At 44.2% G+C, this 72,089-nt stretch overlaps 1 protein-coding gene across 1 annotated transcript; it reads left to right on the forward strand.

Moving 5' to 3' along the window:
- Nucleotides 1–8,474: 8,474 nt before the first annotated feature.
- On the forward strand, nucleotides 8,475–58,807 carry LOC128685499 (axin interactor, dorsalization-associated protein). Its single transcript, XM_053772068.2, has 5 exons — nucleotides 8,475–8,550; nucleotides 18,025–18,925; nucleotides 43,005–43,127; nucleotides 56,940–57,057; nucleotides 57,969–58,807. The coding sequence occupies exons 2-5, from the start codon at nucleotides 18,028–18,030 to the stop codon at nucleotides 58,111–58,113; spliced, it is 1,284 nt and encodes a 427-aa protein (XP_053628043.2). The 5' UTR covers nucleotides 8,475–8,550; nucleotides 18,025–18,027; the 3' UTR covers nucleotides 58,114–58,807.
- Nucleotides 58,808–72,089: the final 13,282 nt, after the last annotated feature.

Genomic DNA, 72,089 nt, shown 5'->3' on the forward strand with positions numbered 1-72,089 from the left:
CTTCACCCAGGTTGTCACACGACTGTTGTCTGCCAGGTCACACCTTCACCCAGGTAGTCACACGACTGTTGTCTGCCAGGTCGCACCTTCACCCAGGTAGTCACACGACTGTTGTCTGCCAGGTCACACCTTCACCCAGGTTGTCACACGACTGTTGTCTGCCAGGTCGCACCTTCACCCAGGTAGTCACACGACTGTTGTCTGCCAGGTCGCACCTTCACCCAGGTAGTCACACGACTGTTGTCTGCCAGGTCACACCTTCACCCAGGTTGTCACACGACTGTTGTCTGCCAGGTCGCACCTTCACCCAGGTAGTCACACGACTGTTGTCTGCCAGGTCGCACCTTCACCCAGGTAGTCACACGACTGTTGTCTGCCAGGTCACACCTTCACCCAGGTTGTCACACGACTGTTGTCTGCCAGGTCACACCTTCACCCAGGTAGTCACACGACTGTTGTCTGCCAGGTCGCACCTTCACCCAGGTAGTCACACGACTGTTGTCTGCCAGGTCACACCTTCACCCAGGTTGTCACACGACTGTTGTCTGCCAGGTCACACCTTCACCCAGGTTGTCACACGACTGTTGTCTGCCAGGTCACGTCTTCACCCAGGTAGTCACACGACTGTTGTCTGCCAGGTCGCACCTTCACCCAGGTAGTCACACGACTGTTGTCTGCCAGGTCGCACCTTCACCCAGGTAGTCACACGACTGTTGTCTGCCAGGTCACACCTTCACCCAGGTTGTCACACGACTGTTGTCTGCCAGGTCACACCTTCACCCAGGTTGTCACACGACTGTTGTCTGCCAGGTCACACCTTCACCCAGGTTGTCACACGACTGTTGTCTGTCAGGTCGCACCTTCACCCAGGTTGTCACACGACTGTTGTCTGCCAGGTCACACCTTCACCCAGGTAGTCACACGACTGTTGTCTGCCAGGTCACACCTTCACCCAGGTTGTCACACGACTGTTGTCTGCCAGGTCGCACCTTCACCCAGGTTGTCACACGACTGTTGTCTGTCAGGTCGCACCTTCACCCAGGTAGTCACACGACTGTTGTCTGCCAGGTCACACCTTCACCCAGGTTGTCACACGACTGTTGTCTGCCAGGTCGCACCTTCACCCAGGTTGTCACACGACTGTTGTCTGCCAGGTCGCACCTTCACCCAGGTTGTCACACGACTGTTGTCTGCCAGGTCGCACCTTCACCCAGGTAGTCACACGACTGTTGTCTGCCAGGTCGCACCTTCACCCAGGTAGTCACACGACTGTTGTCTGCCAGGTCACACCTTCACCCAGGTTGTCACACGACTGTTGTCTGCTAGGTCGCACCTTCACCCAGGTTGTCACACGACTGTTGTCTGCCAGGTCGCACCTTCACCCAGGTTGTCACACGACTGTTGTCTGCCAGGTCGCACCTTCACCCAGGTTGTCACACGACTGTTGTCTGCCAGGTCACACCTTCACCCAGGTTGTCACACGACTGTTGTCTGCCAGGTCGCACCTTCACCCAGGTTGTCACACGACTGTTGTCTGCCAGGTCGCACCTTCACCCAGGTTGTCACACGACTGTTGTCTGCCAGGTCACACCTTCACCCAGGTTGTCACACGACTGTTGTCTGCCAGGTCACACCTTCACCCAGGTTGTCACACGACTGTTGTCTGCCAGGTCACACCTTCACCCAGGTTGTCACACGACTGTTGTCTGCCAGGTCGCACCTTCACCCAGGTTGTCACACGACTGTTGTCTGCCAGGTCACACCTTCACCCAGGTAGTCACACGACTGTTGTCTGCCAGGTCACACCTTCACCCAGGTTGTCACACGACTGTTGTCTGCCAGGTCGCACCTTCACCCAGGTTGTCACACGACTGTTGTCTGTCAGGTCGCACCTTCACCCAGGTAGTCACACGACTGTTGTCTGCCAGGTCACACCTTCACCCAGGTTGTCACACGACTGTTGTCTGCCAGGGCTCACCTTCACCCAGGTTGTCACACGACTGTTGTCTGCCAGGTCACACCTTCACCCAGGTTGTCACACGACTGTTGTCTGCCAGGTCGCACCTTCACCCAGGTAGTCACACGACTGTTGTCTGCCAGGTCGCACCTTCACCCAGGTAGACACACGACTGTTGTCTGCCAGGTCACACCTTCACCCAGGTTGTCACACGACTGTTGTCTGCCAGGTCGCACCTTCACCCAGGTTGTCACACGACTGTTGTCTGCCAGGTCGCACCTTCACCCAGGTTGTCACACGACTGTTGTCTGCCAGGTCGCACCTTCACCCAGGTTGTCACACGACTGTTGTCTGCCAGGTCGCACCTTCACCCAGGTTGTCACACGACTGTTGTCTGCCAGGTCGCATCTTCACCCAGGTTGCCACACGACTGTTGTCTGCCAGGTCACACCTTCACCAAGGTTGTCACACGACTGTTGTCTGCCAGGTCGCACCTTCACCCAGGTTGTCACACGACTGTTGTCTGCCAGGTCACACCTTCACCCAGGTTGTCACACGACTGTTGTCTGCCAGGTCGCACCTTCACCCAGGTTGTCACACGACTGTTGTCTGCCAGGTCGCACCTTCACCCAGGTAGTCACACGACTGTTGTCTTCCAGGTCACACCTTCACCCAGGTAGTCACACGACTGTTATCTGCCAGGTCGCACCTTCACCCAGGTTGTCACACGACTGTTGTCTGCCAGGTCGCACCTTCACCCAGGTTGTCACACGACTGTTGTCTGCCAGGTCGCACCTTCACCCAGGTTGTCACACGACTGTTGTCTGCCAGGTCACACCTTCACCCAGGTTGTCACACGACTGTTGTCTGCCAGGTCGCACCTTCACCCAGGTAGTCACACGACTGTTGTCTGCCAGGTCGCACCTTCACCCAGGTAGTCACACGACTGTTGTCTGCCAGGTCACACCTTCACCCAGGTTGTCACACGACTGTTGTCTGCCAGGTCGCACCTTCACCCAGGTAGTCACACGACTGTTGTCTGCCAGGTCGCACCTTCACCCAGGTAGTCACACGACTGTTGTCTGCCAGGTCACACCTTCACCCAGGTTGTCACACGACTGTTGTCTGCCAGGTCACACCTTCACCCAGGTAGTCACACGACTGTTGTCTGCCAGGTCGCACCTTCACCCAGGTAGTCACACGACTGTTGTCTGCCAGGTCACACCTTCACCCAGGTTGTCACACGACTGTTGTCTGCCAGGTCACACCTTCACCCAGGTTGTCACACGACTGTTGTCTGCCAGGTCACGTCTTCACCCAGGTAGTCACACGACTGTTGTCTGCCAGGTCGCACCTTCACCCAGGTAGTCACACGACTGTTGTCTGCCAGGTCGCACCTTCACCCAGGTAGTCACACGACTGTTGTCTGCCAGGTCACACCTTCACCCAGGTTGTCACACGACTGTTGTCTGCCAGGTCACACCTTCACCCAGGTTGTCACACGACTGTTGTCTGCCAGGTCACACCTTCACCCAGGTTGTCACACGACTGTTGTCTGTCAGGTCGCACCTTCACCCAGGTTGTCACACGACTGTTGTCTGCCAGGTCACACCTTCACCCATGTAGTCACACGACTGTTGTCTGCCAGGTCACACCTTCACCCAGGTTGTCACACGACTGTTGTCTGCCAGGTCGCACCTTCACCCAGGTTGTCACACGACTGTTGTCTGTCAAGTCGCACCTTCACCCAGGTAGTCACACGACTGTTGTCTGCCAGGTCACACCTTCACCCAGGTTGTCACACGACTGTTGTCTGCCAGGTCGCACCTTCACCCAGGTTGTCACACGACTGTTGTCTGCCAGGTCGCACCTTCACCCAGGTTGTCACACGACTGTTGTCTGCCAGGTCGCACCTTCACCCAGGTAGTCACACGACTGTTGTCTGCCAGGTCGCACCTTCACCCAGGTAGTCACACGACTGTTGTCTGCCAGGTCACACCTTCACCCAGGTTGTCACACGACTGTTGTCTGCCAGGTCGCACCTTCACCCAGGTTGTCACACGACTGTTGTCTGCCAGGTCGCACCTTCACCCAGGTTGTCACACGACTGTTGTCTGCCAGGTCGCACCTTCACCCAGGTTGTCACACGACTGTTGTCTGCCAGGTCACACCTTCACCCAGGTTGTCACACGACTGTTGTCTGCCAGGTCGCACCTTCACCCAGGTTGTCACACGACTGTTGTCTGCCAGGTCGCACCTTCACCCAGGTTGTCACACGACTGTTGTCTGCCAGGTCGCACCTTCACCCAGGTTGTCACACGACTGTTGTCTGCCAGGTCGCACCTTCACCCAGGTTGTCACACGACTGTTGTCTGCCAGGTCACACCTTCACCCAGGTTGTCACACGACTGTTGTCTGCCAGGTCGCACCTTCACCCAGGTTGTCACACGACTGTTGTCTGCCAGGTCGCACCTTCACCCAGGTTGTCACACGACTGTTGTCTGCCAGGTCGCACCTTCACCCAGGTTGTCACACGACTGTTGTCTGCCAGGTCGCACCTTCACCCAGGTTGCCACACGACTGTTGTCTGCCAGGTCACACCTTCACCCAGGTAGTCACACGACTGTTGTCTGCCAGGTCGCACCTTCACCCAGGTTGTCACACGACTGTTGTCTGCCAGGTCACACCTTCACCCAGGTTGTCACACGACTGTTGTCTGCCAGGTCGCACCTTCACCCAGGTTGTCACACGACTGTTGTCTGCCAGGTCGCACCTTCACCCAGGTAGTCACACGACTGTTGTCTGCCAGGTCACACCTTCACCCAGGTAGTCACACGACTGTTGTCTGCCAGGTCGCACCTTCACCCAGGTTGTCACACGACTGTTGTCTGCCAGGTCGCACCTTCACCCAGGTTGTCACACGACTGTTGTCTGCCAGGTCGCACCTTCACCCAGGTTGTCACACGACTGTTGTCTGCCAGGTCACACCTTCACCCAGGTTGTCACACGACTGTTGTCTGCCAGGTCGCACCTTCACCCAGGTTGTCACACGACTGTTGTCTGCCAGGTCGCACCTTCACCCAGGTTGTCACACGACTGTTGTCTGCCAGGTCACACCTTCACCCAGGTTGTCACACGACTGTTGTCTGCCAGGTCGCACCTTAACCCAGGTTGTCACACGACTGTTGTCTGCCAGGTCACACCTTCACCCAGGTTGTCACACCACTGTTGTCTGCCAGGTCACACCTTCACCCAGGTAGTCACACGACTGTTGTCTGCCAGGTCACACCTTCACCCAGGTTGTCACACGACTGTTGTCTGCCAGGTCGCACCTTCACCCAGGTAGTCACACGACTGTTGTCTGCCAGGTCACACCTTCACCCAGGTTGTCACACGACTGTTGTATGCCAGGTCGCACCTTCACCCAGGTTGTCACACGACTGTTGTCTGCCAGGTCGCACCTTCACCCAGGTTGTCACACGACTGTTGTCTGCCAGGTCACACCTTCACCCAGGTAGTCACACGACTGTTGTCTGCCAGGTCGCACCTTCACCCAGGTTGTCACACGACTGTTGTCTGCCAGGTCACGTCTTCACCCAGGTAGTCACACGACTGTTGTCTGCCAGGTCGCACCTTCACCCAGGTTGTCACACGACTGTTGTCTGCCAGGTCACGTCTTCACCCAGGTAGTCACACGACTGTTGTCTGCCAGGTCGCACCTTCACCCAGGTTGTCACACGACTGTTGTCTGCCAGGTCACGTCTTCACCCAGGTAGTCACACGACTGTTGTCTGCCAGGTCGCACCTTCACCCAGGTTGTCACACGACTGTTGTCTGCCAGGTCACGTCTTCACCCAGGTAGTCACACGACTGTTGTCTGCCAGGTCACGTCTTCACCCAGGTTGTCACACGACTGTTGTCTGCCAGGTCGCACCTTCACCCAGGTTGTCACACGACTGTTGTCTGCCAGGTCACACCTTCACCCAGGTTGTCACACGACTGTTGTCTGCCAGGTCACACCTTCACCCAGGTTAACATTTGTGTAAGTGAAGGAGGATGAAAAGGAGTGAAGAAAGATAAAGGGAAAATAAGTTATATAATGATAAATATTAGTAATGATGAAAGTGGGCACGTAAGGATGGTAAAGGAGAATAAACAATGAATGGAGGAGGGTTAGTAAAAGTGGAAATAAGAGACAGTTAAAGGATGAATCAAGGTAAGTAATGACAGATTCAGGCCGAGGTGAGAGCTGTGAGGGCGGGGCTCCACACATTATTACTAATGAAACGAAAGTAAAATAAATGATGTGCCATGAGAGATGTGCTGTTCCCAGAGTTATTATTATTATTAGTATTATCATTACCATCATAGGGAAGCGCTAAATCCGAAGGCGCCATACAGAGCTTGTAGTTAAGATGGTGGTAACTACCTTGAAGGACGGTCGAGTCTCCTCAGTGGTGCTGAAGCCAACCTCTACTGGAGCTTAAAAGAAGCTGTATTGGAACCTACCAGTAACCTGTGTGGGTAGTGTTGAAGCCTACCAGTAACCTGTGTGGGTAGTGTTGGAACCTACCAGTAACCTGTGTGGGTAGTGTTGAAGCCTACCAGTAACCTGTGTGGGTAGTGTTGGAGCCTACCAGTAACCTGTGTGGGTAGTGTTGGAGCCTACCAGTAACCTGTGTGGGTAGTGTTGAAGCCTACCAGTAACCTGTGTGGGTAGTGTTGGAGCCTACCAGTAACCTGTGTGGGTAGTGTTGGAACCTACCAGTAACCTGTGTGGGTAGTGTTGAAGCCTACCAGTAACCTGTGTGGGTAGTGTTGAAGCCTACCAGTAACCTGTGTGGGTAGTGTTGGAGCCTACCAGTAACCTGTGTGGGTAGTGTTGGAGCCTACCAGTAACCTGTGTGGGTAGTGTTGGAGCCTACCAGTAACCTGTGTGGGTAGTGTTGGAGCCTACCAGTAACCTGTGTGGGTAGCGTTGGAGCCTACCAGTAACCTGTGTGGGTAGTGTTGGAGCCTACCAGTAACCTGTGTGGGTAGTGTTAAAGCCTACCAGTAACCTGTGTGGGTAGCGTTGGAGCCTACCAGTAACCTGTGTGGGTAGTGTTGGAGCCTACCAGTAACCTGTGTGGGTAGTGTTAAAGCCTACCAGTAACCTGTGTGGGTAGTGTTGGAGCCTACCAGTAACCTGTGTGGGTAGTGTTGGAGCCTACCAGTAACCTGTGTGGGTAGTGTTGAAGCCTACCAGTAACCTGTGTGGGTAGTGTTGGAGCCTACCAGTAACCTGTGCGGGTAGTGTTGGAGCCTACCAGTAACCTGTGCGGGTAGTGTTGAAGCCTACCAGTAACCTGTGTGGGTAGTGTTGAAGCCTACCAGTAACCTGTGTGGGTAGTGTTGGAGCCTACCAGTAACCTGTGTGGGTAGTGTTGAAGCCTACCAGTAACCTGTGTGGGTAGCGTTGGAGCCTACCAGTAACCTGTGTGGGTAGCGTTGGAGCCTACAAGTAACCTGTGTGGGTAGTGTTGAAGCCTACCAGTAACCTGTGTGGGTAGTGTTGAAGCCTACCAGTAACCTGTGTGGGTAGTGTTGGAGCCTACCAGTAACCTGTGTGGGTAGTGTTGAAGCCTACCAGTAACCTGTGTGGGTAGCGTTGGAGCCTACCAGTAACCTGTGTGGGTAGCGTTGGAGCCTACAAGTAACCTGTGTGGGTAGTGTTGAAGCCTACCAGTAACCTGTGTGGGTAGTGTTGAAGCCTACCAGTAACCTGTGTGGGTAGTGTTGGAGCCTACCAGTAACCTGTGTGGGTAGTGTTGGAGCCTACCAGTAACCTGTGTGGGTAGCGTTGGAGCCTACCAGTAACCTGTGTGGGTAGCGTTGGAGCCTACAAGTAACCTGTGTGGGTAGTGTTGAAGCCTACCAGTAACCTGTGTGGGTAGTGATGAAGCCTACCAGTAACCTGTGTGGGTAGTGTTGGAGCCTACCAGTAACCTGTGTGGGTAGTGTTGAAGCCTACCAGTAACCTGTGTGGGTAGCGTTGGAGCCTACCAGTAACCTGTGTGGGTAGCGTTGGAGCCTACAAGTAACCTGTGTGGGTAGCGTTGGAGCCTACCAGTAACCTGTGTGGGTAGCGTTGGAGCCTACCAGTAACCTGTGTGGGTAGCGTTGGAGCCTACAAGTAACCTGTGTGGGTAGCGTTGGAGCCTACCAGTAACCTGTGTGGGTAGCGTTGGAGCCTACCAGTAACCTGTGTGGGTAGTGTTGGAGCCTACAAGTGACCCGTGCGGGTCGTGATGGAGCCTTCAAGCACGAAATTTCAACAGTTTTATTTATAATGCAAATCTTGCGTTTAGTATTTCAGCCATGTGAACATGAGAGAAATTATAATACTGACTTCCGTTTTCACGCTATAAGGAATATCATTAGTAAGACAAAGTATCATTATAAGTATGATGACAACTTACCAAACATTCTTCTCGAGACATGTTGAAGACGGCACTTAACTATAATGTTGATTTTCTTTGTGTTGCAGACTGAATCGTCATATCACCAAAGGAGCAATATTTGACTACGAACATCTGACCTGCGACCAGAAGGTAAGTCAATAAGAATAATACTAATCAAAACACAAGTAACCCGCTCATACGACCGTCGTGGTAAGCTCTCCTCTCCTATATGCGGGTTATCTGTATTGTGCCTTCTTGTTATTTAATAATCAAAACTAAGCGCTAAACCTGTACAAGGATCACAGCGCTGCTAGTCTTACTTACGGACAACCTACCCCATTACAAATCTATCCTTCCCACTACAACAACTTGTAACTAGTGTATTGTGAAATCGTCTTCTCATTTGAGTCCTTGTGTCCCGTCAACGTTGTAATTATGATAAGCGTTGCGAAAAAAAATATTTGTAAACAATTTTGCCCTTTAAAAATTTATTATTATTTAGAATGCATTGCCCCTCCATGGCACTTTGACTAAGTTAAACCTCAGTAAAAACTACACTTTGCACTTTTACAAGCACTAGAAGAGTCTACAAAAAAAAAATCCTTCTCTCTAGAATTCCGAATCCTCACAGGTAAATCACCTATTTCTCTCAAACCACAGACAACTGACAACTGTCGAGCACATCACTCGGCCAATAATGATGCACTATACCTACACATATACATAAAAAATAACAGTTAGCAAAGCTTCCCGGCGTAAAGGAGTTCAATACAGAACAAATAGGGCAGTGGACTCTGGGAGTATTTACCGAGAAAACTTAATTTTATATCAAACCTGTGTTGGGGAGGTGATGAAGTACAGCTCCGGGCCCCTCCATATAACGGGACATTCTTTCACAACACTTTATTTTTAATAATCGACCCTCATTTACAAATTAAAGCACTGATCGAGGCGTAATGTTACTCAAGGTGGTGCTCGGCTACATACACATTCCAGCAGCCCCGCCAGTCCTTGTTTCACCATACCTGAAGTATACCTGGAGAGGGTTTCGGGGGTCAACGCCCCCGCGGCCGGGTCTGTAACCAGGCCTCATAGTGGATCAGGGCCTGATCAACCAGGCTATTAGTGTTGGCCGCACGCAACCGACGTACGAACCACAGGTTAATATTAGAACTCCTGCCATCCCCGCACTTCCTGAAATCTTTGGGATACACAGAAACTGTACCTGAGTCACAAACACATACAAGGATCACCAACACACACACAGGTGCTGATGTAAATTTTATGAAAGGTCAGAAATCAATTGCTAAAGATGCTAGATCCGAAGGTGTCAGAAAAGATGCGAAGAGAACACTCCTTCCTGACACTGAACACTCCTTCCTGACACTAAACACTCCTTCCTGACACTGAACACTCCTTCCTAACACTGAACACTCCTTCCTAACACTGAACACTCCTTCCTGACACTAAACACTCCTTCCTGACACTGAACACTCCTTCCTGACACTGAACACTCCTTCCTGACACTGAACACTCCTTCCTGACACTGAACACTCCTTCCTGACACTGAACACTCCTTCCTGACACTAAACACTCCTTCCTGACACTGAACACTCCTTCCTAACACTGAACACTCCTTCCTAACACTGAACACTCCTTCCTGACACTAAACACTCCTTCCTGACACTGAACACTCCTTCCTGACACTGAACACTCCTTCCTGACACTGAACACTCCTTCCTGACACTAAACACTCCTTCCTGACACTGAACACTCCTTCCTGACACTAAACACTCCTTCCTGACACTGAACACTCCTTCCTGACACTGAGCACTCCTCCCTGACACTGAACACTCCTTCCTGACACTAAACACTCCTTCCTGACACTGAACACTCCTTCAGGACACTGAACACTCCTTCCTGGCACTGAACACTCCTCCCTGACACTTAACACTCCTTCCTGACACTGAACACTCCTTCCTGACACTGAACACTACTTAATGACACTGAACACTCCTTCCTGACACTGAACACTCCTTCCTGACACTGAACACTCCTTCCTGACACTAAACACTCCTTCCTGACATTAAACACTCCATCCTGACACTGAACACTCCTTCCTGACACTGAACACTCCTTAATGACACTGAACACTCCTCCCTGACACTAAACACTCCTTCCTGACACTGAACACTCCTTCCTGACACTGAACACTCCTCCCTGACACTGAACACTCCTTCCTGACACTGAACACTCCTTCCTGACACTGAACACTCCTTCCTGACACTAAACACTCCTTCCTGACACTAAACACTCCTTCCTAACACTGAACACTCCTTCCTAACACTGAACACTCCTTCCTGACACTAAACACTCCTTCCTGACACTGAACACTCCTTCCTGACACTAAACACTCCTTCCTGACACTGAACACTCCTTCCTAACACTGAACACTCCTTCCTAACACTGAACACTCCTTCCTGACACTAAACACTCCTTCCTGACACTGAACACTCCTTCCTGACACTGAACACTCCTTCCTGACACTGAACACTCCTTCCTGACACTGAGCACTCCTCCCTGACACTGAACACTCCTTCCTGACACTAAACACTCCTTCCTGACACTGAACACTCCTTCAGGACACTGAACACTCCTTCCTGGCACTGAACACTCCTCCCTGACACTAAACACTCCTTCCTGACACTGAACACTCCTTCCTGACACTGAACACTACTTAATGACACTGAACACTCCTTCCTGACACTGAACACTCCTTCCTGACACTGAACACTCCTTCCTGACACTAAACACTCCTTCCTGACATTAAACACTCCATCCTGACACTGAACACTCCTTCCTGACACTGAACACTCCTTAATGACACTGAACACTCCTTAATGACACTAAACACTCCTTCCTGACACTGAACACTCCTTCCTGGCACTGAACACTCCTCCCTGACACTAAACACTCCATCCTGACACTGAACACTCCTTCCTGACACTGAACACTCCTTAATGACACTGAACACTCCTTAATGACATTGAACACTCCTTCCTGACACTGAACACTCCTTCCTGACATTGAACACTCCTTCCTGACACTGAACACTCCTTCCTGACACTAAACACTCCTTCCTGACACTGAACACTCCTTCCGGACACTGAACACTCCTTCCTGACACTGAACACTCCTTCCTGACACTGAGCACTCCTCCCTGACACTGAACACTCCTTCCTGACGCTGAACACTCCTTCCTGACACTGAACACTCCTTCCTGACACTGAACACTCCTTCCTGACACTAAACACTCCTTCCTGACACTGAGCACTCCTCCCTGACACTGAACACTCCTTCCTGACACTGAACACTCCTTCCTGACACTGAACACTCCTTCCTGACACTGAACACTCCTTCCTGACACTAAACACTCCTTCCTGACGCTGAACACTCCTTCCTGACACTGAACACTCCTTCAGGACACTGAACACTCCTTCAGGACACTGAACACTCCTTCCTGACACTGAACACTCCTTCCTGACACTAAACACTCATTCCTGACACTAAACACTCCTTCCTGACACTGAACACTCCTTCCTGACACTGAACACTCCTTCCTGACGCTAAACACTCCTTCCTGACACTGAACACTCCTCCCTGACATTAAACACTCCTCCCTGACATTAAACACTCCTTCCTGACACTGAACACTCCTTCCTGACACTAAACACTCCTTCCTGACACTGAACACTCCTTCCTGACACTGAACACTCCTTCCTGACACTGAACACTCCTCCCTGACATTAAACACTCCTCCCTGACATTAAACACTCCTTCCTGACACTGAACACTCCTTCCTGACACTAAACACTCCTTCCTGACACTGAACACTCCTTCCTGACACTGAACACTCCTTCCTGACACTGAACATTCATTCCTGACACTGAACATTCATTCCTGACACTGAACACTCCTTTCTGACACTGAACACTCCTTCCTGACACGGAACATTCATTCCTGACACTGAACATTCATTCCTGACACTAAACACTCCTTTCTGACACTGAACACTCCTTCCTGACACTGAACACTCCTTCCTGACATTGAACACTCCTTCCTGACACTGAACATTCATTCCTGTCATTGAACATTCACTCCTGACACTAAACAATCCTTCCTGACACTGAACACTCCTTCCTGACACTGAACATTCATTCCTGACACTGAACACTCCTTCCTGACACTGAACATTCCTCCCTGACACTGAACACTCCTCCCTGACACTGAACACTCCTCCCTGACACTGAACACTCCTTCCTGATACTGAACACTCCTTCCTGACACTGAACACTCCTTCCTGACACTGAACACTTCTCCCTGACACTGAACACTCCTCCCTGACACTGAACATTCATTCCTGACACTGAACACTCCTCCCTGACACTGAACATTCATTCCTGACACTGAACACTCCTCCCTGACACTGAACATTCATTCCTGACACTGAACACTCCTCCCTGACACTGAACACTCCTCCCTGACACTGAACACTCCTCCCTGACACTGAACATTCATTCCTGACACTGAACACTCCTCCCTGACACTGAACACTCCTCCCTGACACTGAACACTCCTCCCTGACACTGAACACTCCTCCCTGACACTGAACACTCCTCCCTGACACTGAACACTCCTCCCTGACACTGAACATTCATTCCTGACACTGAACACTCCTTCCTGACACTGAACACTCCTCCCTGACACTGAACACTCCTCCCTGACACTGAACATTCCTCCCTGACACTGAACCCTCCTTCCTGACACTGAACACTCCTCCCTGACACTGAACATTCATTTCTGACACTGAAAACTCCTCCCTGACACTGAACATTCCTCCCTGACACTGAACCCTCCTTCCTGACACTGAATACTCCTCCCTGACACTGAACACTCCTCCCTGGCACTGAACAGTCCTTCCTGACACTGAACACTCCTCCCTGAAACTGAACACTCCTCCCTGACACTGAACACTCCTTCCTGACACTGAACACTCCTTCCTGACACTGAACACTCCTCCCTGACACTGAACACTCCTCCCTGACACTGAACACTTCTCCCTGACACTGAACACTCCTCCCTGACACTGAACACTCATTCCTGACACTGAACACTCCTCCCTGACACTGAACACTCCTTCCTGACACTAAACACTCCTCCCTGACACTGAACACTCCTCCGTGACACTGAACACTCCTCCGTGACACTGAACACTCCTCCCTGACACTGAACATTCCTCCCTGACATTGAACACTCCTCCCTGACATTGAACACTCCTCCCTGACACTGAACATTCATTCCTGACACTAAACACTCCTTCCTGACACTGAACACTCCTCCGTGACACTGAACACTCCTCCCTGACACTGAACACTCCTCCCTGACATTGAACACTCCTCCCTGACACTGAACATTCATTCCTGACACTAAACACTTCTTCCTGACACTGAACACTCCTTCCTGACACTGAACACTCCTTCCCGACACTGAACATTCCTCCCTGACACTGAACATTGATTCCTGACACTGAACATTCCTCCCTGACACTGAACATTAATTCCTGACACTGAACACTCCTTTCTGACACTGAACATTCCTCCCTGACACTGAACACTCCTCCCTGACACTGAACATTCCTCCCTGACACTGAACATTCATTCCTGACACTGAACACTCCTTCCTGACACTGAACATTCCTCCCTGACACTGAACATTCATTCCTGACACTGAACACTCCTCCCTGACACTGAACATTCATTCCTGACACTGAACACTCCTCCCTGACACTGAACACTCCTCCCTGACACTGAACATTCATTCCTGACACTGAACACTCCTCCCTGACACTGAACATTCATTCCTGACACTGAACACTCCTCCCTGACACTGAACACTCCTCCCTGACACTGAACACTCCTCCCTGACACTGAACACTCCTCCCTGACACTGAACATTCATTCCTGACACTGAACACTCCTCCCTGACACTGAACACTCCTCCCTGACACTGAACACTCCTCCCTGACACTGAACACTCCTCCCTGACACTGAACACTCCTCCCTGACACTGAACACTCCTCCCTGACACTGAACACTCCTCCCTGACACTGAACATTCATTCCTGACACTGAACACTCCTTCCTGACACTGAACACTCCTCCCTGACACTGAACACTCCTCCCTGACACTGAACATTCATTCCTGACACTGAACACTCCTCCCTGACACTGAACATTCCTCCCTGACACTGAACCCTCCTTCCTGACACTGAACACTCCTCCCTGACACTGAACATTCATTTCTGACACTGAAAACTCCTCCCTGACACTGAACATTCCTCCCTGACACTGAACCCTCCTTCCTGACACTGAATACTCCTCCCTGACACTGAACACTCCTCCCTGGCACTGAACAGTCCTTCCTGACACTGAACACTCCTCCCTGAAACTGAACACTCCTCCCTGACACTGAACACTCCTTCCTGACACTGAACACTCCTTCCTGACACTGAACACTCCTCCCTGACACTGAACACTCCTCCCTGACACTGAACACTTCTCCCTGACACTGAACACTCCTCCCTGACACTGAACACTCATTCCTGACACTGAACACTCCTCCCTGACACTGAACACTCCTTCCTGACACTAAACACTCCTCCCTGACACTGAACACTCCTCCGTGACACTGAACACTCCTCCGTGACACTGAACACTCCTCCCTGACACTGAACATTCCTCCCTGACATTGAACACTCCTCCCTGACATTGAACACTCCTCCCTGACACTGAACATTCATTCCTGACACTAAACACTCCTTCCTGACACTGAACACTCCTCCGTGACACTGAACACTCCTCCCTGACACTGAACACTCCTCCCTGACATTGAACACTCCTCCCTGACACTGAACATTCATTCCTGACACTAAACACTCCTTCCTGACACTGAACACTCCTTCCTGACACTGAACACTCCTTCCCGACACTGAACATTCCTCCCTGACACTGAACATTGATTCCTGACACTGAACATTCCTCCCTGACACTGAACATTAATTCCTGACACTGAACACTCCTTTCTGACACTGAACATTCCTCCCTGACACTGAACACTCCTTCCTGACACTGAACATTCCTCCCTGACACTGAACATTCATTCCTGACACTGAACACTCCTCCCTGACACTGAACATTCCTCCCTGACACTGAACATTCATTCCTGACACTGAACATTCATTCCTGACACTGAACATTCATTCCTGACACTGAACATTCATTCCTGACACTGAACACTCCTTCCTGACACTGAACACTCCTTCCTGACACTGAACATTCCTTCCTGACACTGAACACTCCTCCCTGACACTGAACATTCATTCCTGACACGGAACATTCATTCCTGACACTGAACATTCCTCCCTGACACTGAACACTCCTTCCTGACACTGAACACTCCTTCCTGACACTGAACACTCCTTCCTGGCACTGAACATTCATTCCTGACACTGAACACTCCTTCCTGGCACTGAACATTCATTCCTGACACGGAACATTCATTCCTGACACTGAACATTCCTCCCTGACACTGAACATTCCTCCGTGACACTGAACATTCCTCCGTGACACTGAACATTCATTCCTGACATTGAACATTCCTCCCTGACATTGAACATTCCTCCCTGACACTGAACATTCCTCCCTGACACTGAACATTCATTCCTGACACTGAACATTCCTCCCTGACACTGAACATTCCTCCCTGACACTGAACATTCCTCCCTGACACTGAACATTCCTCCCTGACACTGAACATTCCTCCCTGACACTGAACATTCCGCCCTGACACTGAACATTCCTCCCTGACACTGAACATTCCTACGTGACATTGAACATTCCTCCCTGACAGTGAACATTCCTCCCTGACACTGAACATTCATTCCTGACACTGAACATTCCTCCCTGACACTGAACATTCCTCCCTGACACTGAACATTCCTCCCTGACACTGAACATTCCTCCCTGACACTGAACATTCCTCCCTGACACTCAACTTTCCGCCCTGACACTGAACATTCCGCCCTGACACTGAACATTCCTACGTGACACTGAACATACATTCCTGACACTGAACATTCCTCCCGGACACTGAACATTCCTCCCTGACACTGAACAATCCTCCCTGACACTGAACATTCCTCCCTGACACTGAACATTCCTCCCTGACACTGAACATTCCTCCCTGACACTGAACATTCCTCCCTGACACTGAACATTCCTCCCTGACACTGAACATTCCGCCCTGACACTGAACATTCCTCCCTGACACTGAACATTCCTCCCTGACACTGAACATTCCGCCCTGACACTGAACATTCCTCCTGACACTGAACATTCCTCCCTGACACTGAACATTCCTCCCTGACACTGAACATTCCTCCCTGACACTGAACATTCCTCCCTGACACTGAACGTTCCGCCCTGACACTGAATATTCCTCCGTGAAACTTGACATTCCTCCCTGACACTGAACATTCCTCCCTGACACTGAACATTCCTCTCTGACGCTGAACATTCCTCCCTGACACTGAACATTCCTCCTTGACACTGAACATTTTTCCCTGACACTGAACACTCCTCCCTGACGCTGAATATTCCTCCGTGACACTGAACATTCCTCCCTGACACTGAACATTCCTCCCTGACACTGAACATTCCTCCCTGACACTGAACATTCCGCCCTGACACTGAATATTCCTCCGTGAAACTTGACATTCCTCCCTGACACTGAACACTCCTCCCTGACACTGAACATTCCTCCCTGACACTGAACATTCCTCCCTGACGCTGAACATTCCTCCCTGACACTGAACATTCCTCCTTGACACTGAACATTCCTCCCTGACGCTGAATATTCCTCCCTGACACTGAACCCTCCTCCCTGACACTGAACCCTCCTCCCTGACACTGAACATTCCTCCCTGACACTGAACATTCCTCCCTGACACTGAACATTCCTCCCTGACACTGAACATTCCTTCCTGACACTGAACACTCCTCTCTGACACTGAACATTCCTCCGTGACACTGAACATTCCTCCCTGACACTGAACACTCCTCCCTGACACTGAACATTCCTCCCTGACACTGAGCACTCCTCCCTGACACTGAACACTCCTCCCTGACAATAAACACTCCTCCCTGACACTGAACACTCCTCGCTCACTTGTGGGTCAAGAAGACGTATAATAGGTCCCCGGAGGCCAGAAATAAGTGATTATAGTTAAGGTGCATCAGCCGTTTCCAAGGTGTCATAGAGCACCTTGGAAATGTGAGGTTATCATGTTAGATCCTCGGGAAGATGAACTTTTATTCCTCGGAGAAAGCTCTTGTCAGACACATTAGGGGTTACCCCTTCCAATGGACAAGTTAGTGAAACTGCTCAATTGTAAACTTAAGTAACTACACATACACAGCTGAACACCCACAATACACAAACGATATTTTTATATCTTATATATTAAGATTGTGTTCATGTAAATACTTGTATTGTCTTCCCTATACAGAAAATGCTGGGGCAAGTGTTGACCTGTCTTGACCAGAGGACACAGCAGCTCAAGACAACCCGGAAAGGTTCACTTGGTCAGATCAATAAACCAGGATTTGCTTCTGCCGCTCCGACATCTAAGAATTTGATCTCAGTGTCTCCGGAAACGGTGACGGTGAAAGAGTTGAATCGATGCGTGGACAGACTGGAGACCATAAAACGGATGGTGTCCAAGGCCAAGGTACCGGTGGTGTTGGTGTACCGGGAGCGCAAACATCGCACCCACCACCGTCACGAAGAAAAAGGTCAGAGCAACAAAGTTGTATTTGCTAAAGAAAAACGTGATTTCCTCAGTTTACTGGGTCTTCCTGGTGCCATGATCTCCGAGAAAGGCATTGATTTCACAGTCCGGCCGAACACAGCGTCTAACATCAAGCGCCAGAAGGAATCCCTGAAGAATAACAACGCGACAGAGACCACCGATGTAGGTGAAATGGAACCCGACGAGAAGAATGGTGGAGCTGCGGTTCAAACTGACCTGGACAACTCTGAATCGCCTAAGACCACACGGAAGATTTTGCAACAGTATCTGTCGTTCAAGAAAAAGGGGTCAGTGAGTCCTCAGCCTGAAGACAGCACTACGGAGGAGGCAGAATCAGAAACGAAGGATGAAGAGTTCGCGGACGTACGCTCAACGCTGAGCTGCGACAGCTGTAGTTCTGATGAAAGCAGCGAAACTGATGAAGAAACAGACATCAATACAGACATTGCAGTGCCAGGAGTCTATGCACACCAGGAGTCCATCAAGCCTCCGCCATTCTTCGAGGTAGGAATGACATACGTCGTCCTCGCCATGGAGAAACTGGGAGTCAAAAACACAGCCCGTCTGGTCTCTCCTTTCCTCAGAGTCTCCGTCAGAGGTAAGGAGTAGCATCTTGTAGTTATTGAGTAGTTTTAGGTGGGAGCTGAGTGTTCTGGTGGGAGTGATTACCGAACACAGGTAAAGGTTACGCATGTTCTATATCTGTGAATGCCATAACAGTTGCATATTTGTGAATATTGTAAAACAGACAATTTTGAAGGTAAACACCTGACTTTGTGTCTTTGTCTACATGTGGGTTTTCTAATTTCTCAATAGTTTTTGTTCTTATATTATTTTCTTTCGTCTCTATGGAGAAGTGGAGAGGAATCCTTCCTCCGTAGTCTTACGTGTCGTAAAAGGCGACTAAAATGCCAGGAGCAAGGAGATAGTAACCCCGTCTCATGTATAAAGTAATACGAATGGTAAGCAAAAATTGATTGTGAATATTATGGACGAAACGAAGCTGGATGCTTTAGCTCTAAGCAATATAAAGCTAAAGGGGGTAAAAGAATATCAGTGTAGAGAAGTAAATGGGGTTAGGACAGGTGTATCAGAGAGAATTAGAGCCAAGGAAGGAGTAGTGGTAATGTTGAATGATCAGTTATGGAAAGAAATGTATAAATTCAAGTATTATATGAAGTTTACCCATCAATCTTTTATTTACCAATACACAGTCCAACAAACTACGGTCATTTCGCCCTATATCATATCTCGTATACTTTATATTTTTTCCTTAAAATATGTATTACCTATTACTAAACCTCTTTCTATACAAAGTTCATTTCCCCGTGGCATCCCCGACTTACCTACCACACCCTCTATAACTGCTTCCCCCACATTGGTATTCAGATCCCCTACCACAATTACTCTCTCACTTGGTACAAAACTTCCTTAACACTCGCTTAACATCTCCCAAAATTTCTCTCTCCCCTCTTCTCCAGGTGCATAAACACTCATTATAACCCACTTTTTGCATGTGACCCTTTGTTTAATCCACATAATCTCTGAATTTATACATTTATATTACCTCTTCTCCTTAAATAACTGATCCTTCAACATTATTGCTACCCGTTCCTTAGCTCTACCTCTCTCTCGGATACCCTTGACTTAATCCCATTTATTTCTTCCCAGTGAAACTCCCCTACTCCTTTCAGCTTTGTTTCGCTCAGAACTACGAGAACATCCAACTTTTCATTCATAACACTGGCAATCATCTTTTTCTTATCTGCACTACATACACGCACATTCAAACAGCCCAGCTTTGTAAAGTTTTTCTTATTTTTAGTAATCTATACAGGAGAAGGGGTTACTAGGCCATTGCTCCCGGCATTTTAGTCTTCTCTTACGACTTGCATGGCTTATAGAGGAAAGATTCCATTCCACTTCCTCATGTAGATGAAAGAAAATAGATAAAAACAAAAACATCAACCAAATCTTCAAATGGGCTATTCTAAACAATATGAATTTCAATGAACAGAAATTTCAACTATTCAGATATGAAAAAGTTGAGTAAATTAAAACTGTATCGGGGTATACAACAAATTCTAGCCATACAATAGAGTGAAAAAGTAATGTGAAGGACCTGGGAGTGATAATGTCAGAAGAATCTCACCTTCTAAGACCACAACAATGTATCTACCGCATCTGCTAGAAAAACGATAGGATGGATAATGAAAACCTTCAAAACTAGGGATGCCAAACCCATGATGATTCTCTTCAAATCGCTTCTCTCTAGGTTGGAATACTGCTGTACACTAACTGCTTTCGTCAAGGCAGGCGAAATTGCTGACCTGGAGAGTGTACAAAGACCTTTCACGGCACACACGAAGCACTTAAATTACTGGGAACAGTTGAAGTCCCTGGAACGCAGGCAAGAGAGATACATGATAATATACACTTGGAAAATCCTAGAGGGATTAGTGCCAAACTTGCACACGAAAATCACTCCCTATGAAAGCGAAAGACTTGGCAGATGCAACATTCCCCCAATGAAAAGCAGGGGCGCCACGAGTACATTGAGAGACAACTCAGTAAGTGTCAGAGGCCCAAGACTGTTCAACTGCCTCCCAGCATACATAAGGGTTGATTACCAACAGACCCCTGACTGTCTTCAAGAAGGCACTGGAGAGGCACGTAAAGTCAATACGTGACCAGCCAGGCTGTGGTTCGTACATCAATTTGCGTGCGACCAGCAGCAACAGCCTGGTTGATCAGACCCTGATCCACCATGAGGCCTGGTCTCAGACCGGGCCACAGGGACGCTGACCCCCGAAACCTTCTCCAGGTATTAAGAAAAGAGAAGGAAATTCAGATGGGTATTTATACATATACATGTACATGTATAAGTAGTGTAACTAAAGTGTAGGTAGAAGTAGCAAGAAGTACCTGTTTTCTTGTGTGTTTATGAGACGGAAAAGAAAAGACACCAGCAATCCTACCATTGTGTAAAACCATTACAGGTTTCCGTTTCATACGCATTTGGCAGGACGGTAGTACCTCTCTATGGGTGGTCGCTATATAGTGTATACCAACCTACTACTTACTCTCTCATCACTCAATACTTTCACCTCACTCATACATAATTACTGTTTTTGCAGAGGTGCTCAAAATACAACAGTTTAGAAGCATATACGGATAAAGATACACAACATATCCCTCCAAACTGTCAATATCCCAAACCCCTCCTTTAAAGTGCAGGCATTGTACTTCCCATTTCCAGGACTCAAGTCCGACTATATGAAAATAACCAGTTTCCCTGAATCCCTTTACTAAATATTACCCTGCTCACACTTCAACAGCTCGTCAGGTCCCAAATACCATTCGTCTCCACTCACTCCTAACACACTCACGCACGCTTGCTGGAAGTCCAAGCCTCTCGCCCACAAAACTTCCTTTACCCCCTCCCTCCAACCTTTTCGAGGACGACCCTTACCCCGCCTTTCTTCCCCTACAGATTTATATGCTCTCCATGTCATTCTACTTTGATCCATTCTCTCTAAATGACCAAACCACCTCAACAACCCCTCTTCAGCCCTCTAATGCTTTTAACTCCACACCTTCTGATTTCCACACTTCGAATTTTCTGCGTAATATTTACACCACACATTGCTCTCAGACAGGACATCTCCACTGCCTCCAACCGCCTCCTCGCTGCAGCATTTACAACCCAAGCTTCACACCCATATAAGTGTTGGTACCACTGTACTTTCATACATTCCCTTCTTTGCCTCCATAGATAACGTTGTCTCCACATATACCTCAATGCACCACTCACCTTTTTTCCTTCATCAATTCTATGATTAACCTCATCCTTCATAAATCCATCAGCTGACACGTCAACTCCCAAATATCTGAAAACATTCACTTCTTCCATACTCCTCCTCTCCAATTTGATATCCATTTTTTCTTTATCTAAATCATTTGATACTCTCATCACCTTACTCTTTTCTATGTTCACTTTCAACTTTCTACCTTTACACACACTCCCAAACTCGTCTATTAACTTCTGCAATTTTTCTTTAGAATCTCCCATAAGCACAGTATCAGCAAAAATTAACTGTGTCAATTCCCATATATTATATACATATGGGTCCATCTCTGGTGTAAATTGTGGGACCCATAGCCTCGGAGAAGTGGATAAAAAGGCTTCAAGGAAGAACATTGGATTTCTTCCTGAAACCGTTTAAATATTCCACTTCCCCTACCACCCCATCTTTTCATTTTTTTTTACCAATAGGTATATTTTATTACATAATTTGATACAGAAAATTTAAGAGATACATTGTTGATATAAATATGGCACATACGGTACATGAGGTGTGAGAGATACACGTCTAGTGTGTGTGTGTGTGTGTATATATATATATAATGCCGGGAGCAATGGGCTAGTAACCCCTTCTCCTGTATACAATTACTAAAAAAGAGAAGAAGAAAAACTTTATAAAACTGGGTTGCTTAAATGTGCGTGGATGTAGTGCGGATGACAAGAAACAGATGATTGCTGATGTTATGAATGAAAAGAAGTTGGATGTCCTGGCCCTAAGCGAAACAAAGCTGAAGGGGGTAGGAGAGTTTCAGTGGGGGGAAATAAATGGGATTAAATCTGGAGTATCTGAGAGAGTTAGAGCAAAGGAAGGGGTAGCAGTAATGTTAAATGATCAGTTATGGAAGGAGAAAAGAGAATATGAATGTGTAAATTCAAGAATTATGTGGATCAAAGTAAAGGTTGGATGCGAGAAGTGGGTCATAATAAGCGTGTATGCACCTGGAGAAGAGAGGAATGCAGAGGAGAGAGAGAGATTTTGGGAGATGTTAAGTGAATGTATAGGAGCCTTTGAACCAAGTGAGAGAGTAATTGTGGTAGGGGACTTGAATGCTAAAGTAGGAGAAACTTTTAGAGAGGGTGTGGTAGGTAAGTTTGGGGTGCCAGGTGTAAATGATAATGGGAGCCCTTTGATTGAACTTTGTATAGAAAGGGGTTTAGTTATAGGTAATACATATTTTAAGAAAAAGAGGATAAATAAGTATACACGATATGATGTAGGGCGAAATGACAGTAGTTTGTTGGATTATGTATTGGTAGATAAAAGACTGTTGAGTAGACTTCAGGATGTACATGTTTATAGAGGGGCCACAGATATATCAGATCACTTTCTAGTTGTAGCTACACTGAGAGTAAAAGGTAGATGGGATACAAGGAGAATAGAAGCATCAGGGAAGAGAGAGGTGAAGGTTTATAAACTAAAAGAGGAGGCAGTTAGGGTAAGATATAAACAGCTATTGGAGGATAGATGGGCTAATGAGAGCATAGGCAATGGGGTCGAAGAGGTATGGGGTAGGTTTAAAAATGTAGTGTTAGAGTGTTCAGCAGAAGTTTGTGGTTACAGGAAAGTGGGTGCAGGAGGGAAGAGGAGCGATTGGTGGAATGATGATGTAAAGAGAGTAGTAAGGGAGAAAAAGTTAGCATATGAGAAGTTTTTACAAAGTAGAAGTGATGCAAGGAGGGAAGAGTATATGGAGAAAAAGAGAGAAGTTAAGAGAGTGGTGAAGCAATGTAAAAAGAGAGCAAATGAGAGAGTGGGTGAGATGTTATCAAAAAATTTTGTTGAAAATAAGAAAAAGTTTTGGAGTGAGATTAACAAGTTAAGAAAGCCTAGAGAACAAATGGATTTGTCAGTTAAAAATAGGAGAGGAGAGTTATTAAATGGAGAGTTAGAGGTATTGGGAAGATGGAGGGAATATTTTGAGGAATTGTTAAATGTTGATGAAGATAGGGAAGCTGTGATTTCGTGTATAGGGCAAGGAGGAATAACATCTTGTAGGAGTGAGGAAGAGCCAGTTGTGAGTGTGGGGGAAGTTCGTGAGGCAGTAGGTAAAATGAAAGGGGGTAAGACAGCCGGGATTGATGGGATAAAGATAGAAATGTTAAAAACAGGTGGGGATATAGTTTTGGAGTGGTTGGTGCAATTATTTAATAAATGTATGGAAGAGGGTAAGGTACCTAGGGATTGGCAGAGAGCATGCATAGTTCCTTTGTATAAAGGCAAAGGGGATAAAAGAGAGTGCAAAAATTATAGGGGGATAAGTCTGTTGAGTGTACCTGGTAAAGTGTATGGTAGAGTTATAATTGAAAGAATTAAGAGTAAGACGGAGAATAGGATAGCAGATGAACAAGGAGGCTTTAGGAAAGGTAGGGGGTGTGTGGACCAGGTGTTTACAGTGAAACATATAAGTGAACAGTATTTAGATAAGGCTAAAGAGGTCTTTGTGGCATTTATGGATTTGGAAAAGGCGTATGACAGGGTGGATAGGGGGGCAATGTGGCAGATGTTGCAAGTGTATGGTGTAGGAGGTAGGTTACTGAAAGCAGTGAAGAGTTTTTACGAGGATAGTGAGGCTCAAGTTAGAGTATGTAGGAAAGAGGGAAATTTTTTCCCAGTAAAAGTAGGCCTTAGACAGGGATGTGTGATGTCACCGTGGTTGTTTAATATATTTATAGATGGGGTTGTAAGAGAAGTAAATGCGAGGGTCTTGGCAAGAGGCGTGGAGTTAAAAGATAAAGAATCACACACAAAGTGGGAGTTGTCACAGCTGCTCTTTGCTGATGACACTGTGCTCTTGGGAGATTCTGAAGAGAAGTTGCAGAGATTGGTGGATGAATTTGGTAGGGTGTGCAAAAGAAGAAAATTAAAGGTGAATACAGGAAAGAGTAAAGTTATGAGGATAACAAAAAGATTAGGTGATGAAAGATTGAATATCAGATTGGAGGGAGAGAGTATGGAGGAGGTGAACGTATTCAGATATTTGGGAGTGGACGTGTCAGCGGATGGGTCTATGAAAGATGAGGTGAATCATAGAATTGATGAGGGAAAAAGAGTGAGTGGTGCACTTAGGAGTCTGTGGAGACAAAGAACTTTGTCCTTGGAGGCAAAGAGGGGAATGTATGAGAGTATAGTTTTACCAACGCTCTTGTATGGGTGTGAAGCGTGGGTGATGAATGTTGCAGCGAGGAGAAGGCTGGAGGCAGTGGAGATGTCATGTCTGAGGGCAATGTGTGGTGTGAATATAATGCAGAGAATTCGTAGTTTGGAAGTTAGGAGGAGGTGCGGGATTACCAAAACTGTTGTCCAGAGGGCTGAGGAAGGGTTGTTGAGGTGGTTCGGACATGTAGAGAGAATGGAGCGAAACAGAATGACTTCAAGAGTGTATCAGTCTGTAGTGGAAGGAAGGCGGGGTAGGGGTCGGCCTAGGAAGGGTTGGAGGGAGGGGGTAAAGGAGGTTTTGTGTGCGAGGGGCTTGGACTTCCAGCAGGCATGCGTGAGCGTGTTTGATAGGAGTGAATGGAGACAAATGGTTTTTAATACTTGACGTGCTGTTGGAGTGTGAGCAAAGTAACATTTATGAAGGGATTCAGGGAAACCGGCAGGCCGGACTTGAGTCCTGGAGATGGGAAGTACAGTGCCTGCACTCTGAAGGAGGGGTGTTAATGTTGCAGTTTAAAAACTGTAGTGTAAAGCACCCTTCTGGCAAGACAGTGATGGAGTGAATGATGGTGAAAGTTTTTCTTTTTCGGGCCACCCTGCCTTGGTGGGAATCGGCCGGTGTGATAAAAAAAATATATATACATATATATATATATATATATATATATATATATATATATATGTGTGTGTGTGTGTATGTGTGTGTGTGTGTGTGTGTGTGTGTGTGTGTGTGTGTGTGTGTATGTCGTGCCAAATATGTAAAACTGGTCAATTAGCAAGAACTCATTTAAAATTATGTCCTTTCTGAAAATTTCTTTTATACGTTTAAAGATATATTTTTTTCATTAATGTTGATGTAAAAAATTTTAATTTTGAACCAAAAGAATCTTAGAAAACTTACCTAACCTTATTATAACAAGAACAATTTATTTTAGCCTAACCCAACTAAATATATTTTAGATTTGTTTACAATAATTTAATACTAAATAAACACAGTGAAATATAATTTTTTCGTTAGGTTCAGAATGATTTTGGCGAAATTATTGCATACACAAATTTTCGCTTGTCCTATATGGCAAGATGAACGTTGCTGTTTAAGCCAAGATGGCAAGTTCTGCCTATTCGGCACGACATATATATATATATATATATATATATATATATATTATATATATATTATATATATATATATATATTATATATATATATATATATATATATTATATATATATATATATATATATATATGCTAAACAACCACTCTGAAATATATATATATATATATATATATATATATATATATATATATATATATATATATATATATATATATATATATATATATATATATATATATATATATATATATATATATATATATATATATATATATATAATGTCGTGCCAAACAGGTAAAACTTGCGGTTTTGGCTTAAGTGGCAACGCTCTTCTTGCCAAATAAGGCAAGCGAAAATTTGTGTATAAAGTAATTTTGCAAAAATCATTGTGAACCTAGCAAAAAAATATATTTCATTCTGTTTATTATTATAGTATCGTAAACTTATCTAAAAAATACTTAGTTGGATTAGGTTATATTAAATTGCGCGTGTTATAATAAGGTTAGGTAAGTTTTCTAGATTCTTTTGGTACAAAAATATTAATTTTTACATTAACATAAATGGAAAAAAATATATCTTAAACGAATAAGAGAGAACTTTAGAAAGGACTTAATCTTAAATGAGTTCTTGCTAACTGACCAATTTTACCTATTAGACACGACATATATATTATCCACAATAGGTAGGAAAAACTTGCAACTTTTTAATTTATGAACAATTAACATTTCGGCGACAAATCAATCATCATCAGGATTCATTTCTGTAGCAAAATCTAGCAACATACAACTTAAATATTCAAACAAAAACTAAACTAGCCAGACTGGGAGGTGTTTTCACCTGTCCTCTTTGGAAAAGCTGGTTACTATCTGAGAATATTTAAAATATTCATGCACAAAGTATAAACAGTCATTAGGAATCAAATAAAATAGCAAAGTGCTAGAAGAATTGAAAATTAGGGAGACCCAGCAAGGAGAAAATATCAGTAAGGAGATGAAACACCAGAGGCACGAACTACATTATACACGGGAATAATTCTGTCAGTTAACTGGAGAGAGGACCGTCTGTCTCCCACATGAATACTAAGGGAAAATACCCCCCCACCCCCCACACACAAACACTCCGTTGCCACCAATTTGTGCTACACTGGGGACAGCCAATTAGTGGGTTCTACTAGTAGAAAGATATATAATAACACTCGTCGAGTCCTTGGTAGTTTATTGGACAAAGAAGTAATATATACATGAGGAGTGATGCAGCTATAATACCTGAAAGATACCTGAAGAATGTTTCCTGGGGTCAACGACCCCACTGTAACTTGTTTAGCTATCAAAACTTTGCAGCCCAATCCCTGGATCCATTATGTAACTACCGCCCACAAAATGGGTATGGGGTGCATAGTAAAGATACTAAACTAACTAAACTAACGCTCCCGTGGCCTCCCGTTGGATCAAGGTCTGATCAGTCATATGCTAGCCACACGCAGTCCAACGTATGAACCACAGCCCCATCTCCAGGTTTTTAGATTATTATTATTATAATCAAAAAGAAGCTCTAAGCCACAAGGGCTATACAGCGCTGCAGGGTAGCGAAGGAAGCGAGGGTATCGGGCGGCAGAAGGGGGAAGGGATGATTAGTAGGTTACAGAAAACAGCGGGGCAGGGGATAGTGCACAGGGGATAGTGCAGGGGTAGAGGGTAGCAAGAGATTGAAGTAGAAAGGGCTGAAGGTATCATCATCAGAGTTTGTGGAGTAAGTCAGTTGTTGTCAAAAAGTCAATGAGAGAGTTCCGATGAAAGTTGGGTCCATCAGCGAGAAGGGAAGGTAAAGAGAAAGCAGCGGAGCGAAAACGACGATGTTGGAGGTAAATTCTGCGTGCTCGTTGATAAAGTGGGCAGTCTAACAGAATGTGGCAGACCCCAATGGAAATAAGTCACTCTGACTTTTTTGGGTTATCCTAGGTTCTCTACACATATGCTGCTATGTATGATAATTCTATGTAACTGTATTTGTGTATACCTGAATAAACTTACTTACTTACTTACTTACTGATACTGGAACCTGACAATTCTCAGAGAGAAGAGCAGGGCGCCTCTCCATGAGATATCCATGAGTAAGACGAGTATGGCCAATGTGAAGGCGGGAGAGAGTAGTCTCCCAACCTCGACGCTGATGACAAGAAGACAGCCAGTAACCTATACTCGGTTTAATAGAACAAAGTTTGTTATTGAGCAGAGCAGACCAACGTTGTTGTCAACGGGTGTGAAGATGGGTAGCTATAACAGCAAAATAGTCCGGAACACCTCTATATGAAACTGGAAGGTCATGTACTGCTGACCGTGCAGCAGTGTCTGCCTGTTCATTGTCCTGTACGTCAACATGACCAGGGACCCAACCAAAAAAATATATGTTTGGTAGAGATACGGCATAACCAAAGTTGGATACGGAGAACTAGGGGGTGAGGTGTGTCAAATTTTTGTATAGCCTGTAAAGCACTAAGGGAGTCTGAAACAACCACAAATGATGACACAGGCAAAGATGCAATATGGATAAGTGCTGCAAGAATGGCATACAATTCAGCAGTAAAAATGCTAGCCGAAGACAGTAAATGCCCTCGCATGACGCTGTCCGGAAACACTGCTGTGAATCCGACATCGTCAGAAGACTTAGAGCCATCTGTGTACACTGCGATGGCATGAGAATGAGAGTGGAAGTGGTCAAGAAAAATAGAGCGGGAAGCTACCGTAGGCAGTTGGGCTTTTGAGCAAGGGAGTGAGAAAGAACAGACTTGAACAGCTGGAACTTCCCAAGTGGGTAGGGAAAACTGAGTTGCTACATGAACATAGAAAGGTGGCAATTGAAGGGAAGACAAGAGCGAATGTAGGCGAAGAGAAAAGGGACGGAGCAAACAGGGGTGGTGAACAAATAAAGAATGTCTACTAATATCGGTGACTATTCTATAAATGGAATGATTGCGGAGATCATGAGAGCGTACTTAGTAGCGAAGGCAATGGGCATCACGGCCATCGGACAAGGATGGAACATTCGCTTCTGCATAGAGGCTCTCAACAGGGGAAGAGCGAAAAGCACCAAGGCATAAACATAATCCCTGATGATGGATGGAATTAAGGCTAGAGGGAGTAGCAGGAGAGGCCACTGAATAGATCTGGTCACCATAATCGAGTTTCGATAAAATGAGGGCTCAATGTAGACGAAGGAGAGTTCGACGATCAGCTCCCCATGAAAGATGAGCAAGGGTTTTAAGAAGGCTCAGCCGGCTGTGACAAGTTGCCTTCAGAGAGGTAATGTGAGGTTTCCAGGATAACCTACAGTCAAAGAGAAGGCTTAGAAACCTGACTGTATCATGTTCAGGGCTGAGCCATAAAGGTACAAAGGATGATCGGAAGTGAAAGAGCGTCTATTGAAAGTAATTTGCTGAGTTTTGGTACTGGAAAATTTAAACCCATGCGTGGTGGCCCAATTAGAAACATGGTCGACCGCATGCTGGAGAGAAACTGTAATGAGGTGACAGTCAGCGCCTGCACAAGCAATAGCGAAGTCATCAACATAGAGTGATGACCAAATATTGGATGGAAGAACTGAGGCCAAAAAGTGTTGTGCCCAGAACCCATCCCTGAGGGACACCTTCAGCTTGGACAAAGTCAGGGGAGAGCACAATATTGACTCAAACACGGAAATGTCTGTCAGTTAAAAAGTACTTAAGGAAGGATGATAGATTGCCTATGAGGCCTAAGGAGTGGGCTTGGGCCAAAATATTATACTTCCAAGTTGTGTCATATGCCTTCTCAAGGTCAAAAAATATGGCAATAACTGAGTAGTTATTCGCAAAGGCATTACCAACATACGTATCCAAGCATAGTAAGGGGTCCATGGTAGATTGGCCCTTACGAAAACCATATTGACTAGTGGAGAGACTGCTGTGTGTCTCTAAATACCACATTAAACGTCGATTTACCAGACGTTCCATCACTTTGCAAACTGCACTAGTAAGAGCAATGGGACGATAGTGGGAGGCATCATGTCCCGTAGTACCCAGCTTGCGGAAAGGGAGAACAATGGCAAATTTCCACAGCTGGGGAAGAACTTGTGATCAAATAAGATTGAAGAGGTGTAAGAGGACTACAAGGGCTGACTGATGTAAATGTTGTAACATCCGAATATGAATGTCGTCAGGCCCAGCTGCCGATGATCGGCAAGCTGAGAGTGTTGCCTCCAGTTCCCGAAGTGTAAAAGGCACATTATACTGTTCTTCTCTGAGAGAAGAAAAGTCCAAGGGTATTAACTCTCTGGCAGACTTTGAGGAAAGAAACGAGGGGCATCGATGGAGCCCTCGGGGAAATACAGACCAGATGAGTGCCAATTTCAATGGCAACATCAAGAGGGTTTGCTATATCAACATCGGCGACCCGTAGAACAGGATCCGGGTCAGGAGGGTATTTACCACTCAATTTCCTCACTTTTTTCCAGACTGCACTCATAGAGGAAGCAGAGGTGATGGTGGAAACATAATCTCGCCAGCAAGTGCGTTTAGCGTCATGAATGAAACGGTGAGCGATCGCACGCTTCTGCTTAAAATCAAGAAGTCTCTCATCGGTTCTATTGTACCTGTACCTACCCCATGCAGTGCATTTCAAATGTACTGCACGAGCACAAGCAGGAGACCACCAAGGCACGCACTTCTGAGAATGCCTGCCTGAGGTTTGGGGTATAGAATGAGAAGCTGCGGTTAAAACTGACATCGAGAAGAGGTGTAGGAGCTCATCAGTGGAGGATGAAGAAGGAACCTCACTAAAAGCAGTGAGCTGCAAGTAAAGGTCCCAATTTGCCCGATCAAATTGCCAGCGAGGGCTATGGAAAGGTGGTGAATATGAAGGAGAAGAAAGAATGATTGGAAAATGATCGCTGTCATGTAAGTCCGGTAGAACAGACCAGGCGAAGTCTAGTGCAGTGGAGGAAGAGCAGACCGATAGATCGATGCAAGAAAGAGTATGAGTACGAGGATCAAAATGGGTGGGAGTACCCGTATTTAAAACATGGAGGGGGTGAGAGGCGAGAAAAGCCTCCAACTGGATGCCACGTGGGTCACAATGAGACCCCCCCCCAGAGGAAATGGTGGGCATTAAAATCGCCAAGTAACAGAAGTAGTGGTGGTAAGGATGAAACAAGAAAGGCAAAATCTGGGATAGGAAATGCTCGAGAAGGAGAGAGATATAAAGAACATACTGTAAACCACTTATTCAAGTGGATACGGGCTGCAGTGTAATGCAGCGAGGTATGGACAAATAGTTGACAGTACAGAATATCATTGCTTAGAAGAAGGGCACTTTCATTAAAGGTCCCATCTGAGAAAGGATCCGAAGAATACAATAAATTTTAGCCTGAGATAGGTTGGAAAACAGCTGAGTGTAATTTTGGTTCATGTAAGCAAACACCAACAGGGGAAAACCTGGAAAGCAACATCTGAAGCTCACCCTGATTACCCCTGAGGCTGCAGATATTCCACTGTGAATAGGCCATGATTGGCAACGAGGAAAATACCAGGAATCCGTAGGGAAGGGCACCTACGGACTAGAGGGGTTAGAAAAGTCAACGTGCGGTGGCATCTGAAGATGTTCAAGCAGTGAAGGAACGGAGCGTTGCAAAGAATGGAGTTGTGGAGATGGAGGAGAGGGAAGAGAAGGAACAGGAGGTGGATCAGTGCCCATTGAAGGTTTAGTCTCTGCAATATATTCTGAAATAGCGTCAAGTGTTTCTGAATTCAAAGACGTTGTATGGGAGACAATATTGGAGATAGAAGGAGGAGGGTGAGTAAAGATTGGGACAGTAATGGACTGTACTAAAGTAGGGGGGGACGAAAGAGTGTTGGGAACTGGAGAAGAAGTGTGGGAGGGGACAGAAGAGGCAGAAACTTGGGAGGCAGCAGAAGAGGGAGAGACTTGGGAGGGGACAGTGGAGGGAGGCACAGAACGAGGAGGGGGGTGAACCTCCACACTTGTAATAGAGCCAGTGAGAGGGGAAGAACCAGGTACAGAGACTGGAAAGGTAAAATGTGGGGGCAGAAGAAGGGAAGGAGGGGGCAAGGAAGATTTGAGAAAAGGGGATTTTTTGGACTTCTGAGAAGTAGAGGGGCAATTGGTAGAAGGTGTCATACGAGATCTTGTCGATACTGGGGCTTGTGAGTGAGAACTTGAAGATGTCAGAAGAGACTGAGGTGTTGAAGTAGACACATCTGAGCCCAGGACAGCAAAAGGATTAGATATAAAAGTGTCTATGGGAGGGGTAACAACAGAAGTGGCTGCAGAAGATGGGACCCCAGAAGTGGGGGGACGTTTTGAAACATGAGAATAAGAAACATGGGGTAGTCTCCCTTGGAGGCGGAGATGAGAAACTGCCATAGCATAAGGGAGACCTCCTGCTTCTTTGAGGCAATGGATTTCATGCTCATTCAAGTAGACCTGGCAATGGCGAGAGTATGAAGGGTGAGCCTCATGACAAGGCAAGAGGGAGGTCGACTCCAAGACGTATTAGAATGGTCGTCGGCACCACAGACTGGGCATTCACCTATAGATCTGCAATATTTCACTGGGTGACCAAAACACCAGCAATTTCTATACTGTTGCGGTGTAGGGATCACCTTTCGAATTTGTAACCGATGTCATGCAACATAAACAGAGGACGAGAGTTCATGGCTGTTGAAAGTTAATCAAGCCACATTGCAAGGGTATCATCTCCACCCACGGGCAAGAAGAACATAAGTGTCTACTTTGAGGTTTGGGAGATCCTGGAGTTCCAGCTGTTCAAGAATGTCATTGCCACATGTCTGGAAATTCTGTTGGACTATGGTATGGGGCAGAATGACAGTACCACTACAAGAATTGAGAGAAAGATGTTTTTCAATAGTGATAGGAGTAGTATTGATATGAGAAAGGAGAGAAAGATCATGAGCTTGGGTAGCATTCTGGACAGTGATGATGCACGTACCACTCTTGAGAGCATGAAATGAAATATCTTTTCCAATATGGCGTAAGAGCGCTTTGCCAATACTCTGGTCGGAAAGATAGGCAGTAGAAGAAGTCGGTCTTAAAGTAATGAATTTAGTCCACTGTGTGGTCCAAAACTGAGCGTGGAGAGGGAGTGCATGACATGTCGGTCTTTTCCGAGTAGAATGGGAAGGTAATGAAGTAGCACCATCAGGAGATTGTCGTTGGTGTTTAGGAGTGGGACCGGAGTTGGTCCGATGTGAAACGGGCTGGCGATTCAAAAATTGCCACACCGTAGAGGGAGAGGCCGGAAGCATAGTCAAAGGAGAGCAGAGGTCAGACAAATTGAAGGAGTCAGTCGAAACCCTGGTACCTGAAGCGGGTGAGAAAACAGCACCAGCGAGAGGTACAGGGGCAGCAGGAGTGTCTGAAAAGTGGTCAAAAAAATGAGGCAGGGTCAGAATGGGGTGCAGTATCAAGAAGGGGCCCAGGGGTAGTAGGTTCATGGACTGGGTTCTCCTTGGTTAGGTTACTTCTTTTCTTTTTGTTTAAAAAAAAAAAAAGAAAGAAGAAAAGAAAATAAAAATAAAAAAAGAATAAAAAAAAGGAGGGAGCGGGGAGGAATAGTTCCCAGGAGGAATGAAAGGGCCGGAAATCTCCCTCCGTGCCCAAGAGGACCTCAGCACCGCAAGTAGCGCAGATGCAGCATGGAACCCGTGCCATACCCTACCCTTCATGCCAGTAAACCAGCAATCTGGGATAGCAACCTCACATCTGCCGAGCTACCTCGGTGGACAAAAGAGAGGGCGGCCAGATATCTGCCACAAAGCATACCTCCTTCGGCCACCACCCCTGGAATCTGAAAGGTGGCTTCCAAAGATACACCCGTCGCCCGAAAGACACCCAAAGCCACCCTCCGGGATACCAGAGAGGGATCGGGCATCCCCAGGTGATCCAGATTCCACGGCAAACTACGCCACTGCCAAGAACCTCAACGGAATGGGATGGACCCCGGTACCCTTTCCCCTACCTAGGAACTAGTGTGCCTGTGGGAAAAATCCTAAAGGCCAAAAAGAGGAAGGGCAAAAGGGAGGGATGGGGAGGAGGAGGAAAAGAAAAAGGGAAGGATGCAATAGGGAAGGGGGGATTGGGGGGTAATTAGGTTCGGTCTGAGGAAGGAGACCGACAGGTCTAATTCCTCAGACCAAGAGCCTCTTCACCAAGACAAGGAGCCCCCCTTGAAGAGGCCAGGTTTTTAAAGTGAGGGATGCCAACAGCCGGAAAGACATTTGACCTACCGGGCTGTGGTTCGTACGTCAGCTTACGTGCCGTCTGGAGTAACAGACTGATTGATCAGACCCTGATCCACCATGAGGCCTGGTCTCAGACCAAAGCGCGGGGGCGTTGACCCCAGAAACCCTCTCCAGGTACCATCTGTAAAACACGCATGTGTATAAAAGGCCGTGAGGGCCTATAAGGACGGGTAAGCCATACCCCATTCTAATGGTTACCTTCTCCCCAGTACCAATGCTACCGTAGATGCATCCTAAGGGGCATCACCGACGACAGCTTTTGTTTATTTGTGCCCCATCAAACCATTACAGTTCTTTATTGCATTTTAAAAATTACTGTACATTCAGAACATACATTAATCTGAAGATCCATAAGATACACAGCAGAAACTGAGGGTAAACTAAAGTTATTTGAGACTAAACAAATTAATTGTAAAATCGTTGTCAATGAGTCCAGGTTTTATTTTTAATTTGTAAACTCCCTAGCATTATTAAGTCCAAAGTATTCCTTGCTTTGGCTTTACTTTAAAATCATCTGGGCTTTATGAATGAATTGTATTGGCTAAGTGAGGTTCTGTCATAACTGTGAGACTTCCCGATGATAGACTCCTATATTCACACAGTCTAGTTTTAAAATACCTGAATATACTTACAGCTTATCTAATATTATAATTAGAAAAAGTGAACTGATACAGCTTATATTGTATGAGCAATACGTCGAGTGAAGGGAATATCGGCACTAGAAAACAGAAGTACACGTTATATGATGCATTAGAGTAAAAGTCGATTGATTGTAAAAAAAAAATGAATCCTCAGAAAGACCAAAGGTCTGGACATAGTTGTTTGTGAGAGAGTGCTGGAGCGGAGATCTCTCAATAAACAGTAACGTCATCAGTTGTCTCCATCACACAGGTAGAGAAAGACAACATTGCAAAATAGGAAAGTCGGGAAATCAGTGACTATGCAATATATGATAAATGACACAGAGGTGTGCACTCAGGGATTGGTGTAAAGTGTAGGACAACACATTAACGATGAGAAATTTCAGTTACTCCGATATGGTAAATTTGAGGAAATTAAAACTTTATCAGAATATAAAACAAATTCCAACCACACAGTAGAGCGAAAAACTAACGTCAAAAATCTGGGAGTGATCATGTCGGAGGATCTCACCTTCAAGGACCATAACATTGTGTCAATCACAACTGCTAGAAAAATGACAGGATGGATAATGAGAACCTTCAAAACTAGGGATGCCAAGCCCATGATGACACTCTTCAGGTCGCTTGTTCTATCTAGGCTGGAATATTGCTGCACACTAACAGCACCTTTCAAGGCAGGTGAAATTGCTGACCTAGAAAATGTAGAGAGAACCTTCACGGCGCGCATAACTGACATAAAACACCTCAATTACTGTAACGCTTGAAGTTCCTGAACCTGTACTCCCTGAAACGCAGGTGGGAGAGATACACGATTATATACACCTGGAAAATCCTAGAGGGACTAGTACCGAACTTGCACACGAAAATCACTCCTTACTAAAGCAGAAGACTCAGCAGACGATGAAACATCCCCCCGATGAAAAGCAGGGGTGTCACTAGCACGTTAAGAGACAACACAATAAGTATCAGGGGCCCGAGACTGTTCAGCTGCCTTCCAGCATACATAAAGGGGATTACTAATAGACCCCTGGCTGTCTTCAAGCAGGCACTGGACAAGCACCTGAAGTCGGTACCTGACCAGCCGGGCTGTGGTTCGTAAGTCGGATTGCGTGCAGCCAGCAGTAACAGCCTGGTTGATCAAGCCCTGATCCACCATGAGGCCTGGTCACAGACTGGGCCGCGGAGGCGTTGACCCCCGGAACTCTCTCCAGGTAAACTCCAGGTAAACACCAGACGGTTATACCAATAAGTAGCATAATCCTTTAGATATCAGAATTTTCGGAGGTTTGGCGGTCTCAAAATGAACATTAGATATGGAGGAAGAGGTACATTTGTTCCTACTATAAAGCTGTGTGACGGAGGGACAGAACGCGAGAACCTCCACCACAGAGAGGGGACAGACCAAATCCAAATAGAAAGACTTGGGAGCAGAAAATGTAGGAGTGTTGCAAGTACGTTTGGAAATGTGTATGTAGAGAGAAAGAAGTGGAAGGCAGCAGTGAAGGGTCAGCATGATGAGTCAGGTGAGCGTATGAAACAAGTCAAAAAAAAACAAAAAGTCTTCTTTGCCAGGAACGAGAGACAGCCTGACTACATGACATACAAATAAAAATGAATTCTTCAACTAAGACATCGATGCAGAGAATGCAAACAGGATTATTATGAGCTTTTACTATGCAAATGAGGCACCCGGGCAGAACAGCAATATTTTGCCGGATGGCCAAACTACCAGTAGGTTTGACACTGTCCAGAGTTGGCAACAGCTATTTAACTGTCAATAACTGTGCCGCCAAATATACAGCTGCAGGGAGGAAGTAACGGTTAAATACGAGTTAGGTCTCGTTGCTGGAAAAACAACAGTGATCAAGAGCAGGAAGAACAAATAATTATAATAATATTTCTTTATTTCTAAAAGTACATGTATAAGGTAAACAGTCCTAGCTGACATCAATGACATACTACTATACAGAAAGCCGCTTGTTATGCAGAGCATTTCGGGCAAATTAAGTCAGTTTTGTCCCAGGATGCGACCCACACCAGTCCACTAACACCCAGGTACCCATTTTACACTGATGGGTGAACAGGGACAGCAGGTGTCTTATGCAAACACGTCCTAATGTTATCCAGCCGTACCGGAGATTCGAACTCCGGACCTCAGAGTGTAATATGAGTGCGCTAGCGATCGAGCTACGGGACACCTAGTGAGGATAAGGAGGAATTAGAGTTGGCTGCAAACATCATACAATTCTCCGCATTTCTCAGAAGATCGTGTTAGGAAGATCATACGACGGAGAACAATTGTCCCATAACATTAAATTAGGAATGGCGACATACAACGATGCACTTTACACAGGATGTCAGCCTACTTGGAAATTTGTACGCAGACAAGGAGAACCTGGTCCCACAAGGAATGGAAAGTGAAGCTCCCGTTTAATTTTGTTCTCTTACCAAAGAGCCATATCACCCACTGACGGGCCACATATCCATGAGGGAGGGGGAGTTGGCTCAACTTCCAAATGGGGGTGAGCCGGGAGTATATAGGTCTCCATGTACAATAAAAGCATAGGAACAAAACTTAGTGTTCTCAGTCACGACATCCCTGACACAAGCAAACCCTGACACAAGTGTTGATCAGGCTCTGATCCACCAGGAGGCCTGGTCACAGACCGGGCCGCGGGGGCGTTGACCCCCGGAACTCTCTCCAGGTAAACTCCAGGTAAACTCCAGTGTCGCATGCCATCACAGGAACACGCATGGTGGTTGCAAATGGGGCTGAAGGTAGGAAGAGAGCAGGTGAGGGCACTGGACGCAAGCTACCTGTGCAAACTAGAAATACCGCAGGAAATAGCAAACAAGAGGACTCCACTAGCAATAGTGAGGATATATTACCAAAAACAAATGGTGGGAGCTCCATTGTTGGTGCTAGGGAGGATAGAAGTAAGACAGGGAAACATGCACCAACAGGGAATACAGTCACAGAAACCCAAGGCAAACGGAAACCAAGCCTGTGCACATACTATGCACTCGGTATCTGCTGGCATGGGAAATCTGGAAAAACAGATGGGACGTGCAACTATGACCACCCTAGGAAATGCCATGCCCATATGACAACAGGAAAATGCAAACTCCCTTCCTGTAAGCTTTTTCACCCTGAACTGTGTACCTCTTCAGTACAGGAAAGACTGTGCTATAACTTAAATTGCCAGGCATACCATCTAAAGGGGACAAAAAGATACAAAACATCCAGGCCATGGGAAAACCTGGGTAGCCACAGCCACTCAAGAGGGAGAGGTTTTTTAGTGCCAGGAAGGAAAAAAAACTGGCAGGAAATGGCAGAAATCGTACACCAAATCCAGTCATTCCTGGAGTGGAACCACAGTCGATGGCCTCCACTCCAAACCAACAGATACAGATACTAATGCCGGAAAAAAAATCCCCCCCCAGTACCAACAATACCACCAGTCCGATAACATTCTTCTTTGCAAATATACAGGGTCTAAAGCCAGCAACAAACAACAAAATACCTTTCATCCGTGGACTGCTTGCAGAGGCAAAGGCAATGTTCGCGGCTTTCACTGAGACCCACATAAAGGATCACTTGGACAACGAAATATGGATCCCAGGTTACAACCTATACAGATGTGACAGAGTGAACAGGCAAAAGGGGGGGGTTGGCCTGTACATTGCAGAGTCACTTGTTTGCACAGAACTGCTAAATGCCTCAAATGATGTAGTGGAAGTTTTAGCAGTAAAGGTCGAGAACCAAAACCTAGTCATTGTGATAGTCTACAAGCCTCCGGATGCAACATCCCAGCAATTCCAGGAACAGCTGTTAAAAATTGACCACTGTCTGGAAAACCTTCCAGCTCCTGCACCCAACATCTTGCTCCTGGGGGATTTCAACTTAAGGCACCTAAAATGGAGGAATATAGCAAATAATATTGTTGCAGTAATAACACCAGGAGGTAGCTCTGATGAAAACTCACACTCACGCGAGCTTTTAAATCTCTGCACAAAATTCAATTTAAACCAGCAAATAATAGAGCCTACTAGACTGGAGAATACACTAGACCTCATCTTCACTAACAATGATGATCTGATAAGAAATATCACCATATCAAAAACAATATACTCAGATCACAACATAATTGAGGTTCAGTCATGTATGCGCGGAGCCCCAGACCGACATAATGAGATTAGTCACGAGGGAGCATTCACCAAATTCAACTTCAATAACAAAAACATAAAGTGGGACCAAGTAAACCAAGTCCTAACCGATATAAGCTGGGAAGATATACTAAGCAACACAGACCCCAACTTATGCCTAGAACAGATTAACTCGGTAGCACTCGATGTATGCACAAGGCTTATTCCTCTAAGAAAAAGGAGGAGTAGATGTAAAACAGAAAGAGACAGGCGCTCCCTTTACAGGCGACGGAAAAGAATAACAGAGCGGCTAAAAGAGGTCAATATATCTGAAATGCGTAGGGAGACACTGGTCAGAGAAATAGCAAGCATCGAACTTAAGCTAAAAGAATCCTTTAGGAGTCAGGAATCGCGGGAAGAACTAAAAGCCATAAATGAAATCGAAAGAAACCCAAAGTATTTCTTCTCCTATGCCAAATCAAAATCGAGAACCACGTCCAGTATTGGGCCCCTACTTAAACAAGATGGGTCCTACACAGATGACAACAAGGAAATGAGTGAGCTACTCAAGTCCCAATATGACTCAGTTTTTAGCAAGCCGCTAACCAGACTGAGAGTCGAAGATCAAAATGAATTTTTTATGAGAGAGCCACAAAATTTGATTAACACAAGCCTATCCGATGTTATCCTGACGCCAAATGACTTCGAACAGGCGATAAATGACATGCCCATGCACTCTGCCCCAGGGCCAGACTCATGGAACTCTGTGTTCATCAAGAACTGCAAGAAGCCCCTATCACGAGCCTTTTCCATCCTATGGAGAGGGAGCATGGACACGGGGGTCGTCCCACAGTTACTAAAAACAACAGACATAGCCCCACTCCACAAAGGGGGCAGTAAAGCAACAGCAAAGAACTACAGACCAATAGCACTAACATCCCATATCATAAAAATCTTTGAAAGGGTCCTAAGAAGCAAGATCACCACGCATCTAGAAACCCATCAGTTACACAACCCAGGGCAACATGGGTTTAGAACAGGTCGCTCCTGTCTGTCTCAACTATTGGACCACTACGACAAGGTCCTAAATGCACTAGAAGACAAAAAGAATGCAGATGTAATATATACAGACTTTGCAAAAGCCTTCGACAAGTGTGACCATGGCGTAATAGCGCACAAAATGCGTGCTAAAGGAATAACAGGAAAAGTCGGTCGATGGATCTATAATTTCCTCACTAACAGAACACAGAGAGTAGTCGTCAACAGAGTAAAGTCCGAGGCAGCTACGGTGAAAAGCTCTGTTCCACAAGGCACAGTACTCGCTCCCATCTTGTTCCTCATCCTTATATCCGACATAGACAAGGATGTCAGCCACAGCACCGTGTCTTCCTTTGCAGATGACACCCGAATCTGCATGACAGTGTCTTCCATTGCAGACACTGCAAAGCTCCAGGCAGACATCAACCAAATCTTTCAGTGGGCTGCAGAAAACAATATGAAGTTCAACGATGAGAAATTTCAATTACTCAGATATGGTAAACATGAGGAAATTAAATCTTCATCAGAGTACAAAACAAATTCTGGCCACAAAATAGAGCGAAACACCAACGTCAAAGACCTGGGAGTGATCATGTCGGAGGATCTCACCTTCAAGGACCATAACATTGTATCAATCGCATCTGCTAGAAAAATGACAGGATGGATAATGAGAACCTTCAAAACTAGGGAGGCCAAGCCCATGATGACACTCTTCAGGTCACTTGTTCTATCTAGGCTGGAATATTGCTGCACACTAACAGCACCTTTCAAGGCAGGTGAAATTGCCGACCTAGAAAATGTACAGAGAACTTTCACGGCGCGCATAACGGAGATAAAACACCTCAATTATTGGGAGCGCTTGAGGTTCCTAAACCTGTATTCCCTGGAACGCAGGAGGGAGAGATACATGATTATATACACCTGGAAAATCCTAGAGGGACTAGTACCGAACTTGCACACGAAAATCACCCACTACGAAAGCAAAAGACTTGGCAGACGATGCACCATCCCCCCAATGAAAATCAGGGGTGTCACTAGCACGTTAAGAGACCATACAATAAGTGTCAGGGGCCCGAGACTGTTCAACTGCCTCCCAGCACACATAAGGGGGATTACCAACAGACCCCTGGCAGTCTTCAAGCTGGCACTGGACAAGCACCTAAAGTCAGTTCCGGATCAGCCGGGCTGTGGCTCGTATGTTGGTTTGCGTGCAGCCAGCAGCAACAGCCTGGTTGATCAGGCTCTGATCCACCAGGAAGCCTGGTCTCAGACCGGGCCGCGGGGGCGTTGACCCCCGGAACTCTCTCCAGGTAAACTCCAGGTAACACGTCACTGAGACATTCTATCCAGAGTGCATAACCTGTGCATCCATCTGGCTCCCCAGCTTGCGTTATTCATTATTATTATTATTATAATCAAAAAGAAGCGCTAAGCCACAAGGACTATACAGTTGCGTTATTCAGCTTATTCTATTGTTCTACCTAGCTTGTTTTATTCAGTCTCCTTTCTTTAGTTCCTATGACATCTATTTGTAACTATTCATTTGCGATTACTCTGCATAAAGCTAATATAAATTATTATTCTCTATTGTATTTGGGGTAAAGACGCTAAACCCGTAAAGTTATAAAGCCTCAGGCTAGTCAACTACCATACTCTAGCTATTTTATTACAACCTCTTCACAACCCTGCTTTATTATTCCGGGTTCAACAATTTTATTCTACCCACCTAAATTTATCCATATTGTTCTAAACATCATTATTATAATCAAAACTAAGAGCTAAATCCACCAGGGTCATACAGCAGACTGTTCTAAACATAATTCTCTAGTTCAGTATTCCAGTTACTCTGTTGTATGTGCGTGCATCTGTGTACCAAATTCTAAACTGACTATTGCTAGCTGCCCTCTTTTCTGACGTACATGATTTTATTATGTAATTTTTTTTCTAAATCGTGAGTGATTGTGTGTTTTAGAGGAGAGATACACTCGTGTTGACTCATCTTTGGTATATTTAATGCGGATGTATCCTGCTTTAATAACTGTATACAAAGTACATTATGAAAATTAAACACATTTGCAACATCTTGGTATCTTATTAAAGACGTTTCGCCATCCAGTGGCTGTATCAATACAAATTCTAGGACACCAACTCCAAAGTTGAGGGACTGATTACCTCATCTTTTGTATATAGTTCTACTGTGTTCAAGTTACGTCTTAGAATTTGTATTGAAAAAGCCACTGGATGGTGAAACGTCTACAATAAAGATACCCAGATGTTGCATATGTATCTAATTTTCATCTTGTCGGTCTTATATACCATTCATGTACAAAATACATTATTCTCACCATTTTATTCAATCCTTCAGTGTGAGAGCATGTGTGATATTGTGTGTGTGTTGCAGACCCCCAGGGTAAGCTAGTGGGTGCAACACAAGACACAGAGGTGTGGGAGGTAGTGAACAAGAACTACCTGAGGGCGCCATCACAGGTTCACCTCCAGCACTCACTGGAACAACTTCCTGACGGTAAGTCAGCACTAAGCTCGCCTGAGTCATTCTACTCGATCCTTCGTCAGATAATCGCGTTTTTCTGTCTCTTTCCAGTCAGGCTGGTGGTAACAGGGAAGGCTAACAAGTACAGATAGATCAAGATTATATTATTATAATTACATTCATGGAAGGGAAGCGCTAAACCAGTTGGAGTTAATCAACTCCAAGAGGAATTTGAAGTAATCAGATTCAGTCCCAGGAAATTATTTTATTATAATAAAGAGAAAAGCTCTAAACCTACAAGGGTCATACAGCACAGCAGGGCAGGGAAGGGTGCAGGGGTATTGGGTAACAAGAGGGAGAGGGATTATTATTACGTCGTGCAGAGGTAGAGGGTTGCAAGAGGGAGAGGTAGAAAGGGCTGTGAGGAGTGCTAGAAGCATCATCATCAAAGTTTGTGCAGTAAATCAGTTGGTGTCAAAAGGTCAATGAGAGAGTCTGGGTTAAAGGAGGGTCCATCAGCAAGAAGGGAAGGTAAAGTAAGGGCAGTAGAGCAGTGACGACGTCGGAGGTAAATTCTGTGTGCTCGTTGATAGAGTGGGCAGTCCAACAGAATATAGCTAACAGAAACTGGAACCTGACAATTCTCACGGAGTGGAACAGGGCGCCTCTCCATGAGATACCCATGAGTAAGACGAGTGTGGTCAATGTGAAGACGGGAGAGTGTAGTCTTCCAACCTCGACACTAATGACAAGAAGACGGCCAGAAACCTATACTTGGTTTAATAGAATACAATTTGTTATGTAGCAGATCAGACTGGTTGCAAAATATTCTGTGAATGGAACACCTCTATATGAAACTGGGAGGTCATGTACTGCTGACTGCAAAGCAGTGTCTGCCTGTTCATTCCCCTGTACGTCAACATGATCGGGGACCCAGCAAAAACAAGATCTTTATGCTTGCTACAATCAATATTTGCACCAATAACTCATTACAGTTATGACCGGGTGTGGAAGTGTGAATTGCTTATTACTCTATAATTTGTTCATGATCGTAGCCATGTATAAACGTAAGTAACAATACTTACAGGATTCATTACCTTTGCAACTTGCGAGTTCATTACCTTTATACCTAGTTCAGCTATCAAAACTTTGGGGGCCCAGTCCCTGGACCCATTACGTACCTCTGTATTCTGTAAATACCTTTGTAACTTGTCATGATTGTGGCCAGACCTACCTGGAGTTCATTACCTTTGTAAATTGTGATTTCATTACCTTTGTAAATTGTGAGTTCATTACCTTTGTAACTTGCTCAAGCTATCAAAACTTTGAGGCTCAGTCCCTGGACCCATTACGTACCTCTGTAATCTTTTGACTACCGCCCACAGGATGGGTATGGGGTGCATAATAAAGATATTAAACTAACTGTGCTTGCTAGAGATACGGCGTAACCAAAGATGGATACGAAAAACCAGGAGATGAAGTGAATCAAATTTTTGTATAGCCTGTAAAGCACTAAGGAAGTCTGAAACTACCACAAATGCCGACACAGGCATAGATGCAATACGGATAAGTGCTACGAGAACTGCATACAAGTCAGCTGTAAAAATGCATAACCGAGGCTAATAAATGCTCTCGTACGACGCTGCCTAGAAACACTGCTGCAAATCCGATACCGCCAGAAGACTTGGAACCATTGGTGTGCACTGCGATGGCATGACAATGAGACTGGAAGTGATTAAGAAAAAGAGAGCGAGAAGCAACCGTAGGTATTTGGGCTTTCACGCATGACAGTGGGGAAGAGCAGACACGAATCGTCGGAACTTCCCAAGGGGGAAGGGAAAAGTTAGATGCTTCATGAACATAGAAACGTGGCAACTGAAGAGAACACAAGAGGGAATGTAGACGAAGAGAAAAGGGACAGAGTAAACAGGGGCAGCGAACAAATAAGGAACTTCTACTAACATCCATTACCATCCTATATATGGAAGGATTGCGGAGGTCATGAGATTGAACATAATAGCGAAGGTAATGAGCATCACGGCGATCGGTCAAGGATGGAATATTCGCCTCTAAACCGGTGAAGAGCGAAAAGCACCAAGGCATAAACATAATCCCTGGTGATGGGTGGGATTAAGGCTAGAAAGACTTGCAGGAGAGGCCACTGAATATATCTGGTAGCCATAATTAAACTTCGATAAAATTAGGGCTGAATGTAGTCGAAGGAGAGTTCTACGATCAGCTCCCCATGAAAGATGAGCGAGGGTTTTAAGGAGGTTCAGCTGGCTATGACAAGTTGTCTTCAGAGAGGTAATGTGAGGTTTCCAGGATAACCGGGTGTCAAACCGAAGGCCGAGAAACCTGACCGTATCACTTTCTGGGATACGTGAGCCATATTGGTACAATGGATGATCAGAATGTCTAGTGAAAGTAATTTGGTGAGTTTTTGTACTAGAAAATTTAAACGCAATTGGCCCAATTGGAAACACGGTTGACCGCATGCTGGTAATAAACTTGTTGAACTAGGCATAAGAATTAACAACTGGGCATCTACACTGCAGACTGAATTGTTTGCAATCCTACTGGTGCTAAAGCTAACTTATAACACTAAGTTTGATTCTATCATCATTACTGATTCTATGTCATCACTGAATGCTCTTGACTCACATAATGACTCATGGACGAAGGAATTAATGCATAATTGCTATGGATCCTATCACACATTGGGTTATTCCTTCATGATAAAGTTGATATGTTAGCCAAGAAGAGTACCCAGAAGGAGAATGTAGAATATAACTTTGGTATATCTGTGTCTAGCATTAGGAATAATATTAGGAGAAGTAAATAATGAAAATGAATGTTATAGGAATGCAGTTAGAAGTCTGAGTAGATCTATAACCCACTATGATAACATGAACGTAGATAAGTATGTTTATGGAGCAACTTGCAGTGTGAACAGACTGACTGATGTTGTAGTGGTCTGGCTTAGGCTTGGTTACAAGTACTTCTGGCAGTTTGGGAGACACACAGACGATGATCAAACTAAATGCAAATTATGTGATCAGGCATATGGTCACTGCCTTGAACACTATATGCTTAATTGTCCACTTACTGAGGAATACAGAGACAGACAGTATAATATCGTATGTGACATGTCAAGATTATTAATGAAAATAAGATACTAGATATACTAAGCAAATTTCCTAAATTTGCTTGTAACAAATAAGTGAACTGTAGATATGTAGATATAAACCCATATACACTTGTTAACCCTTTTGGGGCCTAGTTCCTAGGCCTTTTGTGTATCCATATGCTCTTGCTCTACCGTCCACAGGATGGATATGGGGTGCACAATAAACTAGCCACTTCGGTGGCAAAATCTAAATCTAAAAATCTGGAGAGAAACTGCAATGAGGTGACAGTCAGCGCCTGCACAAGCTATAGAAAAGTCGTCAACATAGAGTGATGACCAAATATTAGATGGAAGAATAGATGCCAAATCATTTATAGCAAGGAGAAAAAGTGTTGTGCTCAGAACACATCCCTGAGGGACACCTTCAGCTTGAACAAAGTCCGGGGAAAGTATATTAACCCGAACACGGAAATGTCTTTCAATTAAGAAGTTCGTAAGGAAAAATGGTAGATTGCCTCTAAGTTCTAAGGAGTGGGCCTGGGCCAAGATGTTATACCTCCAAGTTGTGTCATATACCTTCTCGAGGTCAAAAAAAAGATGGCAATAACCGAGGGGTTATTAGCAAAAGCATTACCTACATACGTATCCAAGCATAGTAAGGGGTCAATGGTAGAACAGCCCTTACAAAAGCCATATTGATAGGTGGAGAGACTATTGTCTCTAAATACCACACCAAACGTCTATTTCCCAGACGTTCCAACACTTTGCAAACTACACTGGGAAGAGCAATGGGACGGTAGTGGGAAGCATCATGTCCCATAGTACCTGGTTTGCGGAAGGGTAGAACAATGGCAGATTTCCACAGCTGGGGCAAAACTCCTCGCGACCGAATACGATTAAAGAGACGTAAGAGGACCGCAAGGGCTGACTGATGTAAATGCTGGAGCATACAAATATGAATGCCGTCAGGCCCAGCTGCCGATGATCGGCAAGCGGAGAGTGTTGCCTCTAGTTCCAGAAGTGTAAAAGACATGTAAGATTTTTCTCTGATATAAGAAAAGTTTAAGGGCTCAAACTCTCTGGCAGACTTGGAGGAAAGAAACGAGGGGCAGAGATGGAGCTACGGACAAGATGATGACTGAGTTCATTGGCAACGTCAAGAGGGTTTGCTATAGCGACACTGGCAACACGAAGGATGGGAGATGGGTAGGGAGTGTATTTGCCACTCAGTTTCCATACTTTATTCCAGACTGCACTCATAGAGGAAGCCGAATTGACGGCAGAAACATAAACCCGCCAACGAGTGCATTTAGCTTCACGGATGACACAGTGGGCGGCTGCTCTCGTCTGCTTAAAATCAAGGAGCTCTGTGGTTCTGTTGTACCAATATCTGCCCCATGCAGCGTGTTTCAAATGTACCGCATGAACACAGGCAGGAGACCACCAAGGCACGCACCTCTGACAATGCCTGCCAAAGGTTTGGGGGATTGAATGTGAAGCTGCAGTTAAAACTGCAATGGAGGACAAAAAAAAGGATCCTCACTAAAGCAGTTTGACGTGAGTAAAGGCCCCAGTTCGCTCGGTCAAATTGCCAGCGTGGACTGCGAAGAGGTGGTGAGTACGAATGAGAAGTAAGGATGACTGGAAAATGATCACTGTCATGCAAGTCCGGGAGGACACACTGGGTAAAGTCTAGTGCAGTTGAGGAAGAGCAAACCGAGAGATCGATGCAAGAGAGATTGAGTACAAGGATCAAAATGAGTGAGAGTACCCGTATTTAAGACATGAAGGAGGAGAGAAGTGAGAAAAGCCTCCAAGTGGGTCACAGTAAGACCCCCCAGAGGAAATGGTGAGCATTAAAATCGCCAAGTAACAGAAGAGGTGGCGGTAAGGAAGAAACCAGAAATGCAACATCTGGGATAGATAATGCCCGAGAAGGAGAGAAACAAAGAAGAGATTGTATACCACTTATTCAAGTGGATATGGGCTGCAGTGTAATGCAGTGAAGTATGAACAAAGAGCCGATAGTATGGAATACTGGTACATATGAAGTGCACTTTCATTAAAGGTTCCATCTGGAAAAGGATCCGATAAATATAATAAAACATAACCAGAGATGAGATGGATAACAGCGGAGTGTAATTTGGGTTCTTGTAAACAAACACAAATGGGAAAACTGGGAGAGCAACACCTGAAGCTCACCCTGGTTATCTCTGAGGCCACAGATATTCCACTGTACATGAGCCATGATTTGCGAAGAGAAAGATACAAGAAATCTGAAGGTAGAGGTATCTATGGACCAGAAGGGTTAGAAAAGCCCACATGTGGAGGCAGCAGAAAATGCACAAGCAGCAAAGGACTGGGACTCTGCAAAGAAAGGAGTTATACAGATGGAGAAGAGTGAAGAGAAGCGACATGAGGGGGATCGGTGTCCATCAATGGTTTAGTCTCCACAATGTAGTCGGAGATAGTTTCATGTGTTTCAGAGCCAAAGATATTGTATGTGGGATGATATTGGATACTGAGTAAAGATCAGGGAGACGAAGGAATGTACCAGAGTAGGGAGGGGGATACCGAAAAGGTAGAGGGAACTGGAGAAGAAGCTTGGGAGGGGACAGGAGAATAAGTGACCTGGAAGGGAGTAGAAGAGGAAGAAATTTGGGAGGGGACAGGGTAGGAAGGTACTGTATGAGGAGGAGGATGAACCTCCACACTAGTAACAGAGCCAGTTAGAGGTGAAGAACCAGGTACAGAGACTGGAAATGAAAAATGAGCAGATAAAAGAAGGGAAGGAGGGGTTAAAGGAGACTTAAACAATGGTGATTTTTTGGACTTTGGAGAAGTAGAGGGGCGATGGGGAGGTGTTGTACAAGGTTTTGTAGACACACAAACTTGTGAGTGAGAAGAGGAAGAGGTGAAAACAGAATGAAGTGTTGAGGTAGGAACCTCCAAGTCCAGGACAGCAAAACAATTAGAGACGGGTGACTGTGGAAGGGGTGACCACAGAGGAGGCTGCAGAAGCTGGGACCTCAGAGGTGGGGGTCGTTCAGTAACTTGAGAATAAGAAATACAGGGAAGTCTTCCCTGGAGCCATACATGAGAGACTGCCATAGCATAAGGAAAGCCTTCTGCCTCTTTGAGACAACGGATTTCTCGCTCATCCAAGTAAACCTGGCAACAGCGAGAGTAAGGCAGGTGAGCCTCATGACAATTAAGGCAAGAGGGAGGTAGACTACAAGACATATTGGTATGGTCGTCGGCACCACAGACTGGGCATTCGGCCATGGACCTGCAATATTTCGCTGGATGACCATAACACCAGCAATTTCTACACTGTTGGGGTGTAGGGATCACCTTTTGAACTTGTAAACGATGTCCCACAATATAAATTGAGGATGGAAGCTCACAGCAGTCCAAAGTTAAGCGAGCTACATTGCAAGGGAATCGTCCCTGCCTGCAGGCAGGGAGGACATAAGTGTCTACTTTGAGGATTGGGAGGTCTTGGAGCTCAAGCTGTTCCAGAATGTTATCACCACATGTCTGGAAATTCTGTTGGATAATGGTATGAGGCAGAATGACAGCACCACTGCAAGAATTGAATGATGTTTTTCATTGGTTACAGGAATAGCACCTAGGATTGTAAGGAAAGATCACGAGCTTGGCTGGCATTCTGCACCATGACAATGTGTGGACTGCTCGAGAGCATGAAAGGACATACCTTGACCAACATGGCATAGGAAAGCCTTGCTAATACTATGATCGGAGAGACAGTTAGGAGAAGAAGTCGGTCGCAAAGTAAAAACTTAGTCCAATGTGTATTTTGAAACATAGTGTGTAAGGGGAGGGAGTGTTGTGCCGGTCTTTTCTGGGCAGAATAAGAAGTGAAGAAGTATCATCAGGTAATGGTCTTGGGCGTTTAGGTGTGGGACCGGAGTTGGTCCAACGTGGGACAGGCATGCAATCCGAAAAGCGCCACACCATAGAGCAGTGGTATTCATTGCGCGGCTCGCGATGACTCAATTCACGGCTCTCGAAAAATATATAAATTAATTAATAAAAAAATATATAGAAAAATAATTTTTCAAGTAAGATACATATTTTCATGAGGTGAGATTGAAGACGAAGTCACAGTAAGAGATAACATTCTAACATCCCTACCCTAGTCGTACAGAAATCATACGTGTCCACTACGGGAAACTGATCAGGGAAACGTCTAGCTCTAGGCATCGGTGGTCTCGCTGAATCAGTCGAGTTCAAGCTTTCGGGGGAGACTGGACGTATTTCGTTACTCTTGGAGATTTGTTTTTGAAAATAGGCAACAGATATTTGAGACTGCGGCAACATATATGAAAGTAACGACTTAACTGTTGCTGCTTGTGGAAGCTAGCTGCGATGGGCTAGTTTTAATTGAAACCAAAGTGCAGTCAAGTAGTGTCTGTTATGATGGATCGATTTGTGGTTAAACAAAAACGCAATAGTGATGAACAGCCATCCCAGACCCGACCAGTAGAAAAGGAGCATTAAGTAAGTTTGGTCTTTATTTTGCTATTAATAACAAGATATGCAGGCTAATATTACCATGTCTAATTTTTCTCATTTACTATATTGCACTAGCAGCTCAGTACTACTTAATTTAGTTGAGTTACGCTAACTTGCAGTAGCTGCGGCTCTCTCAATCAATGTGTTTAACTGAAGTGGCTCTCTTGCAAAAATTAGTGAATAACACTGCCATTGAGGGAGAAGCCAGAAGCATGGTCCAAGAAATGTGGAGGTCAGATGTATCAAACGAGTCAGGCGGAACCCCGGTACCTGAAGTGGGTGACGAAATGGCACCAACAGGAGGTACAGGGGCATGGGGAAGTCTGAATAGTGGTCAGATAATGAGGCAGGGTTGGAATAAGGTCTGGTAGGAGAAAGGGGCCCGGGAGGAGCTGTTTCATGGACTTGGGACTCCATGGTTATGTCACTTCTTTCTTTTTTGTTTAGAAAAAAAGGTGAAAAAAGGGGGGTAATGCGGAGGGATAGCTCCTAGGAGGAATGAAAGGGTTGTAAATTCCCCCCTCCATGTCCAAGAGGACCTCCGCACCGAGATGAAGAAATAGAAGTAGGAAGAGGTAAGGAGGTGGGGGTTTCAGAGGGTAAAACTGCAAAAGAATTAGTCAGGGGTGACCCTGGAAGACATGACACCAGGGGAGCTGGTAGGCATGGGGACCGCCAAGGTTGGAGGTCTCCTAGCTACTCGAGAATAAGGAGCATGAGGAAGATTCCCCTGAAGGTGGAGCCAAGAGACAGCCATAGCATAAGTAAGGCCTTCACTCTTCTTAAGACAACAGATTTCTCGTTCATTTAGACCTAACATCGGTGGAAAAAAGAAGGATGAAAGTTTCATTGCAATTAAGACAAGTGGGAGGAAGACTACAAGATATATCGGCATGATCTGTGGCACTGCAGACTGGGTGCTCACCTGCAGTATTTAGCGTGATGTCCAAAGCGCCAACAATTTTGACGCTGTTGGAGTGTAGGGACCACTTTACAGACCCCTAGGCAATGTCCCATAATATAAATGGAGGGCAGGAGTTCATGGCAGTCAAAGGTTAAGCGGGCAATGTTACTGGGAAAGCACCTCCACCCATGAGCGGGCAGGACATACGTATCTACTTTGAGAATCAGAAGGTCCTGAAAGGCTAATTGCTCTAAGACAGAAAATCACACTGTACAATGGTACGCAGTAAGGCCACCGTACCACTGCAAGAATTGAGAATAGCATGCTTGTGAACTGTGATAAGAACGTTATTAATGGAAGATGGGAATGACCATGAGCTTGGTATGCATTTTGAACTGTAACAATGCGCGCACTGCTCCGAAGAGCGTGAAAGGATATATTTTGGCCAACGTGTTGTAAAAGAGCTTTACCAATACTGTGGTCTGAAAGTTAATCAGTTGGAGATGTTGGTTGTAGGAAAAAGAATTTAGTCCACTGTGTTGCAGTGTTCATCAAGAGCTGCAAGAAGCCCCTATCACGAGCTTTTACCATCCTATGGAGAGGGAGCATGGACACGGGGGTCGTCCCACAGTTACTAAAAGCAACAGACATAGCCCCAACTCCACAAAGGGGGCAGTAAAGCAATAGCAAAGAACTACAGACCGATAGCACTAACATCCCATATCATATAAATCTTTGAAAGGGTCCTAAGAAGCAAGATCACCACCCATCTAGAAACCCATCAATTACACAACCCAGGGCAACATGGGTTTAGAATAGGTCGCTCCTGTCTGTCTCAACTATTGTATCACTATGACAGGGTCCTAGATGCACTAGAAGACAAAAAGAATGCAGATGTAATATATACAGACTTTGCAAAAGCCTTCGACAAGTGTGACCATGGCGTAATAGCGCACAAAATGCGTGCTAAAGGAATAACAGGAAAAGTTGGTAGATGGATCTGTAATTTCCTCACAAACAGAACACAAAGAGTAGTAGTCAACAGAGTAAAGTCCGAGGCAGCTACTGTGAAAAGCTCTGTTCCACAAGGCACAGTACTCGCTCCCATCTTGTTTCTCATCCTCATATCTGACATAGACAAGAATGTCAGCCACAGCACCGTGTCTTCCTTTGCAGATGACACCCGAATCTGCATGACAGTGTCTTCCATTGCAGACACTGCAAGGCTCCAGGCAGACATCAACCAAATCTTTCAGTGGGCTGCAGAAAATAATATGAAGTTCAACGACGAGAAATTTCAATTACTCAGATATGGTAAACACGAGGAAATTAAAACTTCATCAGAGTACAAAACAAATTCTGGCCACAAAATAGAGCGAAACACCAATGTCAAAGACCTGAGAGTGATCATGTCGGAGGATCTCACCTTCAAGGACCATAACATTGTATCAATTGCAGCTGCTAGAAAAATGACAGGATGGATAATGAGAACCTTCAAAACTAGGGAGGCCAAGCCCATGATGACACTCTTCAGGTCACTTGTTCTATCTATGCTGGAATATTGCTGCACACTAACAGCACCTTTCAAGGCAGGTGAAATTGCTGACCTAGAAAATGTACAGAGAACCTTCACGGCACACATAACGAAGATAAAACACCTCAATTACTGGGAGCGCTTGAAGTTCCTGAACCTGTATTCCCTGGAATGCAGGCGAGAGAGATACATGATTATATACACCTGGAAAATCCTAGAGGGACTAGTACCAAACTTGCACACGAAAGTCACTCACAACAAAAGCAAAAGACTTGGCAGATGATGCAACATCCCCCCAATGAAAAGCAGGGGTGCCACTAGCACGTTAAGAGACCATACACTAAGTGTCAGGGGCCCGAGACTGTTCAACTGCCTCCCAGCATACATAAGGGGGATTACCAATAGACCCCTGGCAGTCTTCAAGCTGGCACTGGACAAGCACCTAAAGTCGGTACCTGACCAGCCGGGCTGTGGCTTGTACGTTGGTTTGCATGCAGCCAGCAGTAACAACCTGGTTGATCAGGCTCTGATCCACCAGGAGGCCTGGTCACAGACCGGGCCACGGGGGCGTTGACCCCTGGAACTCTCTCCAGGTAAACTCCAGGTAAACTTGTAAACATTGTGCGTACAGGAAGTGGGTGTCATGTAGGTCATTTCTAGGTGGAATGAACAGAAATCGAAGAACCATCGTCAGCATATGGTCTAGAATGTTTAGGAGTAGGACTGTGGGTGTAGAACCATGGGCAGTGACAGTGTAATCCATTGAGAACATTAACCAAGTCATTAAATGGACCTCAGAAAACTATATGAAGTTCAATGAAGACAAATTTCAGTTACTCTGCTATGGAAAACTCGAGGAAATAAAAACTGGATCGGAGTATAAAACAAATTCAACCACACAATCGAATGAAAAACTAATGTGAACGACCTGGGAGTGATTATGTCAGAGAATCTCATTTACAAAGATCACAACAATGTCTACCACATCTACTAAGAAAATAAAAGAATGGATAATGAGAACCATCAAATCTAGGGATGCCAATCCAATAATGATTCTCTTCAAATCACTTTCATGACAGGCAAAATGGCAGACATGGAGAATATACAGAGAACTTTCATTGCACATGTAAGTACAATAAAGCACCTAAATTACTGGGAACAGTTGAAGTCCCCTGATTTGTACTCCTTGGAACAGGCAAGAAAGATGCACGATAACACGCACCTTGAAAATCCTAGAGGGATTAGTCCCAAATAAGAACATAGGAAAGGAGGAACACTGCAACAGGCCTACTGACCCATGCAAAGCAGGTCCATGCCACCCCCTGGCTTAGAACAATGACCACCTAGTCAGGTCACTTCCACTTAAGGAAGGAGCACGACACCAGACCTGGTAGCACAAGCTAGTCAGGTCCAACTCACACCCACCCACACTCACTCATGTATTTATCCAACCTATTTTTTAAAACCACACAAGGTCTTAGCTTCTATGACAGTACTCGGGAGTTTGTTCCACTCATCCACAACTATATTACCAAACCGGTGCTTTCCTATGTCTTTTCTGAATCTGAACTCCCACAAAAAGCAAAAGATTTGGCAGGTGGTGCAACATCCCCCAAATGCAAAGCAGGGGCACCATGAGTATGCTAAGAAACAAAACAAGTGTCAGGGGCCCAAGACTGTTCAACTGTCTCCTTACATACACAAGGGAAATTACCAATAGACCCCTGGCTATCTTCAAGGAGCTGGACAGGCACCATAAGTCAGTTCCTGACCTGCCGGGCTATGGTTCGTATGTCAGTTTGTGTGCAGCCAGCATTAACAGCTTGGTTGATCAGGCTCTGATCCACAGTGAGGGATGGTCATGGACCAGGACGTGTAGGTGCTGACCCTTGGAACACCCTCCAGGTATACAGGAGGGCCCTGCTTATACAGTAGGTTAGGTTCCAGGCTACTGCTATAGCACAAAAATCACTGTAAAGTGACTCATACCCTTATTTTCACTTTCAAGTGCATATAAAAACCTGATAACATGTTTATGCTATCAGTATTAAGTGAGCAATATTAGTCCTACAAAATTCACATACAGTTCACACATTACTTACCTTAAAATATTTTTGTCCTTAGCTTAGAGTGACGACTATATTTATTGTAGGAAGTCTAAATAAATGAAGAATGAGTATAACTGAAAACTGCTGTGTTAGTGAAACACTGTAAAGGGAAGCACTGCAAAGTGTGGCCTGCTAGTACTGTGAAAGACTTCGATTCACATTTTTACACAGCTTCTAACAACATAGTTTTGACACTGCAAGGCTCCAGGCGGACATCAACCAAATCTTTCAGTGGGCTGCAGAAAACAATATGAAGTTCAACGATGAGAAATTTCAATTACTCAGATATGGTAAACACGAGGAAATTAAATCTTCATCAGAGTATAAAACAAATTCTGGCCACAAAATAGAGTGAAACACCAACGTCAAAGACCTGGGAGTGATCATGTCGGAGGATCTCACCTTCAAGGACCATAACATTGTATCAATCGCATCTGCTAGAAAAATGACAGGATGGATAATGAGAACCTTCAAAACTAGGGAGGCCAAGCCCATGATGACACTCTTCAGGTCACTTGTTCTATCTAGGCTGGAATATTGCTGCACACTAACAGCACCTTTCAAGGCAGGTGAAATTGCTGATCTAGAAAATGTACAGAGAACCTTCACGGCGTGCATAATGGAGATAAAACACCTCAATTACTGGGAGCACTTGAGGTTCCTAAAACTGTATTCCCTGGAACGCAGGCGGGAGAGATACATGATTATATACACCTGGAAAATCCTAGAGGGACTAGTACCGAACTTGCACACGAAAATCTCTCACTACGAAAGCAAAAGACTTGGCAGACGATGCAACATCCCCCCAATGAAAAGCAGGGGTGTCACTAGCACGTTAAGAGACCATACAATAAGTGTCAGGGGCCCGAGACTGTTCAACTGCCTCCCAGCATACATAAGGGGGATTACCAACAGACCCCTGGCAGTCTTCAAGCTGGCACTGGACAAGCACCTAAAGTCGGTTCCTGACCAGCCGGGATGTGGCTCGTACGTTGGTTTGCGTGCAACCAGCAGCAACAGCCTGATTGATCAGGCTCTGATCCACCAGGAGGCCTGGTCACAGACCGGGCCGCGGGGGCGTTGACCCCCGGAACTCTCTCCAGGTAAACTCCAGGTAAATAGCACAACCAAATATTTTAATGTATAACATTCCCCTACCTTTATGCCAATTAATGGCTATTTATTTAAACCACTGGCCTTAAACATCGCACTTACCAGATAAATATAACATTCTTAAACATTGAGAGCCATATCTATGAACCACAATATAATAGTTACCATTCCCAGAGGTGGTATAAAATGCCAGTACCTGCCAGAAAACCCTGTACTTTGTTCCACTACTAACATTAATACTGTAATCCTATTACTATCAATGCACCATTACTCATACTTTTACACCTAATAATACCATTATTTTTGTTGCTAATATTACTACTCCTAGTTACTCTACTACTGCTACCATACAACTGCTACATGCACTACCACAAACTAGGCTTAGGACACCAATGGAAAAAAGTAATTTTTTTTTTAGGGGGGGTATCCTAGGTAATTTACACACACATATTACTAGGCATGATAATTGTACTTGTGTGTACCTGTACCTAGATAAACTTGCTTATCATCTGCACAGACATGGCCATCTTCCTGGAACTTCGCTACCATCGACCAGAGAAAGGCAGCATCTCTACTCTCTGCTACACCTTCCTTGAGCGTCAGGACCTCTCTAATGGAGAGTTTGTCTGTGAACTGTAAGTTTATTCCAATGGTATTAAGCCACTTTAACTTTTCTTTGGGTTATAACAGGTAATTTACACATGTTAATGATAACTGTACTTATGTGTACCTATACCTAAATAAACTTAATAATAATAATAATATCTTTATTTCTACAAGTACATGTACAAGGTATACAGGCCTAGCTAACATCAGTGACATGCTACTATACAGAAAACTGCTTGTTATGCTGAGCATTTCGGACAAATTAGGCCAATTTTGTACCAGGATGCGACCCACACCAGTCGACTAACCCCTAGGAACCCATTTTTTACTGATGGGTGAACATGGACAGTAGGTGTCTTATGGAAAAATGTCCTAATGTTTTCCAGTTGTATCAGAGATTCGAACTCCGGACCTCAGTGTGTGAGCTGAGTGTGCTAGCGATCAAGCTACAGGCTTATGAGTTTACTATGTTATTCACGAACTCTTCCATTCTCCTTCTTCATCTCTAAGAGAGAATATGAAATTAAAGTTGCTGGGGATTCAAAGACAGACATAGAGGGCTTCTTCTGGGTATATACATGAATATGGTGAGTTAACTCAGGTCAACTCACCATCACTGATAAAATTCAAATTAATTTGTATTTCTTTGTGGTGCAAAAATAATGTAGTTTACATGTAATAAAACATTGTTAGGCACAAAAAGAGCCACTAGTATGCAATGCATTTTGGGCAAGCTAATTTTAATGTCACTGATGTTACTACTACAGCACTTGTTGTTGTTGTTGTTGCTTTCTTTTTATATTACTATAGTACAGTACTAGCATTTTGTGGACATACCATCAATAAACCCTGTACACTACACATTATGTACAGCACAGTACTTGTACAATTCAGCTGAAGGTATAATTATACTACGATAAACTGTACTGTTCCTCCTCAGGTACAACCCTCCTGTGGACTACACCAAGAAATCTCTAATAACCTACACTGAGAAGGCATTTTTTCTTCACCTCGAGGTCATGCTCAAGATGGCCAAGTGTGAGGTGGAGTCTCTCGAGTCCACCCACTCCTTCAACTCCAGCTGAGAGGCAGCAAGTTGCACTCAACGTTTGCACAATGTCATCAGGTGTAAGTCTCTGTGGGGGAATTTCTTCTTTTGATAATGACTGCGACAATTCCATTGAAATTTTTATAAATGATGCATTACTTCTTGCATACTTCTGAATTATTGTTAGTGTTTCATCCCTCTTATGAAAGAAATTTTGTTGTAAGTAGGTTCATGTGTACAGTTAAACTCTCTGAAAAAGATTTTTTAAACCATGCATTTCTTTTTAGATAGGAATTTTAATTTTAAATCCTTGTAAATAATGTGTTCCTCAAATGATTATGGAAAGTGAATAAATATACTACATAAATACCGTATAATTGTTCTAAAATACTGTCAGTATATCATTCTTTTAAAAGAAAGTAATATATTTTCTTCCATATAAGATGCAGTTTAAGGAAATCAGAATTCACTGTGCCTAATGTTGTCAAAGTTAAAAAAAAAAAATGTTACTAGGGAAAAGATTATTATTCTTAATGTTCAGACAGGGCTATGGTCCAGTTCAATCCCATGATGAAGCAAGAAACATACTTCTAGTTACAAACAAAAGTTTATTTCTTTGTTGTTGAATTAGACACATGTGCAACTCTTGGGTATCTTTATTGAGGAAACGTTTTGCCACACAGTGGCTTCATCAGTCCATACAAAGGAGAAACTTGAAGAACAGGAGGAGAATGAGGTAATCTGTCCCTCAGCCTTGAGTCGATGTGGTCAATCCATCAATCTTGAATAGAATACGGCATATGATTGACCACATCGACTCAAGGCTGAGGGACAGATTACCTCATTCTCCTCCTGTTCTTCAAGTTTCTCCTTTGTATGGACTAATGAAGCCACTGTGTGGCAAAACGTTTCCTCAATAAAGATACCCAAGAGTTGCACATGTGTCTAATTCAACAACATGTCGGTTCTCTGAACCATTCATCTACAGTTTATTTCTTTGCAAAGGTTACAATGTGTGTTTACATTTCATAATTTCATTGGTACAAAGAAAGCCACTATCATGCCAGGGCATTTTGGGCAGACTTAACCTATTAGCCCCAAACCCTTCAAAATCTTTCTTAATTTCCATAATAATTCTCACCCTTTTTACCACAGGGTTGGCACTAGAAGCTTTCTTGGGGCCCATGGTCACTTATTTTCCAGAAACAGCACCGAAAACACTGTAATAATACGAAATATTCCGAGTGTATGCTTGGATGTTACCGCGGAGGCTGGCTGGTAAACAATGGGACGGCCGGCACATGTGAGGGCACATTGGACGCGTCTCGGACGAAAATCGGTAAGCGGGTTTTTAATCGGTATGCGCGGCAAAAATTTTGCGATAAAAGTAATCGGTATGCGGAAAAATCGCTATGTGATGCCATCGTTATGCGGGGGTCCACTGTACTTAAAGACTGTATTATGTCAAGCCTCATTACAATGGACCTCAACATGACAGACCATGGAAATACGAGACAAAATCTGCTGGGTCACTTGAGTCAGAAACAACAGTGTCCATTAGATACAGTAATGTTTTAGTTACATGAGGAAATTAATACTTCATCAGAGTACAAAACAAATTCCTTCCACAAAATAGAGCGAAAAACCAACTTCAAAGACCTGGGAGTGATCATGTCAGAGGATCTCACCTTCAAGGGCCATAACATTGTGTCAATCGTATCTGCTAGAAAAATGACAGGATGGATAATGAGAACCTTCAAAACTAGGGATGCCAAGCCCATGATGACACTCTTCAGGTCGCTTGTTCTATCTAGGCTGGAATATTGCTGTACACTAACAGCACCTTTCAAGGCAGGTGAAACTGCTGACCTTGAAAATGTACAGAGAACCTTCACGGCATGCATAATGGAGATAAAACACCTCAATTATTGGGAGCGCTTGAAGTTCCTGAACCTGTACTCCCTGGAATGCAGGCGGGAGAGATACATGATTATATACACCAGGAAAATCCTAGAGGGACTAGTACTGAACTTGCACACGAAAATCACTCACAACGAAAGCAAAAGACTCGGCAGACGATGCAACATCCCCCCAATGAAAAACAGGGGTGTCACTAGCACGTTAAGAGACAATACAATAAGTATCAGGGGCCCGAGACTGTTCAACTGCCTCCCAGCATACATAAAGGGGATTACTAATAGACCCCTGGCTGTCTTCAGGCAGGCACTGGACAAGCACCTAAAGTCAGTACCTGACCAGCCGGGCTGTGGCTCGTATGTTGGACTGCGTGCAGCCAGCAGTAACAGCCTGGTTGATCAGCTCTGATCCGCCAGGAGGCCTGGTCACAGACCGGGCCGTGGGGGCGTTGACCCCCGGAACTCTTTCCAGGTAAACAGTAACGTTTTAGTTACAATCAAAGCAAACCAATTATCTCTATTCACAACAGAAACCCTTACTGGCCACCCACTACTCATTTGGGTTTACTTATATATATACAGTACTGCACTGTATATATGTACTGTATTCAATTCAAATTCAAATTCAAAGTTTATTCTCTATAAGGATTACAATGCTGGGTTTACAGAATTTGGTTATTGTGTGGTTTACATGTAGTAAAATAATGATTACAGAGTGTACCACTAGAACACCTAGCATGGCTAGGCATTTTGGGCAGACTTAGTTTAATTCTTAATTTTAAAATATTACAAATTATGAGGTAAGTTGGTATTATGGCTAAGTGACTAAATACTAGTTTGAGAGTTTAGCAATGTGAATGCTTTTGTTTTGGCACAGTACATAGTTTCAGTATTGGAGTATCACAGGATTCATTATTTTAAGATTGAGATTAATATTTCTGTTTATGGTCAAATGGGTGAGTGAGTATAAGTGTGAACCACCAGGTGGTATTCGTGTAGTTAGTTGACGGGTGTCAGGGAGATAAGATGTTTTCTAATGGTAGTTTTGAAGGTGATGAATGTGTCTGCAGTTCTAGAGTTCTCAGGTAGGGTGTTCCAGATTTTAGGGCCTTTGACATGCATTGAATTTTTGTAAAGGTTTAGTCGGACACGGGGAATGTCGTAGAGATGTTTGTGTCTGGTGTTATGCCTGTGGGTTCTGTCACAACTATCAAGAAAGCATTTTAGGTCAAGGTTGATATTGGAGTTTAAGGTCCTGTAGATGTAGATTGCACAGTAGTAAGTGTGGATGTACTAAACAGGGAGTAAGTTTAGATCTATGAAGAGTGGGGGGGGGGGTGTTGCCAGGGATGGGATTTAGTGATTATTCTTACTGCACCTTTTTGTTGGGTTATTATTGGCTTTAGGTGTGTTGCTGCAGTTGATCCCCAAGCACAAATGGCATAGGTGAGGTATGGATAAATAAGTGAGTGGTATAGTGTGAGAAGGGCATTTTGCGGCACGTAGTATCGTATCTTGGAGAGGATCCCAACCGTTTTGGATACTTTTTTGGTTATGTGTTGGATATGGGTGCTGAAATTCAGGTTATTGTCAAGGTATAGACCTAGGAATTTGCCCTCATTATGTCTGGTAATTAGAGTGTTGTCGATCTTAATGTTAATTTGTGCATCTCCTGCTCTGCTACCAAACATAATATAGCAGGTTTTGTCAGTGTTAAGCGTAAGTTTATTGGCTGTCATCCAAGTCGATATTTTGATCAGCTCCTCGTTAACAATGGTGTTGAGGGTGGCAAGATTAGGGTGAGAGATGACATAAGTCGTGTCGTCAGCAAAGAGAATGGGTTTCAGGTGTTGGGATACGTTTGGAAGATCATTGATGTATATGAGGAAGAGCATGTTTGTACATGTATGTCCAGTTTGCTGGACTTGAGTCCTGGAGGTGGGAAAAAGGCAGAACCTGCACTTTGGAGTGAGATGTTGCAGAAGTTAATCTGGTGGTGGTGGTATAGTGTGTGTTTGAGGACAATCTTCCTTAGACGTTACTGATGTGACCAGTAAATTGTGTATGGAGAGGGGGAGAGGGAGAGAAAGAGGGAAGAGAGAGGTGGAGGAACTGACTGATTTTGGGAGGTGTTAAGCAAGTGTTTAGGGAGTTTTGAACCAAGTGAGAAAATAATTGTTGTGCAGAACTTCAAAAGAATGAATGTGTTGTAGAGGGCATAGCAGGTAAGTTTGGAGCACAGGGGGTAAATAATAATGGGGGGCCTCTAATTGAATTATGTATAGAAAGACATTTGGCAACAGGTAATAGATATCTGAAGAAAAAGAGGATAAACAAGTACAAAAGACATAATACAGGGTGTGATGATAGCAATTTGTTAGGATATGCATTAGTAGGTAAAAGGTTGATGGGTAGACTTCTCGATGTGTTTGTGTTTAGAGGAGTAACAGATACATGTTAGAGCATAATTTAGTGGTAGCTACTGTGAGAGTAAGAGGTAAATGAGGTACAAGGAGAATGTCATCAGTGAGTATGAAAGAAGTGAAAGTTTATAAATTAAAGGAGATAGGGTAAGATATGAGTAATTACTGGGAGAAAGATGGGCTAGAGTGAGAGTACAGGTAATGAGAAGGTGGAAAAGAATGCAGTGTAAGTGTGTGCAGCAGAAGTTTGACAGCGTGAACAACCGAACATAATCACACACTCTAGAAGGCTCTTAATGTTTTCTCTCTCAGCATTTTACTTGTTAGTGCCCAAATTTATCCTACAGCTATAAAACAAAAAAGATTGGCTTATACTAAAACTTGAGATGAATTTTTTCATCCATAACTGTGATAATAGTAAGCAGTAAATACTGTATACTGAATACTACTACTATGTACTAAAGTTTTTTCTACCAAAAAAAGAAAAAAAAACTCCAAAATCAGGGTTTGTCTTATGCACTAGCGCATCTTATATGACAGAAAATATGTAACTTGTTTGTAAGTACATCATGTAGGTTACTAATAAAACTCCATGGAAAATATTTTATAATTATATATTCAGCAGAAAAAATAATATTTTGGATAGGTCCTCTAATGATTTGGAGCAACATGAAATATATTTCACATGACAAATAGCCCATATCCTGAAGATGATTTAGAGACAGACTGAAAATTTTCTGCTAAAAATTTAAAAACAATAAATTACAATTTTAATTTCAGACTAACTACTGGAGAAAAAAAAATATAAAATTTAAAGCTACAACAAAACTGTTAAGAAGCACTGTACCCTGTTTGGCCTAGTTGTTCTTAAAAAGTGATGATAAGCAATGATATTCACTGGTTGTAAATATAGGAAGGCAGACAGGTGTAAATGTAGATGATAATTAAACCAACAAACTCAGTGTATTTTAACTATATCTATTTTTAAGAGATGAACAGTATTTTTATCAGCATATTTTAATTTGCATTTGATCTGCAGTGGATGCCAGCTTTATTTATCTGTTGTGAAAGAATATACCTACCAAACCTTCAAGAATTCAAGGCAGATTTTAATGGGTGATTTCAAGAAAATTATATTTTGCTGTCATGATGGTAAACATCCTGTATAGTTTAAGTCACCTTTTTCATTAAATAATATCCTGTTAACATATGACCACTTTGTTGATTAGGATTTAGCTTGAAACTAGATATAAGGACCTTGTAAAATTGTGCATGAGCAACACTGACAACTCTAAGGTACCTGGAAGGTAGGGTAAGAGACCTCGCTAGGCTCACAGACTCAGCAGAACTAGTCAACTACTGTTGAAAGAGACCTTATTTGGATTATTAATCCAAAGGGTAACCTAAGAACCCAAGTGTGATTCATTTCCTGGGTGTTAGCTAACTCTTTCCCACAAGTCAGCTAACACCCAGGTAGCTACTTACTGCTAGATGAACAGGAGCAACAGGTGTCTAGAAACATGCTCAGGATCCTCATCAATTTTAGGATTGAATCCTGGTCCTTTGGTTGTGAGTCAAATGTATTATCACTGAGCCATGAGCCTTGCCACTGTCTCTAACATTCACTTCATACGAACAATCTTCTGCCTTGAACTTGTTGTTGTCTGTTATAAAACTGTTATCTCTGAATATATAAAGCTGTCATGTTGTCCATTTGTAAATAATAATCCGAGTTTGTTCATGACTTTTCACAACTGTTCACAACAATATGTTAATTCTGTTCATCCCTAGGACTAGAACTGCAGATGCCATATTTAACACTTCTGTGATATCCTAAAAAGCTATAAAATACTTTAAAGTATCGAGCAGCGAGACGCCTCGGTAATAGTTTCTGACACTAACTACTTGGCCCGCACCATTTAAGATGTTCCACTGACAAATACCCATAATTTTCTTTGTGCAGTGTGAATTTGGAAACACAAGCACTATGTATTGTTGCATCTCAAGGTTTAGCATATCACTGTTGATGATTGTTTTGTACAGTGATCTATTATGATACTGGAGATTGTCTTTGTACAGTACTGTACAGAGAATTTGTGAACAATTTGCTAAAGTTTAAATATACAGCATTTTAATTTGTGATAATTTGTTAATGATAATCATGTACTGGGTAATTATGTAACGGCTATCATTAGTAAATGCCTCAAAACAATATATGGCAATCAGAGCTTATTAGAAGTATGAGTGTTTGTAAGATTGTGAATGAACGCACTCAATAAGTCATCCTTGAATGGATCGATTTACAGCTCCTAACCCAACATCTAAAACTACATTGACTGGCATTACTAATTTCTTGATTCTTGAGCCCTGTCATACCTAAAATATTCTTGAAACTCAACTGCAGCTCATCTATATTTAAAGATTCCATTTATTTCTTCTAGTCCTGTTACTACTATGTCTCTCTTGTCTTTCTCTTCTCTTCCAAGGTTATTAGGTTCAGTTCTAGTCTCTTATCATAAAGCAGCCCTTGCAGTTTCACACACAGTCTGGCTACAAATCACTGAATGTGTCTAATTATGTACATATTCTAGTCTGTTGTAAACCCCATGATAGGCTTACTGAATTTTGTTTAAGATATGCTCCAAAGAATTCATTATTAAGTTACCTATTACTGAACTAGTGATTAGTGTTAAATCAATATGGATTATTCAAAACTCCATTGTAAAGAAAAGGAAGAGGGAGGGCAGGCTGATGTTAGGAGTAAAGAGGAAGTTGTACTGCACTAAGATTCAGTACAAAAGCAAAATGGTCTGTATTGCTTACATACATGCCATTTTATTACTCAATTTGATCTTCCTCCACCCCAGCTGAACCACAGGCTATCTGTTCCATATTCTTCTCAAGGTTAGATACTTTACATCTAGTTCCTCCATCATCTCTCATGAACATTTATTTTCCATTTCTCCTTTCCAGTGTACTCCTTTAGAAAAGTTTCTCATCTCATCATAATTCCTATTTTTCCCACCTTCCAATCTCCTCTCCAGCCCACTTCTTAAAGGTTTTACAAGTTTAGAACTGCATCAGTCGTTCCAAATTTTATGACTTTTAAACTAGTGACACTTGCAAATATCGTTCATATCTAATATTTTTTTTTTTGTAGTGTAAACTATGGATAGTGTTGCTGGCTCATCTCACCCCATTAGTTTTGCTTCCTTTGAAAGATGGCTTATAAGTTCCTTATTATTTTCGTCACTAATTTTGCTCCTTGCATTTCCATAACCCCATTTACCTCCCTGGGATTAAAATATCCCATGACCAACAGCTTCCCTTTGATGCTGTTCACTTTGTACTGCTTCTCCAGGATGTGTTTTGTCTTGTTGTTACCCCCCTCATATGCTGTCTTCAGCCCACTGTTACTCAGTAGCAAGTTGAACATCATTGTTACTATTACCTTGGGCACACCTTTCCCTCCCAGTTTCTGCTGACTTTGAATTCCCTAATGTTTAATCTTAAATTTCTCAAAACTCCACTGGGTCTTGATCATTAGAGCTACAGGTCAAGAATGGTGGAAGGGTGAGGGACAGAAAAGATGTCTTGTGGGCATCAGATGTGAAAAGCAGAAGGTGCATGGTAAATAGTTGGAGCAATGGGGTACTTGTAAGGTGTAAAGGAGCAGTTATATGATGAAGTGGAGGAATTAGAAATGAGGTGGTGGGATAGGTATGGAAAGCAGAGGCAGAATTTTGTTACAAGTGGGAGGCTTCTGTTGGGAGGGATTGGAAGGGAATTGGGCTGACCGGTAAACATAGTTAGGCTTAGATGGAAATTGTTTATCTAGATGGGAAAAAGGACTTTGGGTTTATAAAAATCAATGGTACCAGTGTGGATATCTGAGAGGCAGTATGTATAGTAGTTCCAGGGTATTGGGGGAAAGAAAAAGAGGTTAAGAATAGTTGGGGACATTTACCTGAGTACAGGAGGGCTCTGCTTATAGAGCTGGTTAAGTTCTAGGTTACTGCTGTGAAGCAAAAATTGATGAAAAGTGAATCAAATCTTTTTTCCACTTTCAAATGCATATAAAAGCCTGACAACATGTTTATACTATCATATATTAAGTGAGCAATATAGCTAGGCCTAAAAAAAATGCATATACATCACTTATCTTAAAATATTTTCATCCTAAAATTAGTGAGTGGTAAATATATTTTTTGTACGTAGTCTGAATAAATAAAGAATGGGTCTTCTTTTAATGCCACTAGGGCCAGCTTCAGAGTCACTGGACTTCTTTCGCACAAGATATCTGTCCATAGTGGCCTGTACCTCTCGTTCCTTTATGACTTGCCTAAAGTGTTTCACAACATTGTCAGTGTAATAATCACCAGCACGGTTTGCAATAGCTGTGTGAGGGTGATTTTCATCCATGAAGGTTTGCACTTCAAGCCACTTTGCACAGATTTCCTTAATCTTTGAAGTAGGCAACTTCTTCAATTTCTCTCTCCCCTCCTCCGAAGCAATTTCCTCAGGTGTGGCCTCTTGCTGTTGAAGTTGATCTAGCAGCTCATCAGTGGTTAGTTCTTCATTGTCCTCCTCCACCAACTCTTCCACATCCTCCCCACTAACCTCCAACCCCAAGGACTTTCCCAATGCCACAATGGATTCCTCAACTGGCACAGGATTCTCAGGGTTAGCCTCAAACCCTTCAAAATCCCTTTTGTCTACACATTCTGGCCACAGTTTCTTCCAAGCAGAGTTCAAGGTCCTCTTTGTCACTTCCTCCCAAGCCTTACCTATAAGGTTTACACAATTGAGGATATTAAAGTGATCTCTCCAAAACTCTCTTAGAGTCAGTTGAGTTTCTGAGGTCATTACAAAGCACCTTTCAAACAGAGCTTTTGTGTACAGTTTCTTGAAGTTGGAAATAACCTGCTGGTCCATGGGCTGCAGGAGAGGAGTGGTATTAGGAGGCAAAAACTTCACCTTAATGAAGCTCATGTCCCCATAAAGTCGCTCTGACACGTCTGTAGGATGACCAGGGGCATTGTCTAACACCAGGAGGCACTTAAGTTCTAATTTCTTTTCAGTTAGGTAATTTTTCACATTGGGGGCAAATGCATGGTGTAACCAGTTATAGAAAAATTCCCTAGTGACCCATGCCTTACTGTTTGCCCTCCACAGCACACACAAATTATCCTTGAGGACATTCTTTTGCCTGAACGCTCTGGGAGTTTCAGAGTGATACACTAATAAAGGCTTCACTTTGCAATCACCAGTAGCATTGGCACACATCAACAAAGTAAGCCTGTCTTTCATAGGCTTATGTCCTGGGAGTGCCTTTTCCTCCTGAGTAATGTAGGTCCTGCTTGGCATTTTCTTCCAGAACAGGCCTGTTTCATCACAATTAAACACTTGTTCAGGTTTCAGTCCTTCAGTTACTATGTACTCCTTGAATTCCTGCACATATTTTTCAGCCGCTTTGTGGTCCGAACTGGCAGCCTCACCATGCCTTATCACACTATGGATGCCACTACGCTTCTTAAATCTCTCAAACCAACCTTTGCTGGCCTTAAATTCACTCACATCATCACTAGTTGCAGGCATTTTTTTAATTAAATCGTCATGCAACTTCCTAGCCTTTTCACATATGATCGCTTGAGAGACGCTATCTCCTGCTATCTGTTTTTCATTTATCCACACCAATAAGAGTCTCTCAACATCTTCCATCAATTGCGATCTTTGTTTCGAAAACACAGTTTATACAGTGGACCTCCAGTTTTCGTACTTAATCCATTCCAGAAGGTCGGTCTAAAACCAAAACGTACGGAAACTGAATTAATATTTCCCACAAGAAATAATGTAAATACAATTAATCTGTTCCAGACACACAAAAATATTAACAAAAAATACATTTTTTAAAGAATAACTGTAGTTTTACATACAGAAAACAATGAGAAAAAAATATAAATGACTAATTTTAATGATAAATAAACATGACATACCTTTATTGAAGACTTGTTGGCGTATTGAAGAAGGCGAGGAGAGGAGAGGGAGTTGGGGTTATTGTTAGGAAGGGTAATTTCCCTCCTTAAGGACTTCAGGTATCAAAGCCCTCTCGGGGGTTACTTCCCTTCTTCGTTTTTTACTGGCACTGGACCCCTGTCACACTAAAAATCTGTCCAGAGAGCTCTGTTTCTGGTGTCTCTTTAAGATTTGCCTAAAATGGGACAAGGTATTGTCACTGAACATGTTGCAGATACAGCTTGTATCAGCTTTGTGAGGGTGATATTTTTCAACAAAAGCTTGCAACTCATTCCACCTTGTACACATGTCCTTAATCACTGAAGAAGGCACTTTCTCCCATCTCTCTTTCTCCTCCTCTGAAGCAATTTCCTCACCTGTGGTCTGTTGCTGTTCCAGATGAAGGTCTTGCAGCTCTTCAGTGGTTAGCTCTTCCCTGTGGTCGTCCACCAACTCTTCCACATCCTGGCCACTTACATCCAACCCCATGAACTTCCTCAAAGACACAATACATTCCTCAACAGGTGAAGGGTCGACAGGGTCAGCCTCAAACCCTTCAAAATCCTTCTCTTGGACACATTCTGGCCACAATTTTCTCCAAGCAGAGTTCAAAGTCCTGGAAGTCACTTCCTGCCAAGCCTTACCTATAAGATTTATGCAATGGAGGATACTGAAGTGATCCCTCCAAAACTCTCTTATGGTCAATTCAGTGTCCAAGGTCACTTCAAAACACCTCTGAAACATTGCTTTCTTGTAGAGTTTTTTGAAGTTAGAAATGACCTGCTGGTCCATGGGATGAATGGTTAGGAAGCAAGAACTGTTATAAAACTGAAGTTCCTAAACAGTTGGTCTTCCATGGGGTGCTCTGGTGGCCTGGTGGTTAACGCTCTCGTTTCCCACGGCGAGGGTCTGGGTTCGATTCCCAGCCAGAGTAGAAACATTGGACGTGTTTCTTTCCACCTGTTGTCTATGTTCCCCATCAGTAAAATGGGTACCTGGGTGTTAGTCGACTGGTGTGGGTCGCATCTAGGACTGTATACCTTGTACATGTACTTGTAGTAAATAAAGATATTATTATTATTATATTATGTCTGGAGGATGAGCAGGAGCATTGTCCGCTACCACAGAACAAAAGAGTTAGCCTATCCTTCATAGGCTTGTGTCCAGGCAGTGCCTATTCTTCCTGTGTGATGTAGGTCTTCCTTGGCATTTTCTTCCAAAAGAGGTCTGTTTCGTCACAACTGAACACTTGATGGGGGCGAATCCTTCAGCCTCTACATACTCCTTGAATTCATCATCGAATTCTTTGGCTGCACATTTGTCTGAACTTGCAGCCTCACCATGCCTTACAACACTGTGTATGTCATTACACTTCTTGAATTTGTTGAACTAGCCTTTGCTGGCCTTAAATTCATTAACAGCAGCACTTGTTCCAGGAATTTTCTTTACGAGATCCACATGCAACTGCCTGCCTTTTCGGAAATGATCGACTCCACAACACTATCTCCCACTAACTGTTTCTCACTGATCCACACCAACAACAACTTTTTCACATCTTCGATTGTTTGTGATCTCCATTTCGTTAGCACATTTACCCCTTTCGCAACTTTAGCTTCCTTGATTTCTACTTTCTTTGCCAAGATGGTACAGATTGTTGATTTTGACTTCCCATACATCCTGGCAAGCTCGGCTAAATATATGCCACTTTCATATTTTTCTACAATCTCTTTCTTGAATTCTATCATGTTTCTCACCTTCTTTATCATAGGGCTGGCACTAGGAACTTTCTTTGGGCCCATGGTAGCTTATTTTGCAGTTGCAATCAATAAATAAGCACAAAAATTGCTAAATATTTCAGATGAATGCTCACTCAACCAGTGGCAAAGCCAGACTGACGGCATTCCCGGGCAGGAAGACATGTATGATACGTACGATTTCCAGATTAAGGTATGAAAACCAGAACAAAATTTCGCCCAAAAAAGTGTTCTAAAACCGAATTGTATGATATGCGAACCATACAAAAACTGGAGGTCTATGGTAATTGAAAACCATTGTATTAGTGAAGCACCGTAAAGTGGGGCCTGCACGTATAAGGGTAGGAGGGAAAGCAAAGGTCAGGGATCAGAGGTAAGTGAGAGGTTAGAATTTGAGTTTGGGGTAGAAATAGTTTTGGGGAGGGGTATGGAGAAATAGTCTATGGTCCAGAGTAAGAAAAACCTAAAAATAAAGTATGATTATATATACAGTTAAGATGAAGTTATTAGGGTTTCAGGAGGGTAAGCTAAAATTAATGGGAGAGAGGAGTGAGAACAATGGTTGTGAGAGTAAGTTATGGAATGGTTGAAAAGGAGGGTGGAGGGAACAAGTGAGGTTTGTACAGAGGCAAAAGGAGACAGTGAAGGAAAACTAGGGAAGGAAGCTGGGGGCAGTTGAAGATATGAAGAGTAGAGGAAGTTGGTAGGGGTAAAAGCTAAGCAATGGTGTTAAGTAGGGAAGATGGCAGTAGGAAAAGGGAGGTGGCAAATGAAAGATTTGGAATGTTGAATGGTACCTTTTATCCAGTTCCTTCCTTTCCATTTTTCATGAGGGATACTTTCCAAGGCAGATACTCTCTCTACTTCTTCTCACTAGATAATAGTTACATACGTACTTTAAGTTAGTCTAGCATGCATTGTTATTCTTGTTATTCCTGTATCCAAAGTGTATAATTTTAATGGGAGGATATTTTCCTGTATATAACTATTATTAAAAAAAAAAAAGTTATTTTTACAATATTCCCTGCTCCCATTAGTAACAACTTCTCTTTTATCACTGCTGTTTCTGTCATCGGTCATACAAGTGTTTCTTTGTTGCTCTTCCAATCCAAGCATGATAAAGGATTTATTTACCTCCTGCATCTCTTTATCTCATCATTCTACATTAGTTCTCTCCTTTTACCACTTTTCTTACATTTTCTTGTATCACATCACCTTTCCAGTCAGTCACTGTTCCCAGACCAGTGGATAGAAGGTAATCCACCACTTTCACCCATAGACTCAATCACCAGGTTTTCTCCCTTGGTTTCTCTTCCTTCCTAACTTACCAAACTTTTATCATCTCTGTATATAGTATGTATTTTGTTTGTCAGAAGAAATGCAAAATGAGATGTGTCTGAGTCATTATGATGACTCATGCAGTGGAACTTTTGGCTAATTAACTGAGGTCTCCCACTGGCTCACCAGCCCACTACATAACAAATTAAAGATTACATCACAATATGTCATGGTAGATTTTTCCACCCCATTTACGAAACAAAAGACTTACCAAAGAGTAGTGTTTGAGGATTTTATCTTCTCTACTTTGAGTTTCCTTATCTTGTATATTAGGGTCATCTCTTCCTAGCCTCCTGGCCCTTGTCATACCAGCTTTGCTTCCATCACTTTCTCATTCAGATCATTCCACTCCCTAACCATCCTAAGACTGAAGAAGTACTTTCTGACATCCCTGTAACTCATCTGCATCAAACTTCTTTGGTCCCATCTTTTCAAATACAGTAGTGTGCTTCTTTCTCCATTATCAAGTCCTCAGAGTTTCTTATGCATTTTACTCATATGTTCTCTGGTTTTCTTCTCTTCCAGTGTTTGCACTTGAGTACCTTCATTCTTTCATCACAAATTCTT

Source organism: Cherax quadricarinatus, chromosome 1 (genome assembly GCF_038502225.1).
Source record: "Cherax quadricarinatus isolate ZL_2023a chromosome 1, ASM3850222v1, whole genome shotgun sequence".
NCBI classification, from domain to species: Eukaryota; Metazoa; Arthropoda; class Malacostraca; order Decapoda; family Parastacidae; genus Cherax; species Cherax quadricarinatus.

Bases quoted from the DNA above. Each gene is read 5' to 3' on its own strand.
- LOC128685499 (XM_053772068.2), top strand. From the start codon at position 18,028: ATGCTGGGGCAAGTGTTGACCTGTCTTGACCAGAGGACACAGCAGCTC. The intron at 18,926-43,004 runs GTAAGGAGTAGC...TGTGTGTTGCAG, and splicing joins CCTCAGAGTCTCCGTCAGAG to ACCCCCAGGGTAAGCTAGTG. The intron at 43,128-56,939 runs GTAAGTCAGCAC...TCATCTGCACAG, and splicing joins ACTGGAACAACTTCCTGACG to ACATGGCCATCTTCCTGGAA.